We start from the raw sequence: 72,089 nt of genomic DNA, 5'->3' as shown, positions 1-72,089 counted from the left end.
ATTAGTCTCCTGCTAAAACCAGGCAAAGATCCTTTATTTCCCTCAAGCTATCGTCCAATTTCTCTTTTAAATGTAGACCTTAAAATAATCTGCAAAGCTCTCTCAAAGAGATTAGAGAAAATGACCCCCCTCTTAATTCATCCTGACCAAACTGGTTTTATAAAAGGTCGGCACTCCTCAACAAACACTCGTAGATTACTTAATTTAATAGACTACTCATACGATAAAAACATCGAAGCCATAATATTATCTCTAGATGCAGAAAAAGCATTTGACAGAGTTAATTGGAAATTTTTATTCGCAACTTTACACAAATTTGGTTTTGGAAACTCTTTCATAAACTGGATAAGAATATTATACAATTCCCCAACGGCTCGTATCAGAACAAATGACCAGACATCCTCCAGCTTCTGTCTCCTGAGGGGCACCAGACAGGGATGCCCACTCTCCCCCTCACTTTTTGCAATTTTTATCGAACCTCTAGCAGCAGCATTTAGACAGGCTACAACAATTAAGGGCATAAAATGTAAGAACATAGAACATAAAATCAGTCTCTATGCGGATGATGTGTTGCTTTTTCTGCAAAACACACAAACCAACCTCTCTGAGGTAATTACTTTAATAAACTGGTTTTCAAGAGTTTCAGATTATTCAATTAACTGGCCAAAATCTACAGTTCTCCCCATTAACTGCTCCTTCCATAATTCTTCCTCTGCCCCACTGCAATCCGGAAATATTAAATATTTAGGTATTAATATCTCTCCTAAGCTTTCAGACTTAACTAAACTAAACCACATCCCACTTCTAAAGAAAGTAGAAGGCGATCTGACTAGATGGAAATCTTTACCCATATCACTCATGGGAAGGGTCGCCACTATAAAAATGATGATCTTGCCAAAAATAAATTACTTATTTTTGATGATCCCTAACAAACCATCACAAGATTGGTTCAGATCTCTGGATTCATATATTTCCAAATTCCTTTGGAAAGATAAACCCCCGCGTATTAGCTTAAAAACGCTACAAAGAACCAAGGATAGAGGAGGATTAGATCTGCCTAATTTTCACCAATACTTCTTAGCCAACAGGCTTCAGTTCATCTCAGAATGGTTAAAACATACCTTCTTAGTTGAGCCCTGGCTAGATGTTGAACAGGCACTATGCAAGGATCTAGAGATTTCAGACCTACCATTTATTAGCTCAAACATCAAAAGACATGAATGCTTTAAAAGTATCAACATCAGCTTTTCTCTAACAGCATGGTGGGAGTTTCTAAAAATAACGGAGTCTTCATTAATCCCATGCAAACGTACACCTATCTGGAATAACCCTGACATATTACAAAACAATAATATGATTAATTTCCCAGAATGGAGTTGTAAAGGAATTAAATACTTAGAACATATATTAGAGGGAACAGAATTTATTCCATTTGACAGACTAGTTGAACAATATGGGATCAACAAGACAAGGTTTTTAGAATATCAACAAATTAAATCCATAGTAAAAAAGAAATTTAACCTCAGTCAAGTTGAATTACAAACACCACTAAGTGCGGCACATTTTCTTACTCTTAAATCCCCCAAATTATTATCTAAAATATACAGAACACTTTCTAAATTAGATGAATCAATATCCCTTCCTACTGCAAAGTGGGAAGCAGATTTATCAGTCAACCTAGACCAAAACTTCTGGTCTCAGATTTGCTTAAAAACTTTTAAATTAATTAAAAATCCCAGTCTGCAATTAATACAATACAAAATACTTCATAGAGTGCACTATACAGGTCATCGGATGTTCAAGATGGGCTTTACATCTTCCAACAACTGCTCACACTGTCAAGGCAATACACCAGACAATTACATCCACGCTCTTTGGTTCTGTCCACCAGTGCAAAAGTTTTGGCGCGAGATATGTGAAGACTTATCAAAATGTCTGAAATGTAACATTCCAACCTCCCCCTTAGTGTGTTTGTTGGGCAGCTTAGATAATGTCACTTCAGAAAAGAATATAGCCCATATGATCTTCACTGCCCTATGCATAGCCAAGAAAACAGTCCTCATGAACTGGAAAAATAAAAATAATCTTAATTCTAACCAATATAGAAATTATCTATTAGATTACATTAGTCTTGACACAGCCTCTGCCACCACATTAGATCAATTGCTCTGGGCCCCTTTTATCAGCTCCATCACCTAGTGGGGGTGGGGGGTCATAGTTTGGTCCCGCCTTCACTGTTGTGATTGGTGAGGGGGTAGGGACAGGCTTAGGGCGTCGGGGGGTTCCCCGGAGGCATCTTCCTTGGGGGGCTCAACCCGGGGTAGCGGTCACGTCCGGTTGAGGGCTCTGTTGGCTCTCAGGTGACTGTTTCCTCGCGGCTGCGTGCAGCGGGGCTAGGGGAGGGTCTGTGCTGACGGACGTGGGTTACTGACCTGGCAACCTGGCTGCCCCTGGGTGGGTCCGGGATGGGCGTGAGGTTTTGGGGGCGCTCCGTCTCTGGGCTGGGGCCCGGGCCGGGCCTCGGGGGCTCGGGTCCTGGTTGGTGTGTTGCCGGGGTTGTGGGCGGGTGGGTGCATGGGGGCCCGGCCCTGGAGCAGGGTGCCGCCGGTGCATCGAGCCGCCTGGGGGGCTCTTCAACTGGTGGGGGGGATGGTCACATCTTGCAGGAGCTTTCTTCTCTCAGGAACTCTCTGCAGGAGGGGGAGATACAGGAGAGGTGGAGGAAGATCTCAGCCTGGGCGTTTACCGTCTTATGTAGTCTGGAAGATGTGTGGTTGGTGGGGTGGGTGCAGTTTTCTCTGTGGTGGGGTTGGGTGGACTGTCCAGGGCTCTGTGGAGCCGGGGGGCGCTACTGCACTGGGCCCCGGTCTGATGGGCCTGGGCCCCCCTTCCCTGGTGGGTCGCGGAGGGTGGGAGTGCCTACTGGGGTCAGCGGGGGAGCTGGCCCCAGGGAGGGGTTACCTGCCCCTCCCTTCCTTCCCTCCCCATCTCCAGCTGCCTCCCTCTTCCCGCTCCTCCACAACCACCCACACATGCAGGGCCTTGGAGTGGGGGTATGTCACCAGGGTGCAGAGGAGGCTACCCCCCCCGTCCCCCCGTCCCCTTCTGGCTGCCTCTGCCTCAATTTTATCCCACAACTTAGACATTCACATTATTCACACTCTCATTACACATACATATAGGATCTTGGGGGTGGGCACAATCACGGAGTCCAAATCACCATCAGGGTGTATACCTCACCCCTGACGTCGTTGCCCACCTCTCAATTTTAAATACACTTAGTCATTGAGGGTTAGCAGGAGGGACTATGCGCTTACCTGCTGCTCCTTGGCAGGTAGCTCCATGCCCTCCTGGGTTTTAATTGCACCTTAGAACACATATGCATCAACACTACAATGAGCGGGTGGAGGGAGGTTTGGAGTCTTCTCCCACCCCCATTCTCTGCGGCCTGCTGGAGCGGGAGGGCTAGTAGGAGGAGTTGGCCGTCCGACTGCGGTCTGGGGTGTGGGGCCTCCCTGCTGCTGCGGAGTCGGGGTGGTCTGCCTCTCCCCACCGCAGGGAAAAGGGTAACACCACCTGGGTCTGGGTGCAATTCCCCCCTCCAGGGGCAAGGGTACCTAGACCCGGTTTGTAGAGTACGCTTGGGGAGTGTGATTGTGTGTACAGCGTCTCTTTATGTCTGTCTCCACGTTGGTTGAGTGTGGAGTGAGTGCATATGAGAGCATGAGGGTGGGAATGGATGTTTGTGTCTGTGTGTGCCTGTATGTCTGTGTCTATATGTCAGGTTGGGTATCAGACGCCACCTCTCTGGGGACACCTCAGGCCCTCCAAGGTTTGGAGGCCTATCTCCACCCACCACCACTTCCCCTGCCGGTGGCGGACTCCCTCAGGTGTCGGTGTGTTGGTGGTTCTTTGTGTCTGGGGGTGGGCGTCCGGGTGCACACCGGCTCACTCCTTGGCGGCCGCTTGTCGGGGCCTGGGGCCTGGGGCTCGCTCGGGCCCCTTTGGAGGTGGGGTGCCCCCGGCCTCTCGGCCTAGGGCTCGGTCACTCAGGCGCAGCTGGGGGCCGGCGGAGCTCACGGGCGCGTCACTGCAACTCCCCCTGACTTCTGCTCCGCGGCTGCTGGGCGAGCCCTCATCTGGGACTCTCCTCAGCTCTTACTGGGACAGTGGCGCGGCTGCCCCTCTGTTGGTCTTCCATGGTCTCTTGTGTTCTGGGGGCCTCTGGATGTCTGGAGTTTTGATCTCCTCCATACCCGCTTCACACCCTGGAGGACGGGGCTGTGGCCCCCCCCACACTCCCTAGCAGATCATTACATGGAGAAACCTTTGGAATGCAAGCATGCTGATCCACACAGGTATGCACACATGGGTATTCACAGACGCGGACTAAAGCTTTCTTGGCTGCTGCCTCAAAGCACACTGTGCGCTGTCTATCTTGCGTGCTGCACAATATCGTTTATTACTTAGTAAATACTGATATCTATGACTAGCTAGTTTATTGTGATGGTGCTTTGTTTTCTCTATTATTATGTTGCTCTTTGTTGTTTGCTGTCTCCTCTGTTTGTTTTTGTTTGTTTGTTTGTTTGTTTGTTTTTCTCCATACAGGTGACCCAGGAGTTTTTTTTTTTTTTTCTCTCTCTTCCCCCCCCTTCTCACCGTCTCTTCTCCCCTTTGGTTTTCTTTCTTTCTCTCCCCCTCTCTCTCTCATTCATTCCCCCTGTCCTATTTATTAAAAAAAAAAAAATGACAAAGGATGAACTGAAGCTCTGCCATCACGTAATGTCGCATACTGCTGTTTCTGATGTCATTTAAAAAAAAAAAAAAAAAAAAAGAACCTTTAGCGTATACATTTATTCAGTAAGGTTTTATTCAGTAAATCAGCTTTTTTCCACTTTTTGTTTTGTATGTTTTGACCTTTTTTTATTGTTATTAAGATTTTTCTAAATTATTCTCACTATCAAAACTGCACATAGAAACAGGTGGATTGAAAAGTGTTTCAAGAAACACATAGCATATGTTTCACTACTACTGACATATTAGGTCTGTATATCTATCAGGAGAATTAAATCAGTAAATCTACACACAATATAGGCTTTGTCTAAGTTTATCACAAGGATGATAAACCACCTGTCATTAGGTGTGGCAACACTTCACAGGATCCACAGCGGCAGGTCAGGACACTTCCCATTGGCCCACAGAGAAACCCACAACAACATCAGCCTGATCCCTGGGGGTCTGGCCACCATCTGCGCACATCACCCATCTTTGTCTCTGCTTACTGCTCCATTGTAGCCCCAGCTTCCACTTTCCCCCGGTTAAAAAAGTAAAAACTGGGTCTCTGTGTCTCCAAGTTGACTCCCTGGAGCTGAGAGCTACGCTGAGACCCACATTTATCATCTCCAAGGCAGTGGTCAGACTGTGTTTTCACATATGTGTGTGTCTGTTTCAGTGTTCCCTGCAGGAGACTCAGCCCTTCATACTGGAGCACAATTTAGTAAAGGATAATCTAGTCCTGTCGCCCTCCTCTCTTGCAAGCACACACCATACACACACACACACACACACACACACTGTAGTGATGGGTCGTTCGCGAACGAAATGGCTCTTAGAGCCGGCTCTTTGACGTGAACGACGCGAGCCGGCTCCTTATCGCGAGCCGTCACGTGGGTTTTTTTTTTTTTTTTCTTTCTCTCAGCCTCTCTCTCGCACTTTTTTTCCGCTTCACTCTGCACGCGAGCCTTGTGCTTTACGCTGGGCAGAGGGGGGAGGGGCGGTAGTTACACTCAGTAGCACAGGAACAGAGCCAGAGAGAGAGAAAGAGAGGCAGGGACAACAACATTAGAAAGGTATAGTAATCATCCACAACTATTTTCGGTTGCAGATGATAAAGGATTGAGAAAGTTTATTCATGCAGGTCCATATGACAGAGAATATGCATGTTCTTTTAGTTTTCATATTATAATTTATATTTAATTGTGTTGTGGTTTGCAGTGTTTTGTGTTCTTTTCACTTTAAATTTGTGAAAGGAAAAAGCTGAAAATTTAAATAGTTAAAACTTGAAATGTGAATAGTTGATTTTTGTATTATATGATTTATTTATTACATTTTATGTGGAGTGAATAAATAAAAGTATATTTACGGTGGCCCCTAGAGACAAAGCACATACAAACTTCAAATCACGTACGAACTCTGAAGCATGTACAAACTCCAAAACACGTACAAACTCCAAAACACGTAAAAACTCCAAAAACACGTAAAAACACGTACAAACTCCGAAGCACGTAAAAACTCAGAAGCATATAAAAACTCAGAAGCACATAAAAACTCAAAACACGTACAAAAGACAACAGAAGTGCTCCAGGATGCTGGGCGCAGTGTTGAGCCTTTGTTATCTTGTGGCTACACAAGCCAGCAAGTACCAACGACCGGATTTGGTGTGTGGTAATAACAGGTAAATGAACTTTTTTTTAAATTATTTGAATATATATATGAGTGCCTGTGTATAAATATACAAACAATACACACATGCTTTCAATTGTGTAATTTAAGTGATCTAGTAGCTCTGCTTTGGAAGTTCAGTTCATGCTAGAAATGTGTTTTGGAGTTTGTACGTGTTTTGTCTCTAGGGGCCACCGCATATATTTATATATAAACATATATAAATAAAACCACTTGTTTTTACGTTAGTAATTCCTTTTGTGCATAATTTTATATTATTGTTAATAATAAATTAATTAAAGCAACAAAACAACCTGAAGAGCCGGTTCGGAGCCGAAAGAGCCGGCTCTTTTTAGTGAGCCGAACCGAAAGAGCCGGATCTCTAAAAAGAGCCGGAAATCCCATCACTAACACACTGGGGGTAAATCTTCATTACGATCTCCAGCTGGAGAGACACCTCATTCAATCCATCACAACTCTGCAGCTTGGGATAAGAAGGGAGACACGCTCACTCAGTGGCGGCCCTGGGCGAACACTCCCTCTGAGCACCTGATAGCTTTGAACTTTTCTTGTCCTTCTTCCATTGGTTTTAATTTTGCACTCTAGTATGAACACCCATCCCCCAACTCGAGGATCGCCACAACATAACCTAATAGACCTACAGCTTAGTTCACAGATTCACTTTGTCTAGGGTTTATTTCCGGGATTTGCACAACCCAGGATTCAAATCATGAATACATAATGGACTTGGATTTACATCATTATGAAGGAAAAGTGCTCTATTTGGAAGCAGCCGCTCCCCTCCCCTTTCGACGGGTTGTGTGTGAGACTTTAAATCATCAAACTGTAAAATATAAATTTTAAATTGTTATTGATCCCTTTACCCCTAGTTCTAAAGTGTATATTTATTTTCTTACTCTTCTTATATTTATTGTTTGTTTACTTGGACTGCTGTAACTGGAGCCTCGTCGTCTCTCTATATACTGGACTGTATGTAGCGGAGATGACAATAAAGTTTACTTTGACTTCAGCAGCGAGCAGGCGCACCGAGGGCTCTCGCGCTCACTTTTCACGTATAGAATTTAGAAAAAAACATCAGTTATATAAGTCTGCATCATGATGTCTGGTTTTTGTGTTTGTTGGTTTGTTTTTATTTCGTTTTATTTTGCGAGCCAGCCACAGAATCCCCCACCACCCCGCCCTGTCCTCCCTGTGCCGCAAGCAGCAGGCGCACCTCGCAAACGGAGGGTGCCCTTACTCCCAGGAAATGGGTGATAGAAAACCGATCGGTGCCTATGCCATTCCTAATATGCGCTGGCTGATGTCTGGCAGCTACGGAAGAGGATTAGGGCCACTGGAAAAAAAATCTGAGAAAAAGTCAGAATTCTGACTTTCTTCTTCTTTTTTTTTTTTGCCGATGCCCGTGATGCCGCCCCCACCACGATACCGTGCCGGGCAACCGCCCTTGTCGCCCGTATCAAAAACCGCTACTGCCTCACACACACACACGCACACACACAAATACTATATACCCAGAGAATGAGCTAGGACCTCATAGCTTCATAGCTACAGAGCTGTATTTAAAAAATCCCAACCTCTACAGCTTTGATTTAGAAAAGACACACACATATATAAAAAAAACAAACAAACAAAAAAAAACAAACGCTACTCACTCTTACTTCCGGCCAAGGTGTGCGTATCCAGTAAGGGTGCCCAAGCCAACCTCGAAATATGTGTGAGAGATATATAACTTATGTTATACCAGCTCGGATGTCGTCTAGATTAATAAGGTATGCGTCAGGTAGTGATTAACCAGGACACACTCTTAAGGTTTACCAAAAGATGTGTATGAAGCATTACGGATGTTCCTACTGTGACCATCACTGGACCCAATCAGTTGATCTACACCAACCAGCTCAATAGGACCTAAAAGCCTTCATCAGGAATTCAATGGGGATGTGGCGAACAACACCAGAGGCCAATTTCAAGCAAACTGCACAAGTCACAATCAAGTGCAAGATTTACCTAGGAGATGTTCTGTTCCCACTGCTGTTAGGGATAGGCCTGAACCCTTCAGCCAGATCATTAACAAGTCTGGCTACTGATACCGACTACGGAATAGAGCAATTGTTAGCCACCTCCTCTACATGGATGACATCAAGCTGCATGCCGACATTAAACGAGATATGGATTCACTGATCCACACCACCAGGATCTACACAAAGACATTGGAATGTCACTCGGACTGGAGAAGTGTAGTCAGATGGTAACAAAGAGAGGGAAGCTAGTCAGGACTGAGGGGATTGAACTACCAGAAGGCGACATTGCAGACAGTGAGGACAACTACAAGTACCTGGGAATCCCACGGGCAAATGGGAACCACAAAGAGACCGTTAGGAAAGCTGCAAATACTAAGTACCTGCAGACGGTCAGGTAAGTCCAAATGACACTGAATGACATCACGAAGAAGAAACACGAGAACCTGGATAAGTACCAAGGGCTCAGAGAAGAACTTGAGAAGATGTGGAGTTGGAGTGGTAGTCGGAGCACTCGGTGCAGTGACCCACAAGCTAGGCAAGTGGCAACAGCAGATCCCAGGAACAACATGCAAGATCTCTGTCCAGAAGAGCGCAAAGATACTGCACAGGACCCTCAAGCTCCCAGAGCTGTGGTAGAGGACCCGAGTTTGAAGGATAAAGACTGCATGCAGGGGCGAGAGAGGAATGGCAAACTCTACATTAATCCATCCCAATTTGTTTTGTTGGACTTTTATTTTGCTGCATTGACTAAATTGCACACCCTATTGTGTCACATTGTTTCAAACCTTCAATGAGAAGTCTTTGAGTAGATTTTCAATGGTAATCTGACCCAATTCTGACAGTCTAACACAAGACATACTGTCACAAAACAAGCCAAAGCTATGTTTTGGCACTTGCATATTTCTCCAATTGTCTGGATCAGAGTGTGTTTTCTCTGTAGAGAAAAGGAAAGTAGAGCAAGAACATCTGGAACTGGTGACAGAATCACTCTGAACATTTTTTTCTTTATCTTCTTCCCTATTCCATGGCATGTCTCTGCTCCACAAATATGTGATTTTTTTTGTGAATAATGATATCATCATTGCTTTGGCTGACATCTGCCAGACAAGTAAGTAATACACAGGTGGTAGGTGAAATGGGTTCCACGCCCGCACATACATCATCTTGATGAGGGTTCAGTGAAAGAGAGAGGGGAAAGGACTGCTGTTATAATGAGAATGAGTTAAATGAGCATTTTGCCTCATTTTTTCCCCTCTTCTCCTCATTTCTGCTGTTCTCGTATCTCTTTTTCTCCTCTTTCTTCTTTCCTCTCTTCTCTTCCCCTTTTCAGTCTCAGAGGTTTATTACGACCCCAGGCTGAACTCATAAATTACTACCATGGTTTTCGACCTACCAGGAATTAATTTTTAAAAAAAGGAGTGAGAAAAAAGAAAGAAAGTGTAAAAAGGAAGATTTGGGACAAACTTTTTCACACAATGTGCCTCACTGTACATACCTAGGATGTGCATGGAGTACTGACAGAAAATCAAACAATTAAAAGCTGAAACTTTCAGTCATTTTCAGGTCAATACCTTTCGAGGGTGAGTGTTATTGTTTTGTCAGTGCATCTGAGTTACACACGCACTTTCCTAGTAAATACCATTTTGTCAGCTTTTTATTTTGTCCATTCAAACCTTTTTTTTAATACAGGAAGGTGTCACTTCTTTTAAATTTGTAGAAATTTCATTTCTGAAACAAAGCTGTTAAAATTGAGAATGGCAGTGAAACAAGAATCAAATCAGAAATTCAAAAGGAGCAGAAACTAAAACAAGGCAAGAATGAAGGAGCGGCAGAGATGTCTGCGTTAAACCTCGCTATCCTGAGTGCACATTTGTTCTTGGTGGTTTTTTAATTGCGTTGCCTTGACAACCAGAACAATGCTGAAAGGCTCTTTCACTCCGACGCTGGCTGAAAATGATTTTCTCCATCATGCATTTAGCAGGCAATTAGTGAGACAGACAAGGAATTTAGCTTAAACCCAGTGTATCATTCCTGCTTTCAGAAAATAGAGGGGGTAGATGTGGGTGGGAGGAGTGACGAGTGGGGTGGAATTTTAATGCACGATATAAAGCAGAGCAGAGGAAAGGGAAATCAAAAGAGGAAGAACAAGTAAAATAAAGTTGAAGGGCAGACTGAGATAGAGCGAGAGAGAAATAAAGAGCAGAAATGATTTGCAGTGACTGGGGGAAAAAAAATCAAATAATGTTTTGGCCAATTTATTTTTTACAGTATGTGTAAGACTGTGTATGTGTGAATATACACTACATGAGTGTATTCATCACACTCAGTGAGATGGGTCTGTTTTTCTACCTCAGGGTTCAAAGTGGCCCTCTGTCTTTGTTACTGCACATTTCCCACAGAGGGATCATCACATCATATTTCTTTGTTAAGCCACTGAAAACAACAGGGCTTGTCAGAAAATTAGGAGAGAAGAGTAAAACATGACACATTGACAAGCAGCAAAAGGACACAGATGTAAAAACAACATGCTTGTACAAGCACATGAGATATGTACATGAGAAAGGCAGGTGAATACCAGGATTACTGTGTTGGGTATAATTTCCTGCAATCTGAAGGACACTTTCACCATGAAAATATGATCATGTCAAATTGTCTCTTTGTAAAGAAATTACAGCATGGCTGTGTTATGGACACATTTTCCATAAACAACACAACAGAGCAATTTTGTCAAAAGTAGTAGGCAGTGTTTAATACACGGTACATTGTGAAAATTTGGTTGTACCTGTCAATCAAGAAAAAAGTTTCCTTTTTTACAAATCTTAGTGTTTGAAGCAACATGTGGCTTAAACCATTCAGGCATTATTTATATATTGTTTTTCATTCATTTTACCCACAGATGACTTTACTTTATTTTAAATGTATCTTGTTTTCCGTAAAACAAGTTGTTGTGGTAACAGCTGCTTTTCTCTTTCCCCTCAGCTTCTTCTCTGTATGCCCTGTTGGCACTGACTAGAACTAAGCGGGGACCTCATGGGATTTAAGAATTTACTACCCATGTCTGTGCTTAGTGTGGTGCATTTGCCTAGAATAAATACAGGCTCTGTCTCACTCATTTACTGACCAAATCCCAAGGATTATCTCGATTGTAATGGGTCTGCATGCTGAGTAGCTGGATGACACTCTCAAAAATGGGATGATTAATTGTTTTCACTGTAGCTGATAAATTCTAGTCCCAAAATAAGCAGGGGGGAAAACAAGCAAAAATTGGATATACTTGAAAATACTTTGAAACAGAAAAATACATCAGGCTTGGTGTGTAATATTTGTCTGTTTGTTTGTTTTTCTTTTTTGTATTTATTTGTTTTTACTCATGGCAGTGTTCAGTTATCCTAGAACACAGGTCAGACTATTGCCATGTAAATAATGCTTTTATCTCACTCTCCCTTGTATCATATGCATATTTTCTTGGTCTAGTTATGATGGAATTGCCCAGTAGATACTTTCAGCATGTTTGGTCTGCACACCTGCTAATCACTGCCCCGATTCAAGCCCAGCTGCACCTCAATGGCTCATCAAGCACACTGTTTACTGTTAGTGCTACATTTGCCTCAAAGACTCTGTCAGGCTGTCTTAGTTGCCTTAAAATGTCTAATTACCTTGCCTGGTTGCTTCCCCATTGGCGTTTCATGTTTACCTGCCAATTCCATGTGCGACTCTCTCCTTAATTATACTGCTTCTGTAGCATTTCTGTATTTGTTTAGAGACTGGATGCTCACTTGGCCACCAAGTAAATTAAAACTAAAAAAAAAGGTAACTACGCAGTAGTAATTATCTCCATCATAAGCTTGAAAATGTGTAAATACAATGCTATGGTGATGTACTATGTAATGTCAGGTGTAGTCTTATTTCTATTTATACATTTATTTAACTGAGAGAAAAAGACACATGGATGTGTGATCTTCCAAGAATAGACCTTTACTAGAAAATCTGAAGTCTGTTGTAGTAAAATTGGCATTAAATGATGGAAAGGGTTACGCTGAATTGAGTTTGTTACTACAACTAGTTAGGGCCAACCTAATATTCTCCAAAGTGAAAGATACTGTCAGCCGGTGATCGGCTGTGATCAGCTGATCACGGGGCCGGGGTTAAAAGAGAGACGCCACCCACCTGTTCGCCGCTCAGACATCAGTCTCTTCGTGTCAGGAGCTCCGAAACTCTGCCGACGTCAGTCTCCGCCTGATTCAGCAACCGTGAGTGACAATCCCTTTCAATCCTTTTTCTCTTCCCGGCTCCGCTCGCTCTCTGTCTGTAACGACAGTTCCGAAGCCACGCTTCGTGCACTGGTCATTACTAGAATAACTGCGTGTCTGCTCCAAACCCACCGCTAGCCTTCGCCGCGCTTGGGTCTAGCCAGCACGCCGAATTACTGTGTGTGATCCGCCCGACCGTGACAGGATGTCTGAGCCACATATAGACCCAGCGGAATTCGAACGGCTGAAAGCCGAAGTATTATATCTTCGCGGTGTGGTGGATCGGATGAGCACAAAGATTGAGTCTCTCACCGAAACTGTCCTCCAGCTTTCCTCTTCCGTCACCTCGCTGCAACGTCAGCCAGCGCCGGTGAGCGCTGAACCCCGGATCGGACTACCAGATAAGTGGAACGGAGTAGACGGCCGGCCTGATGGGTTGCTCGCCACCTTAGACATGATGTTTGAATGTCAACCCACTAAATACGCCACTGCCCGTGCAAAAGTGGCGATGCTCACCTCTCTCTTGTCTGGCCAGGCTCAGGAATGGGCCGCGGCTCTCTACAACAATAAATCTGCAGCGTGTAATGACTATGCTCTGTTTGTGGAGGAGTTAAAAAAGACTTTCGTTCCCCCCAGCAGTGAAGTGGAAGTGGAGTCACAGCTGCTTCATTTACGCCAGGGCAGCCGACCAGTCTGTTACTTCGCCTCCCAATTCCGCACCCTGGCTGCTAAGCTTCAATGGGGAGATGCTTCTCTGCGCTCCATCTTTCTAGAGGGACTGGCTGATTACATCAGAGACGAGATGGCCGGCCGTGAGGCCCCAAAGACCTTGGATGAGGCCGTGGACCTTGCCCTGAAGATCGACCAACGTGTGATGTCGCGGCCTCGCCATGCCCCTCGGGCCTTAAAACCCTTCCAGCCTCAGCGGACCACGTCGTCGCGACCTCCTCCCCCCTCTGATGGAGCCACGGCTAGCCCAAGCAGCACATCCAGCGAGGAGCCCATGCAGCTGGGTGGACTCCCCAAAGAGGAGAAAGAGAGACGCTGGCGTGAGGGCCTCTGCGCCTACTGTGGATCAGCTCGACACCGTCGTCCCCAGTGCCCGCTACGGCCGGGAAACGACGACGCCAGGTAGACTGCGGGGGTGTCCCACCTGGCCCTTCCCACTCCTCCGATCCCTCTCGTTTTCTGTTACCGGTCACATTTCACCTGAAACACCAACAGCTCTCATCCGAAGCCCTCCTGGACACCGGAGCTGCCGAGAACTTCATCGACCAAAAACTAGCCTCTCGGCTTCGCATCCCATTGACTTCCGTCGACCGATTTCTCCCGGTGACCTCAGTAGACGGGCGACCACTCCAACCCTACCCGGTCCAGTTCCAGACCCAGCCAGTCCGCATGTCTGTCGGGGATCATCAGGAGGAGATCTGGTTTCTAGTAGTCTCGGCCTCTTCCTCTCCTCTCATCCTCGGATACCCCTGGTTCCGTCGACATGACCCCCACGTCTCCTGGTCTTCCTGCCAGATCCTGGACTGGGGTCCCCGGTGTTCACGCCGCTGCCTTCTCCTCCGGACTGGACAGGACTCAAAGTCAGAAGAGGCGTCACCCCCGGAGCCCATCGATCTGGATAGGATCCCTCCGGCTTACCATGACCTGTCCGAGGTCTTCAGTAAGAGGCGAGCCTCCGCTCTCCCTCCTCATCGCTCCTACGACATGGCCATCGAGCTCCTCCCGGGAGCAGTCCCTCCTCGTGGTCGCCTGTTCTCGCTGTCAACCGCAGAGAACAAAGCCATGGAGGAGTACGTCGCTGAGGCTCTCCAACAGGGCTTCATTCGCCCTTCTACCTCCCCTGCAGCTGCGGGGTTCTTCTTTGTAAAGAAGAAAGACGGCGGGCTTCGCCCCTGTATAGACTACCGAGGCTTGAATAAAATCACTGTTAAGAACCGCCATCCTCTTCCTCTGCTATCCACCGCGCTCGATTCCCTCTCCCAGGCCTGCATCTTCACCAAACTAGACCTACGCAGCGCTTACAATTTGGTGCGGATTAGAGAAGGGGACGAATGGAAGACGGCCTTCATCACCCCTAACGGGCACTGGGAGTATCTGGTGATGCCCTTCGGCCTCTGCAACAGCCCTGCTGTCTTCCAACACCTGATCAACGATGTCTTGCGGGACATGCTGGGCCGGTGGGTGTTTGGCTATCTGGATGACATCCTGATCTACTCCCGCACCGAAGTGGACCATATTCGCCATGTGCGGGCCGTGCTAAGCAGGCTGCTCGAGTACCAGCTGTTCTGCAAACTGGAAAAGTGTGCCTTCCATCAACGGTCCACTACCTTCCTGGGCTTCACCATCTCCTCCAATGGCCTGACCATGGACCCGCAAAAGCTCCAAGCCGTGACCCAGTGGCCTCAGCCTTCCAGCCTTAAGCAGCTACAGAGCTTCCTGGGCTTTGCCAATTTTTATCGGCGCTTTACCCGCAATTTCAGCACCATTGTCGCGCCACTGACATCCCTCACTAAACCAGCTAACCTGCCCAGGCCCTTCTGCCTCCCCCCTGGTGCGAAACAGGCATTCCGAGACCTTATCCGTCGGTTTGCTACAGCTCCCGTCCTGCTCCACCCTGATCCTGCCGGAGATTTTGTGGTGGAGGTGGATGCCTCCGATGTTGGCGCTGGCGCCGTCCTCTCTCAACATGGCCCGGATGGAAAACTTCACCCGTGCTGCTATTTTTCAAGGAAATTCTCTGACACGCAGCGACGGTATGGTGTCGGCGACCGGGAACTCCTGGCCATCAAGTGGGCCTTGGAAGAATGGCGGCATTGGCTCCTGGGAGCGAAAGAACCATTTCTGATCTGGACTGATCACCAGAACCTGATCCATATTCGTTCTGCCAAGCAGCTCAACCCAAGGCAGGCCCGTTGGGCCTTATTCTTCGAACCGTACAACTTCCACCTCGCCTACCGCCCTGGCTCCAAGAACACCAAGGCAGACGCCCTCTCCAGGCAGTTCGCCCAGGACGACTTCACGTCAGACCCTGGACCTATCCTACCGTCTCATTGTTTCGCTGCCCCCCTTCGGTGGCCCTTGGAGGACTCTATCCGGGATGCCCTGACCGCCGAACCGCCTCCGCCGGAGACCCCAGCTGGGCGGCTCTATGTGCCATCCCGGTGCCGTCAGGAGGCCTTGCTCTGGGCTCACTCCTCCCCGCTCTCTGGTCACCCAGGGCCCGACAGAACCCTCCAGCTCCTCCGTCGTGCCTTCTGGTGGCCCTCCATGACTCGGGACGTCCGTGACTTCGTTTCCGCCTGTGACACCTGTGCTCGGGCCAAGTCCTCCACCCAGCCGCCCGCTGGCGACCTTCACCCTCTCCCGGTGCCGAGACGTCCCTGGTCCCATGTCGGCCTTGACTTTGTTACCGGCCTTCCATCTGTGGACGGTCTTGACACCATCCTCACCTTTGTGGACCGGTTTTCTAAGGCGGTGCACCTGGTCGCCCTGGCCGGCCTCCCCTCCGCCAAACGGACGGCCGAGCTCCTCCTGGACCATGTCGTCCGGCTTCACGGATTCCCCAAGGACATAGTCTCCGATCGGGGGCCACAGTTCACCGCCAGGTTCTGGAAGGCCTTCTGCCGCCTGATTGGAGCGTCTCCCAGCCTCTCGTCCGGCTATCACCCTCAGACCAATGGGCAGGTTGAACGGACCAATCAACAGTTGGGGCGCTTCTTACGGTGCTTCGTCTCCGCCCAACCGTCGCTATGGCCTCGTTACCTGGTGTGGGCTGAGTTGTCTCATAACCTTCACATCTCTTCCGCCACCGGTCTCTCGCCCTTTGAGGTCTGTCATGGATTTCAACCTCCTATCTTCAGCCATCAGGAAGCGGAGGTCGACGTGCCGGCTGCTGAACGGATGGTCCGCCGCTGTCGCCAGGCCTGGATCAAGGCGCGGGCTGCCATTTCCCGGGCCAACGCTCTGTACACCCGGCAGCATCATCGCCGCCACCGCCCGGGTCACCCCTTCCGGCCGGGGGACCGCGTCTGGCTCTCCACAAAGCACCTACGGCTGCGCAGTGAGTCCAAGAAGCTCGCTCCCCGGTTCGTCGGCCCGTACAAAGTCACTGCCCGGCTCAACCCCGTGGCTTACCGTCTCCGGCTTCCGCCCGCCATGAAGGTCCATCCGGTTTTCCACGTCTCGCAGCTTAAGCGGCACGTCGCTTCCCCACTGGCGCCCCCCTCCCGGGCCCCGCCCCCGCCCAGGATCGTCGATGGGGGTCCTGTCTACACTGTCCGTCGGATCTTGGACTCCCGGGGCCGGGGGGTCCAGTATTTGGTGGACTGGGCTGGCTACGGCCCTGATGAGCGCTCCTGGGTGCCGTCCCGCTTCATCTTGGATCCTTCCCTCATCTCGGATTTCCGTCGCCGCCGTCCTGGCCCGTCGGGTGCCGGTCCTCGGGGGGGGGGGGGTCCTGTCAGCCGGTGATCGGCTGTGATCAGCTGATCACGGGGCCGGGGTTAAAAGAGAGACGCCACCCACCTGTTCGCCGCTCAGACATCAGTCTCTTCGTGTCAGGAGCTCCGAAACTCTGCCGACGTCAGTCTCCGCCTGATTCAGCAACCGTGAGTGACAATCCCTTTCAATCCTTTTTCTCTTCCCGGCTCCGCTCGCTCTCTGTCTGTAACGACAGTTCCGAAGCTACGCTTCGTGCACTGGTCATTACTAGAATAACTGCGTGTCTGCTCCAAACCCACCGCTAGCCTTCGCCGCGCTTGGGTCTAGCCAGCACGCCACACGGGCACGCCGAATTACTGTGTGTGATCCGCCCGACCGTGACAGATACTCCTATTAGCTTACTTTCTATAAGTATATATATATTATATTGCCAAAAGTATTCACTCGTCTGCCTTCACTTGGGTATGAATTTGAGTGACATCCCTTTTTTTTTTTTTATCCATATGGTCCTTATGATGTCTGCCCACCCTTTTCAGGCTATCCCAGCCAGCTACCATAGGCACGTGGTAAGAGGCAGGGCGCACCCTGGACCGATCACCAAACTGACACAGCGCTAACACAGAGAGACAGACAATCATTCACACTCACAGTCACATCTATGGGCATTTTAGAATCAACAATTAACCTAACCCCAATTATCACATTTATTCCTGTGGGAGGAAGCCGGTGTTCCCAGGGAGAACCCTTGCAGACATGGGTGAGGCAACAGTGCTGATCGCTGTGCCATCCTACTGCCCCTTCTTGGTGACGCCGTCTCATTCAAATGTCTGCCCTATCAGCTTTCAGTGGTACTTTATATGCCTACTATGGTGACCACGGCTAACGGGGAATCAGGGTTCGATTCTGAGAAACCACTACCACAGCCAGCTAAGGCAGTAGGTGCACAAATTTCCCACTCCTGACTCAGGGACGTAGTGATAAAAAATAAATAAATTATATACACAGTTATCTGCTTCAGAATTATTAGCAGCTATACAGTAGACTATGTTTGAATGTTAGACAGAGCAAAGCTAGCCTATAGCCTCTGTACCAGGACTCTCAAACTTAAATGAGCTGTGGGCCACTGTCCACTGTCATCTCATTGGAGGACCACTTTAGTGTTCAAATAGTACAAAAAACAAGCACACAAGAAATAATCAAGAAAACACCAACAAATATTTCGGAAAATGTAGTGTTTTGTTTGGGGTTATTTTATTTTAGATATTGTCTAACAAGACAAAACTGCAAATGTGAACTCAAATGTTTTTTCTCTCACTCTTAACTAACTGAAGCCTTTCACTGAACTACCAAATAAACAAATCGGTACTCTTTTTCTGGTCAGACACGTGGCAGCACTTCTGCTATTAATTTGTTCGTATTTAAAAAAAAATGCAGACACAAGTGTACACCTTAGTGTTTGTCTGCTAGTGAAAATAATTTTCTGTACAAGTAAGTCTCTCACTGAACTAACACAGCCAACCCCTCAACATGTTTGCACTTTCTGCTCATATTGCCTTTGTATGAAATTATTTTTTGAACTTATTTTAACATTGCACTCAACAGCAAACAAATCCTCCCTAACAAAAAGAGTAACTTCAACGGCCAAATTGTGTTGTATTTCTTCACGTCAATATACAGACTACAAATAGGGGTGACGTGGGCTGCGAACGGCCATATGCCGCAAGTTTGAGACCCCTGCTATGTTGAGGTACTTCTACATTACATTGCATTATAAAGGAGTCATTGTTCTACAATTCATCTGCTTTTACAGTAAAGTACAAAGCAACCCTAGAGCTTTGTCAGCAGCCAACCTTTTAATCTCACCTATATCACTGATAGCGTGTAACTGATTATATACTACTACTATATATATCTACTGTTGTATTATGAGCATTGCACAGCCCACATATGCCCAACCAATGATCTTTTATAAGTAAAAGCATTTTTTTGCTATGTAAATCATCAAAGGTAATGCAACTATATGATATAGAGAATTTAGATCTACTTGAACAATGATCATGTTACACAGTTAAATGAAACAGCAGCAGATGACATAATTGATCCTACTTAAAGTAGTACATATATTTTGCCTTTGTTTGTTAGGCTTATACACACCAGTTTATCCATGAAAATAAAATGCACAATTAGACTACTTTTGGGCTGCAGTGTGCTTTATTGTGTGCAGCTTGTGTCATACTGTAGGCTACGTTTTGCGACAAATTGTAAACTTAACATTAGTTAATTGGGTTTCTCTTGTATAATTGGTGTACCTCATTTGATTCCAGTACAATTGCAGAAGAAGTAATAAAAAATAGCTTTTGCACTAATTGGGGTTAGGTTAAAGAGTTGATTAGTGTGCGCGCGCGCGTGTGTGTGTGTCTGTGTGTCTGTCTGTGCGCTTGCGTATGTGCGTTTTACAGAAAAACACTATGTAAAAAGGTGCAGGAAATCAAATTGTAGCTCTTATATTTACAAAGATCAATCAAGTCTTGACCTAATTTTGACTGTTTTATCCCTAATAAGCTTCTTTACCCACAGGATCAAACCAGACATATGCTGTCTTTGCTCAGTAATACAAGCAACAATGTGTCATCATGAGAGGGAAAAATAGTAACATGTTTGTTGCATGTAAAAATGAAAACTGGAAGAGGTTTTTCTGCTCTGCTACACAGCAGAAGGCATCATTGCTCCCTTGCTGTAAATACAAACGGCCACTTTAGACACGCACATATGCTCATACAAAAATACCAAATATCCACACCAACAACACAAACACACCGAGCTAGACAATAAACCAACCAACTGTCCTGCTGTCTATTTTGTCATGTCGGGTTTCGACCACTCTAAAAGAGGCAATGGCTCAGACAAGTCTGCAGGACAAAAGGCAACAGAAGTCAGGGAGGTGGGTAGCTGGAGAGTTGTGTTCTACTAATAATGGGGAGGAGGGTGTTGGCATTCAACCTCATGGACTAGGTCCATGGAAACAGATGTGAAGGAGGGAACAGGTTGGGTGGTGGTGGCGGCAGCATAGAGCTGGGACTCAGACTTATTTGGAGCCATAGAAATGCAGTGAAGATAAGAATTAGAAGGCAATAGGACAGAAAATAGATGATAGTCAGTCAGAGATATGGAAAGGTAATGCAGGGCAGAGAAGGGGAAATGATAGTCACAGCTGCTGAGCAGACAGAAACGAGAGAAAGTAGTGAGAGCTACTGTAATTTTCTAGGCAGAATCCAGCGTTGTAGAAAAATAACGGGGGCTTAAAGTGAGACGGAGAGAGGAAACTGAGCTGAGTGAGAAAGAGGAAGCAAAAAGGAGCAGAGGCTGTGAATGTGAAAGGGGTCTTTGTTTCCCATAGTGCTCTGTTATGACGCCAGAATCTAAACCATCCATTCTAAATGGCAAGGGCTGCTAGCCACAGCACACACACACACACACACACACCTACACACAGGGATGACAAAGCACAATCACACCTCTTTCCCATTCTCTCTGCTCTCCACTCTCGGCTCATCTTGTACCACTTTCATACACACTCACCACACTACTGCCAATTTAGATATACACACATAATCAGAAGATAGTTCGCTTGGTGTGGTGTGTGCCTCTAGTCTTATCTACCTTATGCAATTCTGTGTAATAGTGTGACCATTATGAAGCAACCGTGGTGACGGCTGTATGGGGTTAGTGGGAGCAAAACTGGCAGCAATCCCTAATGCCTCCATCGCTTTGGCTTGGCCTATATTTTTCCCCTTTGTACTCCTTGCTGTCTCGCAATTCTTTAGGCAGTTGCTGTCATTAAAGTCAGAGGCACTTACATGTATATATGCTATTATTGAAGTCGGAGGCACTTATCGGTGAAAGGAGTTTTAGTTCGTTGCTCTCATTTAAATAAGAGGAACTTTATAAGCAGTGCTTTTGTAGACACTTGCCTATCAGCACTTATCTGCATAGAATTAGAGTGGGGGAAATTGTTGGATCAGAACTGTGTGGAATGTTGTTATCATTAAAAGTATACTTGTACAATTTTATGGAAAGCCAGCAAGGATGTAAAAACCTTTTTTTAAACCAACTTCAGCAGACACAGACAGACAAAAATACACATTCACACGAAAACTTCAGAAGCAATAAGAAGATAGTTCGTAACACTTCCTGACCTGCTACCTCACTGTGTGCTCCCTGCTTTGGCTGTCAGATGTGGTTAATGAGAATCTCCGAGCTCCCATAGACTGGTGTTCCTATAGAGAACAGCCTGCTGGGATACACACACTCGTACACACAGGCATACATCAGTACTTGCCTAGGACACTGAGAGCCTTGTCATCACACAGAGAGGGACCTGCTGGCCTATTGTAGATCCCCGTGGCACAGAGATCACCTCTTATCCCCAGTAAACACACAGAACACAGTGGGTAACTCAAAGCCACAAACGCACATAAACACATGCACTCTTCAAATAGTCCTTTGTAAGCACACATTTTTGCCTATTTCTTATGTGCTTTCTACTCAGCTCTCATTTTAATCACAGCACCCACCCCCACCCCCTTTATTTTTTTTGCCATCTACCCCCTGTCTCTTTCATTTTCTCACTCTCTAATAATCCCCCTTACATCCATCTTGCTAATGCCCCCATGATCCAAACACCACCCCCTCCCTTCGGAGAAGACTTCTCCACGGCTTCTGCTCTCCCATTCAGCCTGGCTTGTCCCCATGTATTCATAGAGATCACTGATGGAGTGGAGAGTCTTTGTCAGTGGGTCAGCCTCCTGTAACCCCCCTCTGACCCCACAGTCTACACATTCACACACACATTTGATGCTTGCACACACTCTGGAGCCTTCTCACTTGCCATATGGCATGGGCAATGAACGGCCAACAAAAGAGAGCTAAAGAGGTGTCAGAGAGGTTTTGTTTGTGTGTGTATGTGTGTGAGCTGCATCAATAGAAGGCTAAGCAGCCAGTCATGAGACAGGGTCCAATAGATGAAATTGATTTCTGTTTTTTGGGCTGTGGATAGAAGAGGGAGGGGATTTTCCACCTTTTCTTCCACCGTCAAACTCATTGGCTCAATGAAGAGTAATGACAGCAGGCCCTGACTGGAGCACAATGAGGGCACACTTGATGGAGTGTTGAGCAATGCAGATCTGTCTTCATCACCGGAGTGGATTTGTTTTAGCAATGTCAACTATAGCACTGCCATCATTTTGTGTCATCACAATGTCATCATCGTCATCCTCAACATGTCATTTTTAAGTCCTTAATCCTACAGTTTTCTTTAACAATGGCTTGAAATCACCAACTTTTCTTAAAGTACTGACATTTTGCAGATTCTTTTAATGTCAGACGTTTTCTAAGGTGTACAGCTTCACTTCTAGGAATAATAATAGCATTGTGTCAATTAAATTATTTACTGAGATATGTGAATAATATAGATGCACAAAAATGCTTGAAATAACCCTTTAGAGAAATAAATATGAGTAGTCTGGCAGCTATAGTTTTACGCTGATTTTCAATTTCATTTCCCAATAAAAGATAATCTAGCTAAAACACTTCATGATTGTCCGATTGTTTTGTTTCAAATACTCCATCAAACTGTTTTTGTGTTGCCATGGTCCCAGATCTAAGCTATTACTTTGGTAAGTAAAATGTTGTTATGACCAATAACTATAATGGATCACAAATAAGACCAATGTTGCAATCTGTCAGACTTGTTCCTAATGTCTGAGGACCTTAAAGTGGTTACCGTGAGATCATGAGGGGATTGAGGTCAGCCCAGGGTACTGGTTCCATTTACTTAAGAGAATAATCCATAGACTTAGCATTCCCATATAAAACTCACATTGGGCAATAAAAAATATTAAATGAACACTCCAAAACTAGATAGATTTTTGCTTTTATTGTGTACATTTGATTCGTGCTTAAAAGTAAGACATAAAATAAAGGTTTTTTAAAACAACGAAAACACACTACAACTGATGTTCACAACGCATAACAGTGAGTTCGTGGGGGGCATTTGACAAAATAATATTATTCATTGTCATTTTACTAGTTCGATGTCTTCTGTACATTCATTCTAAAGGCAGGGGAAAAGGGCTGGAGTGGAAGGGTTGGGTATGGGGGTTGGAAGTGGTGGCGGTGTGGTCAGTGTAATCGTTTCACCATGACATAAAAAGGTGATCCAAACACCCATACTTATCTTAACTGCACTACTGTATAATTCTGTGTAAATAATGATTCTCTACAATACAATCATTTTTAATTCTACAACTGTTTATAACCTGCATAGTTCACATTTCTGTATAGCTGTATATCTCATATTTCTGTATAGATTTTTTTTATTTCATATTCTGTATAGTTTTTCATATTTATATCCTGTTCATAGCCTGTACATAGCTTGTACTCACTACAGCCTGTACATACTTATAGCATATTCATAACATACTTCATACCGTGTACATTATAACAAACCATAATAGACCCATTTCTGTAATATACTCACATATCTATATTATTGCTAATATATATTGTAATATATCTATATCATGGCTAAAGCACTTCTGGATGGATGCAAACTGCATTTCGTTGCCTTGTACCTGTGACATGTGCAATGACAATAAAGTTGAATTCTATTCTATTCTAATTCAAAGAAAGAGTAAAATTCAAAGATTCAAGATTTACATTTCAGATAGCATTACAGATGTTAGTAACTAGTTTATTTATATATTTACATTGGAAATAATGAGCTAATTGAACAGAGGTCTGGCAGAAAATTGGAAAGAAATAGAACAAAGGGATGATAGAATTGACAGTATGACAAGGTGAGTAATTTCAAAGTAAACCAAACAATAAACAATCAGAACTAAATCCAAAAATAAGATTGAGAAACAACTTTCTTTCTTGTCTCTGTATTTGAGATATGCCGAAAGACAAGAGGACAATCAGTCACAGTAATGCAAACCTTTTCCAAAAGATTTTAACTCACTTTAAAGCCTCTCACTTTCCTTACCAGGAATGCTTTCTGATAAGCTTCCTTACAGAGTCCACATTTTCTGAAAAAAATTAAATTAAAATAAAGAAATCTGTTGACTCAATGTCAAGATTGATGGTTGTAATAAGTATTTGCCAACTCAAGCATGTTTTTAAATCTTTCCATCACCACATTAACGGCCGTTAAACTAGTAATGGGAATAATGGCAACTCAGAAAACTGCTGATAAAGCTCAACTCTCTACGGCAGTTTGGATTAAATTAGACTGTACTGTGGAAACAACTTGTCTTAGAACTTTTTAAGGAAAATTAGTTTTTGGGGAAAGTTAGTTTTCCCACAGATGTGTGTGTTATCTGGAGAAACACTCTTAAATGCAGAAATGGTGCCAAATAAGTTTTCAGATTGTTAGGGACACCTACCAGTTTTAGTCTTTTTTTTAGAAAGTATCTTAAATTCTTAAAGCAACTTAAAGTGAAACTGGATAAATGAAAAAAAAAAATTAAGTCATGATATCGTAAGAGTGTTTTGTATTATCTGAGACATGAAATATAAGATGACTTTTCTTTTAAACTGGATAAAAAATGCAATAAATAAACATGCATACCTTATCTTTATACATTGTTTATATTCATTTATTTTAATTGGCTACATAGTGTTAAATTGCTGCCTGAATCATCAGAAAAGAAAACCGTGGTTTAAAAATTCTTGCAGCAACTGCTATTGGGGTTTTTTGTTTTTTTTTTCCTAAAACACTCAGTGCTTGTGTTTGTTGCTCAGAAGCAGACCTTCTTCCAAAACCACCTACAGGAAAAGAAAGTGTGTATACGTGTGTGTCCTCACACATTTGTGTGTCCACAGCAGGGTGAGCCTCATGCCCTATTTCAGTCAGGCCTGATATGATCAGACGTCAGATCGTGAGCTCTTCGTCTCTCTCTGGCTCTTGGCGTTTCTGCTCGAAGGTGAGAAAAGGTCTAAATGCTGACACAGTCCAACATTGCCTTTGATATTTTGTTACCACAAAGACACAGATCCACTGGAAATAAGCCTCAACAGATGTATCAGCTGAAACTCAGGGTAATAGTAAACTGATAGACATTGACGAAAGCTGAGGAGACACAAAGTTCAAGAGGTCCCTGAAAATATTCTGAAAGGTACATAAATACAACAATGACACTATGGTGTGGTCATTTTTATGTGCTGTTTATTTTACAAGGTCAGCAGCATCACCTTTTGAAAATGCCTCTTGAAATAGTTTGTTAATAATATAACTTATATAATATTCTGTTACTTGTGTATAAAGTACATCTAATGAGATTTGGACAGTTAAATGAAGTAGCCTGTCTAACGTCATCTTTCACTATCTTATTAATTGTCCTTTCCATTTTTAGGCATTTAAAAATCTCACATGTTTGAAAAACGTGATAGTACAGATGCTCATTAAAAGTGAAAGTTTTTGTGATGATAGTCAACATACCAACAGCGCTGTCTTCAACTCCTCCAGCTGACACATAACTTCACACAACACCTGCAGACAGACAAGCACACAGCCCCTCCCCTTACTAGCAGCTGAACAGGTGAAGAGTAGCTGATGTTCACAACACTGAGCAAGACTTTATGAGGAACTTCGAGAGGTCAGTAAAACTCCCGGTTCAACAACACTGGAGTATTACATGGTTATCATAAGCATGTTAACTTTAACCCCTTGACTGTTAACAGTATCTGATAGCCACACTACCCTTCTTTTAAGTTATCAATAAGAAAATGACTAGTGGTCGTAGCTAATAATAAAATGGCAAAGGTCATGTTGAAGCTAAACAGCAAACTTGTGAATTTAACAAAATAACACAATTATTTGTATACTGCGTTACGTTTTCCTCAAGTCCCAGGCTGAAGCTGAGGAAAAAAATCCACCAGCAACTAGTCAAAAACAGTGGCAGCCAACCTTACCAACTCTGTTTGATCAGCAATTAAATATGATGGCAAGTCACCAAAAGCACAACAGTCTCTCAGACAACTTTGGGGTTTTTTGTGTTTATTTTTATTTGGACAACCTAAGAGAATATTAAAATAGTTATCATATCTATACATTACAGTTCTAAAATAATATATTTTTAAGCAAAGCTACTTTCAGCTGTTCCTTATTAACAAGAGGTTTCCACAGAAGGTAGCTCCACATGTTTTGGTTTGGCACTTTTTTTTGCTGGATGTCTTTCCTGATGCAACACCCACTTGTTTTGCAAAGGTATAAGCCACTCAGACAACTTAAAAAAAACATAATTGATGTTAATGTTTGTACTTTTCAAATCTTTATTAAAAATCTGTTTTAATGTTTTCTTCCCTCTTTTCCACTCCACATTATTGAACATGGTGTTGAGTATGGAGTATCAGTACTGAGTTTGAAATTCTTGTGACAACCCTTCTCTGATCATGATAATGGGGGAAGTACGATGGCAAGTCAGAAGTTGGTGCAAATAAAGCCCTTCACCAATTACCACATCCTCACCCTTACAGCAGTTGGAAAGTAAGTTTTTCATGCTCAGAAGTACACACACACAACATACAATTATGGAATAAATGAATGATAAGGAAAGTCAGAAATTCAGATAAAACTGTGGTAACAAAATGGGCTTTGGTAGAAGCAGTGGAAGTGTAATTTTATAGGGGTTATATAAAATATACTTTCATAGCAGCTTGTTTGATTAACTGGTGGTGACGCAAGCAAAGGATTTGAAAAAGTATACAGACATAGTGTGAGGATTTTTTTTTCCAGCATCAGTGACACTTGGGGGGTGAAAAGAAGAAGGAAATCGGATTATTCAAGAGGAATGGCAGACTTCAGATCAGCTCCATCCCTGTAGAAACAGACTGCAGGGACTTTTCTTTCCATTTCTTAAACACATTTCTTCCCACACATAATAGCACTTGACTCAAAACATTTATGTGAATCTTTTACAGTCTGCGATTAATTAAGTCATTCAACTCCCACACATGTTACTTAACGTGAATATACTCAGGTGAAAAGAATGAAAGCTAAAAGGAGAAGGAAACAGATATATTACATAACAGACTTTTACAACAAAAGTGTTCACATATTCTGTTTCAGCTTTCCTTCGCTGAGTCCTTTCCCCTCTTACTCAATTTAAACAATCAGCTCCTTCAAAGAAATGCATATTTATTTTCAAAGTTGTGCAACATCTATCAGAAGCTCTGAATAATGGTTATCACTTTATATACTGAAACAGAGTTGGTGGGTGTTAAGTATTCTATCACAGTGACTGTGACTTGTGCGCGCGCGCACACACAGTGTAAGGACAAGTGTGCACACATATATGTGCATGAGCACACACAAGCCCACAAATCACAGGTCTCATTTAGTTCCCTTTCTGTGTTTTAATTAGAGCCGAAGCAGGCTAATCACTTCCTTAGTAGACAGCATCACTAATGAGACAGAGGGAGGAGAGAGATGGACATAATTGTAGGGAGCGAAAAAGAAGGGTCATGAAGGGGAAGTGTCAAGGAATAAAGAAATAAGACATGAGAGGTTGTTATGAATAAATAACAAAAAGGAGGTAGAGGAGGATGGCTATATGATATAAAAAGAAAAAGAAAAAAAAGAGGGAGAGATGAGTGGTAGAAATAAACATGGACCAGGGAGAAAATTAAGCTTGAGTTGACAGCAAGCACATTGACTCAAAAAGAGAGATGTGGCTGGAGTGACAGAGAGAGAGGGGGATGAACTTAAAGGACGGGAACACAAGAAAAGTAAAGGAAGCTTGGACACATATAGTGGGAGAGTGAGAGAGAAGGCTGAGAGAAATAATGAGAGTCCCTTACCTCCCACAAAGACAGCCATGTCTGCCCTAACCCCCCTTCCTTCCCCTCCCTTCCTCGCTGTTTCTCTGTGGCTGAGCCTTTCATGTTGTCACCCTCGGAGTGTCTGAATAGCCTTTTATTATTCAACAGTCTGGACAGGTCATGGGGTCATGACACAGACCACCACCATGCCACCAGCAAGCATCCAAACACACACACACACATACGCACACACAATCATCATAATTCTCACACACCACGGAATAAATGGGGTAAGCTATTTGTGAATGCAAACACACACAAACGTGAAACGGTAGCCAGAAAACACTCATACCATGCTAACTTCAGCTACTCCATGTTGACATGTGACAGTCCCCGATGCATTCATTATAACACTTGTCCACCCCTTGTTAACTTACTATAGCTATCTGTCCAATGCATCTGTAGTACTGGAGCTGGTACCCTGGTATTTTCTACGCGTCTGCTCATGTAGCTGCACGTACGCGTATGTGCGCAGGTACATGACTGTTTGTGTGTGACAGGGAGAAAACAGAGATAACAGTAGCTTGGTGGTATCGGCTCTATCTTATCTGCTACACAGCCAGAAGCAGGTATACAAGCTAATTGGAAAGTGCCAGACACACAGTAGACTGGTGAAACATGCGCTCACCTTTCCAGCAAGCGCAGCAGACTAGAGAATTGGCAGCTGGAGAGTGAGGGAGACTAAGAGAAAACCATTGATGGGAAAGACCAAAATGATAGGTCGAAAATGAGACAAAAGGAAAAAGAAGTAGAGGGAGGAGTGACAGAACAAGGGGATGAGATAGAGATGGAGGATAGAGACAGGAAAATTGTAGGGAAGACAGCAGAGCTCACAGATACAACATCAACAAGACAAATGGTAACTAAGGCACAGTACACTCTGAAATACCTCAGGAATTGTGCCTATTCTGTCTGTAACTGTATTGTCAGCGCTGAGTATTGGGAAAATAGGAAAACAAATAGCATCTCCTGCATTACTCGTCAGTATGTGACGCTTTCCACTTCACTTAGTAAGGAGCAACTCTCTCAAAAGTCAGTCCCAACCTTTTTACAATCTTAAAACATCTCTGTATATTCTGCCTGTGATATTTGCAATAGAGGTCTCAGAACAGCCTGGGCCATAACCTGTATGAAGGTGAAAGTGGCCCGAGTCACTTCTCCCTCATCTTCATTAGTGAAAGAGTCCCTCAGGACCAAACTAACAACGATAGATTATTATAGTCATTTCAGAAATTTTTATTTGGTTGTGTATTTGCGTAACTAATACACAAAGAAAGACATTAAACAGCTCAAGCGGTCACAAAAAGAAAGCATAATTAAAAGAAGATTCAAATGTCAAATAGTGAAAGAAAGACAATGTGGACAACAGGATAGAAAAAAATGTCTGGTTTTCATCTCTTCCTCTGTAATAGTGTCCTCTTTGCCCCACACAGCTCTGATGTTTTCATTTGAGACTATTTTTTATTCATTGAGCCTGCTTTCACTGGAACTTTTTTTTTTACTTTGGCCAAATACAGAAGCTTCCTTTGCTGTTTTTCTAAATATTTTATGTTTCTGTTTAGGTTTTTATGTCCATATTGAAACCGCACATAAAGAATGTAGAAAAGGGGAAGAAACAGAAAGAACTTCCTGTGTCAGTAGAGGAAGGCAGATATTCTCAGTACTGCTTTCAAAGCAGCATTTAGTTTAGTGGAAAATTACTAATATAGATCCTTTACCTTCATGTGTTTCTCAAGATCTTTAGTAAAGTAGCTTTGAATTAATGAGCAAACCATCCAATTTAATTTACATTTCTATTTAATTGAGAGAGAGAAAAGAAGAAAAAACAATATAAAGTGTCTTGGTAAAGTGTAAGGCACTGATCTTCTCTCAGAAAGGATGCAATGACCCCCACTACATAACACACTACATGCAGGGAACAAGCACAGCAGTTTTTCTTTTAATTTGCTATGGATATGTGTATAACAACATTATCAGCAAGCATTAGAACAATATATATGTTATATGGTGGAGAAGATGTATTTTATATTGAACTACTGCCTGTCCAAATGTCTGTGCACATCCTAGCCATATAGTATTTCACAACATTTTAATGGTTTTTACCAGTGTTGTATTTCTATTTCAGATTTTCACTCATATGACTCATAATGACGTATCTTTTTGAATGCATCATCAAAAACAGAAGAGGCCTTGCACAAGGCTAGAAGCAGGTGAGAAGTTGTGATAATGGTTATTGATTACAGAACTAGCACACTGTGTCCTGTCTTGTTTTTTATTACAGATGAAAAGCCATCATCCCTGCGAGGCTACTTAGTGTGCTCAATGAAGAGGAATGTGTGGGAGAAAGATGTTAAATGCTGGATATGTATTGCTATATATAAAAGTAATCAAGTGTGAACAAAAGCTGGTGCTGATGATGATGTGGCGCATGTGGGAATTAATTTGGCTAATTATGATGGATGCTTGTTTGGCTCGTATGGGGAAAAAAAGAAAATTTAGAGACCATGCTAATCAACAAAATGTGCTTGTATATGTTTCCTTTTTGGGGGGGGATTCATTCAGTAAGACTGATTGTGTGTAATCTTACTTTGTATCAGCATGTGTTTGTTTTGAGCCTGCACTCTTGGAGATCTCTCCCTCCTTTCGTACCTTTGATGAGACCCCTGGGAGTGATGGTTTGCACTTCAGCAACACGTTTTTTTTCTCCCTCTTCTTGAGTCGGAGTTTGTCGTAACTAAAACCATCAGAGAGCCTCCTTACCATTTGCTGTTTATTTGGCACAGGAAAATCTCTGATGTGAATTAATTGCTTGTTAGCTGAGAGGAGCCAATAATAACAGCCTAGGAGTGATGCAGACTTGACAAGACTTGTTTAATGATTAGCGATGGTGATGAACACTTCATTACTATTCATGTACTGTGCAGATTTTTTTAAGCACAATACAAATGAATTTTAATGACTCGAATTACATTTTTCTTAAGCATTTTTTTAAAAGTTTGTGAATAAATTAATGCTCACTTGACAGTTCACTAAGTACACCCCTAATCATTTTGCATACAAAATGACACATTTTTGACACTTATTTCAGATCCTCTATTTTCCTTCTTTTTATAAAAACTATTATGACATCAAATAGACTGAAAATACTTGATGTCCAGGTTAATAAGCAGGGATGAGCTAAAAGAGACGTTTGTAAATGAGGGATAATCCCTCAGCAGAGTCTTCCATATCACTGCAAAAGTGAATGACAGTAGTCAAAGTGTAATGCATATACACATCAAGTAAGGCATTAAAACTAAGCAGTTGTCTTTAACCGTTAAGAAAATAGAGAGTTTAATTATGTAAAATCGGCTGCAATATTGTGTCCATCATCGATCAGTTTTGTCATATTTTGTCCACTTTCCATTTTTGTCTGCTTTTCCAGCCATCCGTTATGAGTGTTTCTTCCCTTCCCTCTCCCTCTGCGAATCACTGCCTGCTGAGCTGATTGAACATGTGCTATTCACTGTTTGGATTGTGACCCAAATCCCTTGCAAAAACTTGAAACACCATGTTAAACATTCTCCAATAGAGTCCAACAGCTTGTGAAATATGTGGTCAATTTGTTCATGTTTGTAACAATGCTGCATCCAGAAGAAATGACTGTCTAAATCCACTTTATCATCCAACTTTGTATAACCTTTTCCAAGGTCTTTTTTTTCTCCAAACCAAATCAACAAGAGCTCAGGTGCAGCTAGCCTGGTGTATAACTAATAGATACTTGCACACACCAAAGTCCTACCTAAACACGCACGCATGCACACACACACACACACACACACACACACACACACACACACACACACACACACACACACACACACACACACACACACACACAAATTGAGCAAAGCATCCTGGCTCTGTCAAGGTTGTCACAAATCAATCCAGAGTTGTGTTTTCATTAAGCGAAGGTGAGAAGTGGAGTGTGCAAATGAGAGAGGAAAGAGGTTTTAATCATGAACATCTGAGGGACCAGAGGGTACACTGGAGAAGTCTTCGTTTCTTTTTTTTGTCTTTAGTGCACTCCTACACCTCTCCCTCCCACGTGTCTTTATTTTATTTCTCCTGATGCTTTGAATTCTTTCTTTGTCTCACCACACACACACACACGCCTACTTCCACGGTCCCCTCTAACCTCCTCTCTCCCCTTCTACCTTTTAACTCCATCATCTCTTTGAGCAGAAACTTTCCACACTTATATACTCCTTGACCCTTCTTTGCTTCTCCCTGTGTCTTAGTCATTTCATCCAGGCTTTTATCAAGCCCCAGCACATTTCAACTTGTGCATCTACCTTTCCACGCTCCCATAGCTTCATCATCGCTTTCCTACTTCTTTCCCCTGCTCCTCAAACTCTTTCCACTCCACTTTATCATGGCCCCCCATTCATTCTCCCATTCCACAGCTGTCAGTTCTCAGAACCTCAAGAACCATAAATCTGGTCCAACCCCAGGAAGTGGGTCACCAGGGGACACTTAAACATGTAGCACTCCAGAGAGGGCCTAACCCTGCTAGAAAATCGGCTCATGCATGCAGAGGTACACAAGCACACGCTCATGAGGACTTGCGCACACACATAGACAGGTTTATGGATGTCGGGGTTGAAACAGAGCAACCTAAGTATAGGTCTGTGTTATTACAACTCATGTTCTTCTATTCAATCCAGGTTGTTAGGATTTATGCGCAGGAAAAACAAGAGAAGCTTTGTGTCACATAAACCACACTGTGCTGCTGCACTTTTACTGAGCCTGGTTTCCTCCTGCATGAACCCACACCCGTCAGTCTGGTGTATGCCAGCAAGTCTCTGGAGCTAGTTATGTTGTGTGTAATCATGCGTGTCTTTGTGTGTGCTCCAGAGATCTCTGGTTTGAGTTAGTCTCTGTGCTCTGCAGCTAATGTCGCTATTTGTTCTACTGCTTTAACGCACTGTAGCTTAGAAGCTAACATTTCCTAATTCAAACATGATGAGAAATCCCCAAACATTCTTTGATTTGGTTTGGGTTTTTTTTGGTTTGCGGGAACACACAGATGACCTCGACCTCATTACAACTTCTTAATCAAAACCACACAGCAACTTTGTCTGTGCATCAATGAAAGATTTGCATTCCATCTCAAGTATGACTAATGCAAATGTTCTGATACTGTTCACACATGTTTACTGACATGTTCTAAAAGCAGCTTGTCACTGTCTTTTCAAAATGAATACATCAAGGATGACGGTTGCCTTCAAGTCAAAAAAAGCTTGGCCTGTCCTCATTACTAGCCTGACGCACATGCTCTGTCAACAAAATCGCACCAAATGGGACCAATTCCGTTTGGATGAAGCACATCTCCGAGAGAGTTCCTTTTCTAAAACACTAATCTCTGGACCACAAATTAGCTGTCAGTCATCAGCTGTACACGGCCATCGTATCGGGGAAAAGGCAGTCCCCAACAAATCAACAACATGTCAATCACCCATACACCCAAACACATGCTCACAGCTATCGACACAAGAAGGTACACACTTGCAGGCTGAGACGTGCATGAACACACGCACACAACAATCAGTGAATGTGTCTTTAGACTAAAAGCTCCTAACTCTGTTTTCTCCATTAATTCAAGGTGACTTCAGCAAAGAATTAGAGAAGGGATATGGAACTTAGGGCTCTAAAGTGCTCTCCTAATTAATATAAATTTTCAATTGATATTGCCTCAATGAATTGCATTATAATTTTATAAATTTAGCATGTATTAATTCTTATCACTAAGGAGAAACCATTTAAGAGTCAAGAAAATGTGTCTAAGTATCCAATTGAAATGTGGGTTAGCTGATATTAGATAGTTTCTTTAATAGGTTTTGAAGCTTAATGACTTTCAATCAATATTAAATGAATAGTAAGTTTTCCATTTCATGCTAAAAAAAGAAGGCTGGAAGCAGAAGGAAACAACTGGTCTATTGTTCCTCAGTATAAATAGGTTTTATCTTGTTTGCTTATTTCCTACAAAATTTAGGATTAAAGAAATGTAAGAACAGTTTGTGGCTTACCAGAAGTTAACACTCCAGAAATGTCAAACTGTTGCTTTAACTTTGAAATTTAACATGCACATCTGTGATAACTCTATAGAAGAAAAATTTACCAACCAAATTAATATGCTATTTGAGATGAGGAAGCATGTTCAAAACATTGAGACAATAAGCAGAATTCAGCAAGGAACACAATCTGTCAAGTGATCAAAGACAACAAAGCTCTCAGACAACATTTGCAGTTTGGTGTAATTTAGCTTTGAGCTACTGTTGTTTCCTCAGGTGTGCAGAAACACACAGCTTTTGGGATTTTTAGTGTAATATCAGTATTGTTTTCCTTCATCTGACTTTGTGGCGTCAATACAAACCTTATTTGTAGATCTCAGCATTACTCTGTCTATGTGAGAATGTTATAATAACCACTAGAAAGCACTGTCCTATTGTTTAAGTTGTAATAAACCAGAATTATCATTTAATGTACAACTGAAATTTTGTCCAAATAAAAGCAATAATAAGGAACTGCTTAAGTGGCAGTTTAAATTCCTTCTGTTTTGACAAAGAAATTCAGTAATGTTTCACATTTCACGTAAGGGTGAATCTTACTTATACAATATGAATACAGATAGAGAATGTATTTCAAATCCTGAGTGCTGTGGTGCTGATTGCTTGTGAAGCCTTTGTGTTTCTTTGTGCCATGACTTGGTTGGCCAAAGCACCTCGCTGTCAGTGCCATTCAGTCAGATAAAGTGTGTGAGAGTGTCTGCCCATGGATGCATGTCTCTGTGTGTGTGTGTGTGTGTGTGTGTGTGTGTGTGTGTGTGTGTGTGTGTGTGTGTGTGTGTGTGTGTGTGTGTGTGTGTGTGTGTGCGTGTGCGTGTAGTAGAAAGTCAGCTAGGTATGAATCAGGGAGAGAGAATGAGGCCAAGGAAAGGATGACTGGATGATTAGACACCCAAACTGCTCCTTCATGTCAAGCAAACAAATGAAATAGTCACCATCCCACAACTGCAAGAGAATGGAAAATAATTTGGTTATTTGACTTGACAATACATAAAAAAGCAGGTCTACAGGGGGAATAACTGCCAACACCCAAAGCACTAAGGGTTCACAAACTTACAGTCACTACGGGCACCAAGAGTAGAATGGAACAGAATAGAATAGCAAATGCATTGGTCATCCATATAGTATAACCATCCCAGAGTTAAAATGACACTTTGTACTGGTCTTGCAGAGGAAAGGTATGAATAATTTATACACCTTTCCTACCGCATAAGTCAGTAAAGTCTGTAAAAAAGTAATAACAACCTGTTCTTTTCATTGGATGCAGGGCCGAGGGACTGGCAGAGCAGTGCAGTAATGCGTCCACTTTAAAGGTGACCAGCCTCATTCTTTCTTTGCCTCATAGTTCTGCCTGGGCTATAAATTTGTCGCCCAACTGTTGACATCGCTTCCAATATGCTAGGCTCAGACTGTGATCACCACATGCACTGTGAGCAGGAACAAGGCAGAGCACTCTTTCTTGTCTACTCAGTACTTACGCACACACATAGACACACATACACGCACCAGTGGTGGTCATAAAGTAATAAAACTCTGTGGAACCCTAATGAAAGCAAAGGAGTGGGGGGACTCGGATGAATAACAATCATTGCCCTTATGGGGGTGGTTGTGTATGTATGTGTGTGTTTATGTGAGTGTGTGTATGTGTGCAGGGGGAGGTATCAACTTCTCCCTCCCTCCGCAGTGAAAACAAATTCCCAACCTTTCTGTGGTCCTACTCCTCCCCTCCGGAATGGAATCCACCAAATCGCTGCTAACTGAATAATGTGACAAAGAACGGGCAGACGAGGCGACAGATGCTCGCGTGCCTTTACAACCAAACCACCACAATCACTGCTCGCACCGCGCGCACACACAACCACATGCATTCCTCTTGACTCCAATCTGAAGCGACCGGGGTCTAGAGGCAGATTTCTAAGGCCGCTCCACCTGCTGCGCCTGTTGACTTCGAGGGAGGGGGATATGGCAGTGGATTGTCATTAATGTTGGCGGCAGACGTTTAATTCACACTATTACTTTATGACTACAAGGCCCGAACACACGGAGGCAATTGTTAGGCAAGCATAATGAAGAGAGCTGCACACGGGCACTGGAGCTATTTGTTTGTTTGTGCTGATCGCATGCATTTGTGGAGACCGAACTGGGCTTTAGAACAACCCATGGATCAATAAAATTATCTTTGGGGACGGGAGCAGAAGAAGTTAAACAAAACCAAAATCCAAGAGACATGGCATCTTTGCACCTGCTGTAAAGAATGAATATTTGCAGCTCAATGGGTGTCCTTAAGCACTAAAGATCATGTTTGCTCGGCTCTTCGGGTTATGCAGCGTAGCTAAATGTATTAAGCCTCCATCTGCTTTTTACTTAGATTATACCCCCTCTATATATTAATTGTTTTTATTCTGCGCAGTGTTTAAGACCCCACGCACCCGCACCCCCTCCGCCACTTTCTCTTTCTTTTGCTTCCTTCTCCCATAAACTCCAGAGCTGACTTTGTTCTCCAAATGTGATTAGCTTCTCCGGGACGCCGGGAGTAATTGCATTACTGAATTGTGAGCATTTGGAGCTATGGAAATGTTGGGTGTCCGTATCAAACCTGTTTAAATACTCAGTGCATTATGGTTAAAGATGTGCAAAAGACGGGTGAATGCAAACATTTTGCAGACATGGCTCAGGCGATGAATAGACAGGGAGCGGGAATAAAGGTTTTCCGCCAATTTAAGGCTGTGGGTTCAAAAGAGGAGCTTCTGGTTGGTGTCTATGCACTTTTAGAATTTTTTAATAAACCATAGTTTTCGGGGTAATTCGTAAAAAGTTGTAGAAGCGGTGCAGATGCGTTGCTTTAAAGACTAGCCTGAATAACCTAGTTCATATGGATAACATCATTATGCTCAGTGATGGTGTGTATATCTAATTTCTATTGCAGCAGTGGGTTTAGCAACTGTTAGTACTTTATTGATTTGTTTTTGAGATACTGTATCTATTTATTTCTTAAGGTTAACTTCGGGTCAACGCTTTCAGTGGTTTTGAAAGTGTTGACTGAAAAATTTCCAAAGAATGTGATAAGTGGAGGTGAACGAGGCCGTTCTGAGCTTAGTTTCTTTTAGGTGAAGGTTGTGTTCTTTCTGCTCCAGATGGTCATTAGTGTCTCATCTTCGGTGTGTTCTATAATATTTCATTTCAATATGTATGAGGAGTTTTGGTGACTGAAGCTCTGATGAGCGCTTTTTCTCTGTCTTTTTTGACGCACACACAAGAAACACGCACAAGCACGCGAGCGAACACGCGAGTACAGCTCTGGAAAAGCTGCTTGGTACTCTACAATCCCCCATGACAACTCATTTCCTCACAGTTGTGTGGGGTTCGTGGCTCCGCTGGAGTCTTGTTTGGTCGGCTGTAATCGCTGGGTCCCGGTGCCAAACAAACCGCGCCAAATGGTCTCCAGAATGCACATCCCAGTTGTGCACATTGTAAACCTTAGATCTCTCTCTCCCTTTCTGTTCGTGCTTTTATTCATTTCTCTGTTTATGTTTGATTCTCTGGCCTGTTTGCACATTTGCGCCAATTAGATTTTTTTCCCCTTTTTCTAGTGAACAGAAAAATACATGCCCAAACTATAGAATTGTGGATGCTTATCAGAAACCCATCCTGCGGGGAGTTTGATGTTAAACAGATTTGTGCACGGGGACAGAGCTGTTCCTCGGCGTGACCAACTCTTTTAAGGCATTCATTAGAGTCCGGCTTCCTTTCAACGCGATTCGCCACACAGCTTACCCGGCTTATACCCTCACCCATAGACAGTTACAGATGAGGCACATGTGAAAAAAAATATTGCGCTGAACACATCTCCTACAAAGTGTATGAGCATGGAGAAGGGGGTAGTCAGCTGCCACTTGAAAGAGCAGAAAAAGACTTGGTACAGTACAAGCTGGTGGCACGCATATGCACTAACGCCGAGACACCCGGTGCGTCAATCATTTAGCAGGAGTGTGTGTGGTGACAGCTGGTTATAGCTCGACTAGGTGTGTCTATCAGTGATTCAAGTATAGGGACTTACAAAGCTAAAGATGAATGTGACTGTATATCTTTCTTGTTTAATGATAATTTAGACTCTTTGTGTCTCCGCGCTGTCTGGAGAGAACAGACCCGAAGCGAGAAACTCGTAAACCTTCCCGGGGTTTTATAGCAACGGGGGAAGCAATTTCAGTATGGTATTTTTTAGTTTATTTTCTACTCTGTCCATTGTAGATGCGTAGTCGTTACTCTGAAAAGTGGTGAAAGTGAACCCCCACAGGGCGGGGTTTTTACCCCCCCCCCCCCACACACACACACACACACTTTATCCCTTTCCTCCCTCTTGCGCCTCCCCTTTCCTCTCTTTTCGGAGTTTGAGTGGCTACCAGCCAGCTTTTGATTTAAGGATCGTTTGTCTTTCCTGGGATATGAAAAAAGGGTCGTGGCTGATCTACAACTAGTTCGTTTGAGGCGGTTATTTTGGGCAACTCTGTGTGCAGAGGCACCTCAAATAGAGAGAGGGAGCGAAAGAGAGCGCAAGGCGCACAGACCAGAGGCAGGGAGGAGAGAGAGAAAGGCGCACAGATTTCAGTGGAACTCCGCTGGTTCCCCCGCACACTGGATGCGCGCAACAGATCTGTATGACAACGGAGTACAGACAGAAACACATTCGGATGGTTTTATGGAAATTAGAGCAACTTAAGCAAGCTTACATTTAACAATCGGGTGTTTTTCCCCTTGCCCAGTGGAGAAAGCAATGCTACTGAATCAGCGAGCTCATCATTTAATAAGTTGAAACTGGAACAGATCTCCACTGCATTTTGCAGTAATTCCTTTGGACTTATTTCGGAGTTCAGCAAAATACAAAGGAGACCAAAATGAAGGGGCTCTTTCTACGAAGAATGTGGAAAGTTCTGGCGGTGTTGGCACTGGCGACGCAGCACATCACTGGCAAGACACTGAAATATCAGATTTATGAGGAGCAGAAGGTTGGCACTGTCATTGCCCGCTTGAAAGAAGACGTCGCGGATGTCCTGGCTAAACTTCCAAGCTCGGTGCCGCTCCGCTTTAGAGCTATGCAACGAGGAAGCTCGTCTTTCTTCAATGTGCGCGAGCAGGACGGAGAAATCAGCATCAAGACCAAAATTGATCGCGAGAAACTCTGCGAAAAGAATCTGAATTGTTCCATTCAGTTCGACGTGCTAACACTCCCCACTGAGCACCTCCAGCTGTTTCTCATCGAGGTGGAGGTGTTGGACATTAACGACAACGCACCTCAGTTCGCTCGCGCCGTGATCCCAATTGAGATTTCCGAGAGTGCGGCCGTGGGAGCGCGCATTCCCCTGGACAGCGCCACAGACCCCGATGTCGGGGAGAATTCACTGTACTCGTATGCCTTAGAACCAAACAACTTCTTTAAGCTTGACATTCAGTCTAGGACTGATGGGGTTAAATATGCTGAGCTGGTGGTGCTAAGGGAGCTCGATCGGGAGGAGCGCTCTGGTTACGAACTTCAATACACGGCCTCTGACAGGGGCGTTCCCCCGAGAACGGGTTCGACCCTCCTTAAAATCAGTGTTACTGACTCAAACGATAACAGTCCGGTTTTTGAAAAGTCGTCATATGTCATCAATCTGCCAGAAAATTCACCTGTTGGCACTCTGCTCATTGACTTAAACGCAACGGACGCGGATGAGGGCACAAACGCCAAAATAGTCTACTCATTTAGCAGTCATGTTTCTCCGAAAATAATGGAGACATTCAAAATTAACCCCGACAGCGGTCACCTGACTCTCATCAGGCGCGTAGATCACGAGACTGCTAATTCTTATGATATCGATGTGCAAGCACAGGACATGGGTCCAAACTCCATGCCCGCTCACTGCAAGATCCTGGTCAAAGTGGTAGACATCAACGACAACAAACCTGACATCAGCATCACTCTCATGTCTTCCCAGGGGAATGGAGATGCAGCTTACGTATCTGAAGCTTCGCCTTTGGACACATTTGTTGCTTTGGTCAGGGTAGAGGACTTGGACTCTGGACTGAATGGGGAGGTGGAGTGCAAGCTTCATGGTCAAGGCTACTTCAAATTGCAGAAAACATATGAGAACAACTACATGATTTTGACCAATGTGACTCTAGACAGAGAGAAGAGGTCAGAGTTCAGCCTGACTGTGGTGGCAGAGGATCGAGGGACTCCAAGTCTTTCTACTGTCAAACATTTCACTGTGCATGTAACTGATGAAAATGACAACCCACCACGTTTTGAGAAGGGGCAATATGAGATCTTTAAATCAGAGAACAATGCCCCTGGAGCATATCTGACGTCCATCTTGGCCACTGACCCTGACCTGGATTCTAATGGGCAGGTGAGCTACTCCATCTTGGAGAACTCTGTTCACGGCAGTTCTATCTCCACCTATGTCACCATTGACCCCTCTAATGGCGCTATCTATGCACTGCGCACATTTGATCGAGAGGATGTTAGCCGTATAGCCTTTATTGTGCAAGCAAAGGATGCAGGAAAACCAGCACTGCTCAGCAATGCCACAGTTATTCTGAACATTCTGGATGAAAATGACAACCCTCCAGTCATTGTGGTCCCTCAGCTGTGGAACTTCACTGCAGATGTGCCTGCTTCAAAGTTTACAGAGGCTGGACACTTAATAACTGTGGTTAGGGCAACTGATAGAGATACAGGAGTCAATGCTGAGCTCATTTGCTCTATAGTCAGTGGCAACGAAGAAGGATTCTTCTTGATTGAGCCGCGAACATGTGAGATTCATGCCAATGCTAGTCTGGATAACTTCCCCCATGACCACGCAGAGCTGACTGTTGTGGTCAGAGATCAAGGAAGTGAGAGTCTCAGTGCTAAGGCCGTTCTGAAAATCACTCTCCATGAGACCATTGAGAACCACGGGTCAGTAACAGACCAAGGAGAGGCTTCACTTGATGTATCTCTGATTATCATCATCTCCTTGGGAGCCATCTGCGTCGCACTCATGTTTATCATGGTGGTGTTTGCTTCTCGCTGTAACCGGGAGAAAAAGGACACCAGGCACTCCTATAACTGCCGGGTAGCAGAATCCACCCACCAGCACCACCCAAAGAAGCCCTCACGCCAAATACACAAAGGTGATATAACCTTGGTCCCCACAGTGAACGGCACTCTCCCAATCAGAGCCCACCACCGCTCCCCTTCAGCCACACCTCCCATGGAACGAGCCCAGATAGGGAGCAGGCAGAACCACCACAGTCGCCAATCCCTGAACAGCCTAGTGACCATTTCGTCCAATCATATTCCAGAGAGCTTTGCCCTGGAACTGGCACACACAACTCCACCAGTTGAGGTAAGTGCGCGCGCACACACACACACACACACACACACACACACACACACACACACACACACACACACACACACACACACACACACACACACACAGAGAAACAAATTACTTTCAGATATTTCAAATGTGATCCCACAGCCCCTTTCCAAATTTTCTTTCTCAGTGTTTCTCCCTCTCTCAAGCACACACACACACACACACACACACACACACACACACACACACACACACACACACACACACACACACACACACACACACACACACCAGCCTTCTCATCCTCACACAGCTGTCCCTGTTTGAGCAAATTAACTCATCATTTCCATGACAGTGACTTAATCAACACTGCCCTGTAGTTCAAACTGATTCTCATTAAAAACTGTTGATGATTATAGACGTGTCTTTGTCTTTACCTTGTTTACACCCTGTCACCATTACCTCCATCATGACCATGACTCACCCCCCCAGTCATATGTCTACATATTCATCTAGACTCACCCTCAACCCCCCCTTTTTGTTTTAACATCATCCATTTTGTCTCATCCATTTTTAGCAGCCCCTCCATCATCCATTTTGTGTTTACTCATCCATTATTTTGTCTTCTGTGTTGTCTGTCTCTCTTTTCCCCTTCCTCAATTCTCCATCTGTAATTCATCCCCCCCTTTCTGTTTCTTTTTGTTTGTTTTATTTTGTTTGTTTTGTCATTTTTTTTGGGATGTAGCAAGTCTCACAGCTTCTGTCCATGCTCCATCAGGGCCAGTACCAGCCCAGACCCAGTTTCCGTGGCAACAAATACTCGCGCAGCTACAGGTAATTTACCCCCCACCCCCCAGCCACCCCTTCCCCCCCAAAAAGATTATCTTTTGTTTACTTTTTAAACCTCTTGTTTTTCATTGTGTCTGACATTTGTCAACAACCCGTTGTGCAGGTTTCCCTGTCAGTTGATCAGTTACATGTAGATCATGACTTGATGGTGTCCAAATGTTTTTATTCATATTCTAATTGTCATACCAATGTCTTCTGTTCTAAGTGTGAAACCCTTAGATGTCTGAATATCACAAAAATTCCTTTGTGCTAAAAGGAGCTCAGGTTATAAAGTCTGCATCCATCACTGCTTTCATCATAATATCTGATTATGTTCTTTGGATGATATATTTATTGATACCCTAGTGGCTGCTATGATTTATTTATGGATGCAATTTACCTGCGTGTAGAATTAATGGGTTAAGGCTTGTCACAAGTTTTGACAGATTCCAGAAACAGCCCTAAGTTTGATATAATTTGCTTGTCACTAATCTTCTCTAAGGACAGACTGATTTGTTTAACCTGCAAAACAGAATGTGCCACCTGTGTTTGTCCAAAGTGTAAAATTCTACTACTTACTTTCAGACTATACTTATATGTGTTCATAGTCTTTTTTTTTAATGGCTTCTCACAGGTATGCGTTACAAGACATGGACAAGTTCAGCCTGAAGGACAGTGGCCGTGGGGACAGCGAGGCGGGGGACAGTGATTGTGACATGGGACGGGAATCCCCCGTGGACAGACTGCTGCTGGGGGAGGGCTTTTCTGACCTGATGCACCTTGAAATGCACCATCGACTCCACCCAGGTGAGATTTTGGTGATGCAACCCACCTCTTCAGCCTATGTCCCTGTGTAAAATGACACCTTTTCCTGTTTTGCGTCACCTTCATAACAGCATGACTAGGCGCCAGTCAGCTGACTTACATACCCAACACCTTCTATTGCAGCAACTCATACTCAAATATTGCTTCACCATCCAGAGCATAATTGCACCTCAGTTTTATTGTACTTTGCAGAAGTTGTCAGTTGTAGGTTTCTGACTAATTCTGCGTCTTGCTTCACTTTGAGTCAGTTGAAATGGCCATTTTCCACTCATGATCTTAGAAATAAGAGATTTCTTTCTCAGTTCAAATTGAAAATGAGCTACAACTGAAACAAGCTGTCTTCCTGCGGACCGCACCTAGGCACCCAGTGTACTGCCTCTCTGACAAATTTCAGCACCATGGACAGCACCAGGCCTAAGCCCATTATTTGTCTGTACACCTGCCTTTACAGCCACTCCATTCACCCTGTTTCCAACACAATCCCTATTGTACTCAGCCCCATTCTTCCACACAGCCCTCATTTCCACGCTCGTTATCACACTGAGAGAGGTTACAGTGTGTCTGGCTGTTACTGTGTGTGTGGTTGTGTGTGTGTGTTATCTGCCCCTAAGATAGAGTCGTGTCTGTAAAATCCTCCCTGGAGCGGAGATGAGTCGCCTGTCACTCATCGGTATGCGTCTCAGAGTGCTGTTTTTTTCCCCTCCTTCTTTTTCTTTTCTTTCTCTTTTTTTCCCCCTGGTGAGTGACAGTGGTGCACTTTCATGTCTGAACTGAGGAGAATTCATAGTAATTGCTTTTGGAATTATGTTATTCTCTCTCTTACTGACTCCATCCTTCTTTTGCTTTCTGCTTCGTGAGATCCTGAGTATCTCTCGCCCTCTCTCTCTTTCGCTCCCTCATTTTGTTAATGTATTACAATCTTTACAGAGATTGGTGGATGTGGACAGTCCTGCTGTATCTTATTTTTGTTCTCCCTTTGAAAATGACTTGGAGGTGTTGGAACCCTTCTCCCCCCCTTTCTCTTCTGCTATCTTTTATGCTAATATAAAAGAAAAAGGAGGGGAAGACGATAATGGGCTGAGAGGGAGGATTACCACTGTTTCTCTTCAGTAGATTTAATTTGTTTAGATTTTTCTATTTAGATGGGCAAATGTGCTTTTTCATGCTGGATAGGATAAAAGAACAAACAAGCAAATCCCTGCCTCAGTCTTGTAGTTGGAAGATGTGGACATACTTGGAAGTGCAGCCAAATATTACATTAATAGCTGCCTATGATGCCATTTGGGTGGGATCTGACACTTGTCTATTTGTTTATTTAAATCCTGTCATAGTCTTCATACCTGGCACTACCTGGAACTCTAAACAGGAATATGAAGAGACTGAGAGAAAAATAAATAAATAAAAATCCTACAAAGCAGAGCCGTGATTTTGATTTTAATGAAAGACTGAAGTGGTGCACCATGAAATATTAATTAGGTATTGTACATGGATCATTCTAACAGAATAAGGCATGGCTCGTCAGACTCAACAGCATGCCTGCTCCTTAAAGAAATCAGTACCTTGTCCTCCTGTTGAACTGTGTATCACTTCAAATATAACACTTTCACCCCTCTTTACTTCAGTCTTAGGCTTTGTGGCTTGTATTATTCAGGGGTGTTGACATTTTCCGTACCAAGTGACAAACATAAAAAAACAAACAAAAAATGGTTTTGTCTGAGGATTTTTAAACATATGATTTGTTTGAGTTGTTTTGCAGACTTTTTGTTGTTACTTTGCCTGATGCATGACGAATGTCCTAAAGATTTTTGTAGTTGAACCGTCTCTTGACTCAGTGTCCTTTTTTATGTTTTGTTTTCTGCTTTAGCTATGAGACTGTGCACGGATGAATGTCGTGTCCTGGGACACTCTGACCAGTGCTGGATGCCTCCTCTCTCCTCCCCCGCTTCCTCTGCTGACTACCGCAACAACATGTACATCCCTGGGGAGGAGTCCTCCCAGCAGCCTCAGCTCGATGATGACCAGTCCTCCGTTGACTCGGAGCGCCGCAAGAGCTTCTCTACTTTTGGCAAAGAATCTGGGAATGAAGAGGAAGGAGCTGGAGGTGTTGTCTCTGGAGCAGGAGGTGATGTGTGTGCAGCTGGAGGAGGGGCTGGCTCCCTCCTCACAGAGATGAACTCTGTGTTTCAGCGACTCCTACCCCCTAATATGGACTCTTATGTCGAATGCACTGAAACAAGCCCAACTTCATCGTCATCAACCACTGAGAGAGGAAATGGACGAAGTGGCAACATTGTTGGTAACCACAGTAACAACGCTGTTCCCCAGGACAACCGGAGAGGGTTGCTGCCAGGTGGTAAAGGTCCCAGTTACCCCCCAGGGGTGGCTGCATGGGCAGCCAATACTCACTATCTAAACCCAGGAAGTGGGTCTGGAAATGGGACTAACCATGTTTCCTCCTCCCCTTCTTCTTCTACTTCTTCCTCATCCTCACCCTCAACTTCGACTCCCACCTCCACCAGTGGCCAGCCTCCACACTTAAAGTGGCTGCCAGCAATGGAGGAAATTCCAGAGAATTATGAGGAAGATGACTTTGATGGTGTTTTCCATCAGGGTCACCAGAGTGGCAAGCGTAGCGAGAACCGCCACGAGGCTGGCATGGATGCAAGCGAGCTGGTCCAAGAGATCAACAAACTGCTGCAGGATGTCAGGCAAAACTAGAGAAAAAGAGAAGGCATAGCATTGTTTCACTGTGTGATATGAAGAAATATTTCACCACATTATGGTAAATGCGTGTTCCTTGTGCCAACATTAAAAAAGAAGAAAAAAAAAGTTCACATTCACTGTAATGCTCATCTTGTTTATTTTTAACAGATTTTCTCCTTACCTTTCAGTGCTGAGAGAAAGGTAAAAAAACAGCACTGAAGTTGTGATCTGGGTGACTTAAAAGCATCAAAGTGAGCACTGAAAGAACAGATTGCTCAAAGTTGCTTGAATGAGTGATTTCAAAAGGAAATCCACCGACAAAAACTGTACCCTTTCTTCATTTGTAATGTTTACAGCAGCGTGAAGAGACTCCACAGGGAGAAAGCAACAGTTGTGTGATCTAATTTCTCCTCTTACAGTGTACAATATTGTACAGTGTCTGTGGAAAACGGCAAATCCACTTGAATATTGTGCTATGTCTCCTGTTTTGTTATTATGGAATGTAACTGTACAATTTGATCTTTGTATTTTAAAAATACTCTTTTTTACTTCTATATATTTATATGTGTCCATGTATGTTTGTACAGAAAAAGAAAACAAAATGTCTATTTTTTATATTTGTCACTGCATGTCTTGATATCACTCAATGTGTCTCTTTTCCTCTACCCTGTTTATTTTCTAAACGACTGTATTTAATTTTGTTATTGAATGTGTGTGTGCATATTGAAAATAGTCACATCCCAATGCAGTTCCATGTTGGAAGTGAGTTTTGTATGGTAACATTGTGACCAGTGGACGATAAATAAAGTGGAGGGATTCATAAAAGTGTTTGAAAATTATTCTCGGTGCCTGAGGTTTTCAATAATTACTTTCATTTACATTTATTCTTTCATTTCATTTCTCTTGAATTCCTTACTGAGTACTTGCATTTGCCCCATCTGTCTCTTACCTCCCCCTAATGCTCAGTATTGGAATTGCAGCACCCTGTGCGCACAGAGCCAAAATCTCATGTATGCTGTCTAGGCAGACCTTCCCCAGGCCCCATTATATCATGATTCACATGCATGACTCTACTCATAAACATGCCATTAGTGGTGAATTTATTCCCAGATGAACTCTTTAGATTTAAATGCATTTAGGCATTAATTTACTTTCAGATTAGGGGTTCTCTTTCTCACTGTCTCTCATCTGTGAAAGCATAATGCTTCTGGTAAATATGCTTAGCAAATGAACAGCATCTGATAATAGCTGCACATGACGAGAAATTAAAATCATGGGATTGTACAACTCTGCCATATGGACGCATAACACAATTAGGAGAAAGTATGAAGTGAGCTTTTGCCCTCCCCTCACTTCCTCTGCTCATGATTGGGAGAGCTTATCTTTGGTTGATACACTCATGAGCAAGAACACACAAATTAAAAACACACACACACCCAGGAGAAAATAAGTTTAATTTAAAAGCACAAAAAATCAAACAACCTAGGCTAAATGAAGCAATTAACCTCATGAAACAGAGTTTTAACAAGGTAAAGGTTAGAATTTGCATACACATACACACACACAGCCATAAGGCAGACACAAGTAACATCTACACACCTGCAAAACAAGATCGCGAACACAGACACACATGAAAACAGGAGAATGGCTAAAGCATGTACACATGAAAACACCTAATAATGAAGTCATTTGTCTTCATCATTAAAAGACTCCAAGCGTCAATTACAACAAGCACTGTATGTGTGTGTGTGCGCAAAGGAAACTAAAGCATGCTTGTAATAAATTTAGGTTAGCTTACTGAAAGCTAATCCAGATTCATGTATCTGTAACAGTATTTGGATGACAGGCCTATCCACCATATATCCTACCAGCCATCAGCTCAATTGTTTTAAACTAATGTCACTGAAGATTTTGGCTTGATGCCATTCACATGTTTATATGACAAGTATCCTACAAGACTTCAGTCAGCCGCCAACTGGGTTAATTTAACATAAGTAGCTTTGAGGCAACACAAGCCTACTAAAGAACTCTAATTAACCTGTTATATCTTGTAATGATAGCAAGATAGTCATGCTGTACAAGGTTACTGGCACTGGATGTATCCTTATATTTAGCACAAAACTATGGATAAGGTATCAACCTTCTGCAGCAATAGGTACCTGACTACCACAATAAAAAGGTACATTTAAAATGGACTATTTCATGATGTAGAAACAGGATTTCATTATGTTGTATATGTCATTTCAAAATTAGCCCAAGATTGGCAATACATGATGAATGATCATCAGCAACAAGAAATTTCTTTGGCAAAGGGTAATGGTGTGTGTAATGAAAGAAAAAAGAAAAAAAAACACAGGGTGAAAGATCCAGTCATACTCATTTATTACCACTCACATAATTAATTTTACACAAAAACAACAGTGGCACTGACACTGACTTTGAAATTGACTTGAAATATAAGCTCCCACTTGTTATTGTTGTAGTAAATCCACCCATTAAATTGTTTTGTCAGTACTACTCGCCTTTCGCTCACTCTCATTCTGAAACCCAGTGTCTTCCATCTTCCTCCACCCTCGTATGCATATACCTCCATATCTCGCTCTCATCTTCTGGCTATTTCTGTCTGTTCATCTGTCTGTTGAAGACTCACATGCACACACACCCATAAATATTCCCCTTCACACATAAGCAGTCACACACACAACTAAATCCCAGCAGTACTTCTCAGCTCATATCACAGCCCCCACTCCCAAGTCCCCACAGACATTAGAATTTTTAATGCTCTTCACTGATTCATCTCATCCTGTCACTGACTGATTCCTCCCTAATCACAATTTTTGCTAATTGTTTTTTTCACATCACTTTGACACAAATACAATCCTGCTTACCATGAAAATCTTGAGAAACCACAACCACATCTCATTTTGCCTCTAAAATGTATTTAGTGATTGCCGTTACAACAGGAAATTAAGAAGGTGAGAGCTTGTGTAATGTGAGGTTATTGGGCCTTCTGACACGAAATCAGTTTTTATCTAAAGTCAGAAACTCCGCAGTGACCCTCTGTGCACATATGCTGCACTAGTGTCAGGGAAACAGGATATTGGCAGGCCTGTAATATAAACACTGTAAACAAGTCACAGTGATAAAACTGCCATGATGGAATGCTTTATGTGTTGCACTTCCCATAGTATAGGCTACAACACATGACTGCAAGTTAGTAAGTGTGATATATAACATGGCCACCTTACCCAAATGTCTTAATAAGAAATTCCTTAAGTAATAAAATGTGAGTCTTGAGAGACTCAGATCAGAGCAAGAACCTCTGTTTTCTTTGTGATGCTTGGATTCAATGCCAACTTTTCAACTAAGAATATTTAAGGGAAAAGGACTTTTTTTCTCATCAGTAAAAAATTAGGTTATCGTTACTTAAGTGAGACTTGCTGTATTATTAGTACACTGACTGGCAAAATAGGTATTATTTGGGTTTTTTACAGGTATTTCTTTTCTTTATACTTATTTTTGTTTCTTATTATTTTGACTTTTAAAAAAAAATCCTAATATCATCTTTTCACATCTGCTAGAAATAACTTGATAGAAACTGGAAGGGAACGCTCCTCGATGAAGCAACTAACCTCAAAAGATGCTAAGCATAAAAACAACAATGCAATTATTTGAATTTTTTGTCTTGTATTTGTTTCGATTAGTTGATTCTCAAAATTTATGGCCTTTGACTCCTATCATAAAAGCAACCACTGTTTGGGATGCTTCATTACTTCTTAGCTGTCTGCAGTTGTTGTAAGTTGTAAGTAACTTACAGTAACTTCGACTTTACCTCTGCACTTTATGAGGTGTTATAGGTGTACCTCATAAACAAATATATAACTGACACAAGTTTTTTTTTCTGTATATATAAATAGCTAAATGTAATATTTTCATTGAAATAAAACATTTTGGAAAACTGTTGGATAGGACCATATTTTTGTAATAATCATCTGCATAAAATGAAGATTGTGTGCGCTGAATAAATCCTAGTCTGTTAAGAAGCCATTATAAAGAATGTGTCCAGCAGATGGCACTGTGGGACCTATCTTCTCACAAAAAGAGATACATTTTCACAGCACCACTCAAGACCTCAAGATTCTGCCACACATTCAAAAAGGCCTGCCGGAGAGCTGTAGAGAGAGAAAAAGTGCTAAGGCTGAGTCATTTTGTCACTCTAATTGCATATTGGTTTATGTATCTACAGTTTCTGTCCCTCTTTATCTTATGAAGGCTCAACTTAGTGAATGTTATTTTTTTAGAGAGAGACAACGATACACTGGCTCTTATCATTGTGGAAATAAATGTCTGTGTAAATGAGTGCCGGTTTATATGCCTGTTTTAAGCGAGTGGGCGTGTTAGTGGGTTTCTTTGCATGTGTGTGTGTGTCTGTGTTTTTTGGGGGTGGGGGTGTTTACTGCACTCTCAGTCTCTAATAGATATCCCCACCCAGGCTGCCATTTAGAACTGGAGAGCAGCCAGCTGTATGTGCTCCTCTACTGACGCTCTCTCCCCTCTCTCTCTCTCTCTCTCTCTCTCTCTCTCTCTCTCTCTCTCTCTCTCTCTCTCTCTCTCTCTCTCCTTTGCTCTCTCTCTCTCCTTTGCTCTCTCTCTCCCTCTGTGCACAATTGGATTAGTGTAGAGTGATAGACACTAAAGACAGAATCTCACTGCTGCACTCGGTTGCATATACACACATATGTACACACACATACCCACACACACAACAGATGACTGCTGCAAAGGCTGACGAATAATACTAAAATACAAGGTATAAACACATATGTTTTTAACACGTATGCTCCTTTGTGCTTACACACACACACACACACACACACACACACACACACACACACACACACACACACACACACACACACACACACACACACACACACAAAAAAGAGAGATGAATTACTGAATGGATGGAATCTGACGTAACCCATAGTGGAAGTGGGTCATATGGGGGAGACAGGTCATGAGGGAAATAACACTGAAGTTCTCGGTCTCTCTCTGTCCTTAGAATTATAATTGCTACTGAATATCCTGAAAAAATATAAACTATGAAAAATATGCAAATATGTGTTTTGTGAAATTATTATATTACTGTGATATTGTACATTGTTTTGAAATGATAAGAATGTTACAATAAAGGTCTGACTATATACAGTGAAGCATGAATATAAGGAATGAATGTCAAACATATTAAACGAAACACTGAAAATATAGAATCGTAGAAATAGGAAAATAGAAAAAATAAAGTAAATAAGAAAAAAGTTGTACAAACAAAAGCCAAAATACTATACTATGTACAAATGGTCGCTATATACAGTAAAATACTAAAATAATAAAGTCCCTTTTTTATATACATAAAGTGCTGAAGTCATAATATATACATGTATTTTTAAAATGTTTATCACTTGTGTCTGACTGCTGTTGAGATGAAGGACCTACTTCAGCAGTAGACCTACAGCCACGATGTAGCACTGCAAGCTGTTGTAGGACACAGCTGGTCCTATTTACCAGTCTATTAAGATGCTTGCTGTCCCACTCCGTGCTGCCACCTTCCCAGCAGACAACAGCATGATGACACTACACCGAGAAGGCATACCTGGAGGAGATTAGGAACCTGGAGAACTGGTGCCAGGAGAACAACCTCCTCCTAAAGACTAAGGAGGACTTCAGTACAAAGCAGGAGGAATTACAAGCCCGTGATCATCAGTGGTGCACCAGTGCAGAGAGTGGACAGCTTCCGATACCTGGGTGTCCACATCACTCAAGACCTGTCATACTCATGTCACATCAACACCCTGGTCAAGAAAGCCCTCCAGCATCTCTTCTTCCTCACCTCAGAAGACTTAGAGACTTCAGTCTGCCACTGAGGGTGCTTAAGAACTTCTACTCCTGCACCATTGAGAGCATCCTGACGGGAAACATCGGCACCTGGTTTGGGAACAGCACCAAGTAGGACAGACAAGATCTGCAAAAAGTGGCGCGCTCGGCCGAATGCATCATTCACTCTAATTTTCCTGACCTGACCTGTCTGTCTACACTAAGCGGTGCATGACCTGTTATGGCACTGAGCCTTGGGAGTGAGAATGCCTTTTTATTTTTATGCAAATCCAAGTGTGCCAGGCCTCGTGGATGATTGGTTACTAGGAGACCCGTGCCAGCCCTCTTTTATGCAGATTGAAGTGTGCCAGATCATGCGGACGATTGGCTGATTGGAGATCCCATGACACTCCAAGAAGAAAAGACTGGATGATCGTGTGCACCTGTGGGAATAAAATGCTGGAGGTCCTTCACTCAATGGCTGCTGCTTAGGACTAAACATGCAGTTTGCTCTTCGTGCCTCCCTCTGTGAACTTTGTTGAACTTGTTCATAATGCTGAACTTTGCGTGTTATCCTCGATGCATGCTCGAACTTAGCCTGATTAGAATTTTGTGACGCTAGCTTGCCTTAGTTATCCCTTAGCTTTTACATTTACTTGTGTTATTGCTTTACATGTGTTAATTGGTTTCCCAGTGGTCTGTTGAACAGCCCTATCAGTTTTCTGTTTAAAGTTGTAATAAAACCTTCTATTTTACTCAGTTTTTGTGTGGGGGCTTATGTATGTTACTCCCCTCCTGTCGCCTAGCAGAGGGGGTCGTAACAGACCAAAGCCAGGAAGATCATGATCGACCTCTTCCACCCTAACAATGGACTCTTCTCACTGTTGAGGTCTGGGAAGTGCTTACGCTCCCTTAAGACCAAAACAGAGAAAATAAGGAGGAGCTTCTTCGCCCAGGCAATTCAGGTCCTGAACCAGGTGTAGGACATGACTGGACTCTCATACATCACGGCACCGCATGCACTCTGTTTATCTGCATACTTCTTATAATTTCTTTTTTAAATTGTTTGTTTGAACATTCTATTTTTTCTTTACAATTTACCTTTAACCCTTAGTTCAGTCTTTACTTCTTAGGTTAAATTCTTAATTTATTGTTTACATCTGTTAGACCTTTTTTTTTTATTTGAAAGCAAAACATTTTTACTGTAAATTTCTAAATTTTAATTTGTAAATTTTAGAAATCTTGTCAATTTCTGTAGTGTAGTTTAATGGTCAGGCATTGCACAGCAATAAGCATTTCACTGCATGTCGTACTGTGTATGATTATGTGTGTGACAAATAGAATTTGAATTTAAGATAGCAGAAGCCATCATAGTGTCATAAAAAGTCCTTAGTAGTGTTCTGCACATCCCAAAAGACCTCAGCCTTTCTAGCTGATGAAGTTGACTTTTAGCCTTCTTAAACAGAGCACGAGTGTTAAATCAAATCAAATCAAATCAAATCACTTTTATTGTCACATCACATGTGCAGGTACATTGGTACAGCACATGTGAGTGAAATTCTTGTGTGCGAGCTTCACAAGCAACAGAGTTGTGCAAAATACAATAATGTAAACAAGCAAAATACAAGAATGGCTACATCTGAAACTAATAAATATATGTACAATATATAATAGTATATGCATTTCTGGATGTGTATACTAAATATTTTTCTACGTGTGTGTGTGTGTGTACACATATTTTACAAATTAAATAGAGTAAACAATAAATAAAATATATAAAATAAAATATACAGAGTGAGACATGTGCAAAACAGTGGCATTACTGTACAGTATGGAGTGCATAATGTTAAAGTTCCAGTAGTGAAGCTGAGGTGTCTATGACGTGTTCAGCAGTCTGATGGCCTGATGGAAAAAGCTGTCTCTCAGTCTGCTGGTACGGGACCGGATGCTGCAGAACCTCCTTCCTGATGGAAGTAGTCTGAACAGTTTATGGCTGGGGTGACTGGAGTCCTTGATGATCCTTCCCGCTTTCCTCAGGCACCGCTTCCTGTAGATGTCTTGGAGGGAGGGAAACTCACCTCCAATTATCCGTTCAGAGCACCGCACTACTCGCTGGAGAGCTTTGCAGTTGTAGGCGGTGCTGTTGCCATACCAGGTGGTGATGCATCCAGTGAGGATGCTCTCAATGGCACAGCGATAGAAGGTCCTGAGGATGCGGGGGCTCATGCCGAATCTTTTCAGTCTCCTGAGAAAGAAGAGGCGCTGCTGCGCCTTCTTCACTGTTTTGTTTGTGTGTACTGACCACGTAAGATCCTCAGCCAGATGTACACCAAGGAACCGGAAGCTGCTTATGTGACCAGTCTAGTTTATTGTTAAGGTGGGCACCTAATTTGTACCACCTCAATGTCCAAAACATCGAGGTTATAGGTGGTGCTTTCCTCTGGAAGTCAATCACCATCTCTTTCGTCTTACTGGTGTTGATGCGCAGGTGGTTTTCATATGAGATGATGAAGTCGGTGATGACCTTTCTATACTCAAGATCGGTCCCCTCAGATCCAACGATGGATGTATCATCTGAGGACCTCCGGAGGTGACAATTTGTGGTGTTGTATCTGAAGTCAAAACTGTAGAAGGTAAAAAGGAAAGAGTCTGTCCCCTGAGGGACCCCCATGCTGCATAGCGCTACCTCAGGGAAACAGTGCTGAAGCCTCATGAACTGTAGTCTGCTGGTGAGGTACTTTATTGTCCATGCATTTTGGTGATGGTTGATGCCAGCTCATTCCAGCTTCTCCATCAGCGGTGCTGGTTGAATTGTATTGAAGACACTGGAGAAGTCAAAAAACATGACTCTCATAGTGCGTCCAGTACTCTCCGGGTGTGGCCGTGATCTGAGCAGGAGGCAGATGACTGGATCATCCACCCCAAACAAGACGGTAAGCGAACTATACTGGGGTTCGACAGAGCTCATATTGGATATTGAAACCCCAAGTGACATCAAAACTTACAGGTTTTGTTCCAGAAAACAGTAAAAAATGCATGTAATAACCTATCTCCATAAAATGTGCATACATCAAAAGCAACACTAAAAGTCTCAGTATTTCTTACAGAATTAGATTCTATTTGCGGCCATAACTGCAACCTGTGGAGGGAAATGGAGGTATGGTCATAGCACCAAGGCTTATAATAAACAATATATTAACAAAGTAACAGTAAGTTCAACATTTAAATGTATTTATATGTTAATTATATACATTTCTCACAAGCTGCATAGGCTGCTGTCTTCCTCCTCCCATTAATTACACATGTTAAAATAAGGAACCCTTTGACACTGAAGATATTTTTCAGTGTTCATTTGAATTGTGGAAGCAAATGATCCTTTACTAGAGTTTTGAGCCAACATTCTCATTATGAACTTTTACAGGCAGCTTATAAAATTTGCAGAGAGGTCTCTATGAAAAAAGCTATTGATGCACTACTCCTAGACATTTGATCTCATTTAGAAATTTACCATTTTCTTTTCAGCCAAAAGAAAGAGTTCATTTTTTTGTTTAGGCAAACACAGAGCTGACCAGCTGGTCACCAACAGGCTGGTTGTGTGTTAATGTAAGAGAACAAGAGGGAGAACGCTGCAGACAGGTCTACGACTTACTTATTTGAAATAGTTAGAAGAGAGAAATGAATAGATATGTGGTGCTATTTTTTTTCATGACATTTTCTTCTTCTTCTTCTTCTTCTTCTTCTTCTTCTTCTTCTTCTTCTTCTTCTTCTTCTTCTTCTTCACCACAATAGATCATCTGCCTCCATCTCACCCTCTCTTACCCACATAGCAGACAGGTCTGGCTCGGATCTGGTGTTAAGCCGACACTGCTGGTTGACTTCTGGCACGGTAAGTGGTATGTCATTCAGATATGGGCCAGGCCTGGCATAAATGGCACTGTTTATATGATGGCATGCCACATCTGGCCCGATTGTGGTTTGGTTTATCTGGCCAAGGCTCATAGAAAACAGGTCTGGCCCGGATCCGGCATCAAGCTGGCACTTCTGACTGACTGGTGTCATGGGAGGGTGCATGTCAACCAGCTGTGGGCCAGGTCTGGCAATGATGGCACTATTTATGTTCCTATTTTCCTATTTTACTTAGAAGAGCCAAATGCCATGTTGCAATACTATACTGCTATAGTAGCCAACGTTTCAAATGCAGGTTTAACAATTGTGAGTGTATACTTACACTTTGTTGTATAGAGCACTTTGAGTAATCTGGGAGAGTAGGAAAGTGCTATGTAAGAATCAGTCCATTCACTGTCTGAACAGAGTTTTGTCATGTTTCTTTTGGGCTATCATGTTCCGGCACACGTTGTTATTTCATGGCTTGATTAAGGTACACATTAGGCTGAGATCTGGGGCCAGAGCTGAAACTGTTCTGGGCCAGCACAGGGCCAGCAGTGTGTCTGCAACTGGCCCGTGGCTGTACACAACTGGCCCACAACATGGCCCACATACCGCAAAGAGTGACGGCCCTTTGGTGGCCCAGATCTGGTTTGCCAGAGGTAATTCACACATGGGCCAGCACAGGACCACCCGTGTGTCTGCAACTGGCCTTGTGCTGGCCTGTGTGTGGGCCACCTCTGGCAAACCAGATCTGAGCCACCAAAAGGCTGTCATTCTTTGAGGTATATGGGCTATGTGTAAGCACATTGTGCGGGCCAGATCTGGGACATACCAATTTTGCTATGTGGGAACATGCTCTTCTGTCACACAAACCCTCTACATGCCCTTCATTACATCCATGAATCTTCCCCATGGTCTTCCTCCTGCCTGGCAGCTCCATTTTTAATATCTTCTGTCCAACAAATTCACTATTCCCTCTCTACACATGTCCAAACCACTTCAGCCTTACTGCTCTAACTTTGGAGACATGTGGATGGATGGATGGATAAGACTTGTTTACTAATGACCAAAAAGTTTACCTCATGGTGGTACTATAAGGGACTCACCAAAGTCATAGAATGTATTATGTGTAAATTATAAATTTAATTACATGGGACAAAATTCAGTAGCAAATTAAATATTTCAGCAAGCATCAAAGTGGTGAATTGATACGTTGGCCAACAGCATCCCAAGAGCTATGCTACTATCAAGGAGTAGTGCTGTTTATTGTAAAGAGGTGAAAATTAATTAAAAAAAAATCATATGTATTCTCAAGGTGAGAGCAAGAGGAAACCACTGCCCCTGCCAGCAGTTTAGAAAGAAAATGTTGCAGGTAGTTTCATAATTACCTACACAATATGAATAGCACACCACAGAAGCAATTCATCTTTACATAACATCCATTTTTACAGTTGTTTTAGTTTCCTCACAAATGTACACATAAACTAGTGTGATTGTTATTAGCATGTCGTAATTAAACCATCTGGATAACAAAGTAGCTTGCTCAGTCTCAGGGTGAAATGACAATAGTTTGCCTCTTAGTGTTTGTGTGTGTGTATGTGTGCGTGTGTGTGAGTGTGTCTGAAAGAGTAAAGTGATACCAGAGGCCATTTATCCAGAGAATACCTGTCATGGTCCTGGGTCGTTGACCCAGCGTTTTGCGTTTTTTCTGATCTGTATTAGTTAGGGTTAACCTGAAGTTTGGTGTATTGTCAGCCCTACCTGTGTCTGTCCTTGGTGCTCTGTTCATGTCCCCGTGTTGTGTTGTACATCAGTCTGTTTCCTGTTTTATTTTGAAGGCTCGTGTTCTGGATTTCCTGTTCTGTTCTGAAGGTCTGTGTCTGTTATTGTGTTCAGCTTGTCTCCTCCGGTCCCCAGGTGTATTAGGTTCAGCTGTTCTTCCCTCCTGTGTGTGATTACCTGATTACCTTGTGTGTGTGTGTGTGTGTGTGTGTGTATATTTAGTGGGTGTCGGTCTGTGTTCGTTGTCGGCTCGTCTGCGTTCATCCATGTATCACTGCACTCATCCGTGTATTTCTGCGTATCTCTGCATTCATCTGCGTTCCATGGTGTCCTGTCTCTGCGTCCCTCTGCCCCGCACCCCCTTTGTACGGTCTCAGGTTTGCTATTTAGTTTCTCCCAGTTTAGGTTTCCGTTTGTAAAGTACTCATACCTCGTTGCCTGTTTTTGTCACCGCCACCTTTGTAAATAAAACATCACTCGTATCATCAGTTTGCTGCATCTTGGGTCCTCCTTTTCCTCCACACCACACGGCTCCCTCCGCCAGCCGTGACAATACCGCTACCCTCAGTCTGCTTTTACTGTTTCATTCTTATGAAGAAATCAAATCGTGGTCTCTGTGTGCACATGTCTGTGTTCCAAAGATTTAAACAACCTTAGTACAATGCTTTTCTCTTGCCTATTCGAGGATCCTTCATGTTCAACTACAGCTACAGCATGATGTCACTTATTCCACAAGTAAACAAGTGAAGCTATTTTGGACATGATTTGAGTTGTACAAAGATAACAGCTACTGAGTCTGCTGTTTTTACCAGATACAGCTCATGTCAAACATGGTAGCTTTTGACTGTTGAATTATTTAAACCTGCAGAAAATTCAATGCATATTTTGAACATGAATAGTGATATTGTGTATGAAATAGTGAGAAAACATAGCTCACATAAACGTTTAAGGTGTTACCAGTGAAATACAAAAAAAGCTGTTTGGAGACTCAAACAAAAAACTGAAAGAAAGTATTCCTGTAGTAGGTATAAAATATTTAAAATGTCGCCTTTGTATGTGGCATAGTTATTGTTATAATCACAAATAGATTAAAAGCCAATGTACCACATGTAACTACTCTGCAGTGAACTATTTATGGTCATTTGATACTTTAACATGTTTTAATCACCATATTACGATGTTTTTGTTCTATTCATATAACTACAGTTTAAACATTTAAAGGATACAGCAATATCAAACCAATAAAACTCAATATGAAAGATAACTTTTATTTTTTAAAGAGGGTGTAAAGATACTGAGAGTACTTGTGGCACAAGGAGCACACCTGAGAAACCAAGCTTTGTCAAAATGATGTGTGGCAACAGACATGTGCATTAAACACATCTGTTGCATACATGACAACTTATTTTTCCAGCTCAAGCAAACTAGAATCCAATGCATCCTGTCACATTATGTCCAATGCATACATGTATTATTACCTATTAGTCACATGCATTTGGGCACACAATTTAAATCACTAGAATAGCTCCACCACTAATAGGTGTATAAGTGCAATGGATGAAAGGCATTAGCCTGCAAAGAGATAAACACCAACAGTTTAAATGATGTAACCAAATGCTAATGTATGCAGATAAGAATGGATGTGCAGTGGATCAGTTTTCTGTTAATAAGCAATTATTTCTAGATGCTCATCAGAGGTTAAAATACACTACCACAAAGTATATATTTTTTCAGGAATTAGGAATCAAGTAACATGCTGTAAGCCAGTAATTTTGCGATGTATGATATTTGTAAAAAACAAACACTTTATCACCATTTATCAGCTTCACTTTTTAAATATAAAACATGCAATTGTAGTATAAAATGGCACAGAATAGACACTTGCTGGCAGGTGAAAACTGACATCTGTATCATTTTTTGTATGTAATTTGTATAGTATATTTTTTTTTCTCTCATTTCTTTTCTAAATGTACTTGTATATTGTTCACATGTTGAAATAAATTACCAATCAATCAATCAATCAATCAATCAATCAATCAATTACCGTTCACAAAAAACAAAATTAAACAGTGATCCAGCGTAGGCCAACAAGTAATGTGAAAAGTGGACCTATATTCACCAAATTGCTAAAAAACAAACAAACATAATTCCCAATGAAAGGATCGTGATTTTCTGTAAACATGCACTTGGTTGCCATGCTCATCGTCAGTGTTCTGTCTGCAATGTTCCTGTAAATATGTATAATGTAGATTTATTTTTATATTCACATGTTTAATTTTGTGAGTAAATTAGAATGAAGCAATTGACGTTTTATATTGTTTCATGAAAGTGTACTTGACGTGTTAGAGACAGGCAACCCGTTGACTAGCACCTACAGCCAATTTAGAATCACCAATTAACCTAACATGCATGTTTTTAAACTGTGCAAGACAGAGTACTCAGAAGAAATCCACACAGATACAGGAAGAACATTCAAAGGCCTCAGCCAGCCAAACCCAGAACCTTCTTGCTGTGATGCGACCAACACACCACCATATTCATTTCCAGAATATTTAATACAAAGGTTACATTGCTGATGGGTGCAGCTGAAGGGTGAAGCTGATGACTTACTCTCACTGAGTTTTGGAAAATAACAAAAGTTATTCTCATTTCTCTCCCCACAGTCCCTCCATCTCCTTTTCGGTTTCCCTCTTTGTCAAGTCCTTTCTGTCACAGATATTTCCTAAAAGTACATGTCAGAAATAGAGGGAGAAGATGAAGAGGTGGTAATGGTGGCAGGTGTTATGTTTGAAGATGTGTGTGTGTGTGTGTGCACATGCGTGCCTGTCAAAGGTACAGGTGCTCTTGCAGTGTCAGAGAAAACGGCAGGCTCAATCTGGGGTCGGCTGATTGGCCAATTAGGGACTGTTTCCATGTGACATGCGGCAGTCAATTTACTCTCCTTTTTTCACTGTCTGTCCCCCTCTCTCTCTTTCACTCTCATCCTTAAGTGGCTCCGTCTTTACCACTATCCTATCTGTCTCTTCCAGTATCTCATCCACTTTTTCTTCCTACCATTCAATTTGTTCCCTCTCCTTCACTTACCTATAGTCTACTTTGCTTTCCTTCCCAACATGCACCTCACAGTCTCATATCCCTCAAAGAACTCCCTGCCGCTCTTTTGTCATTTCCAGTACACCTCTTTCTACCACTTCCATTGTCCGTCCTCACCACACACATCAGAATATCCACTCCTCTAATCCAGCTTTGACAATTTTACTAATGGAACTAACCAGTCATTATCTAAACTACCAAAAGACCACACTTGTATCAAATACAAATGTGCTTCTGACAATTAAAATGAGTCAGAATGTTAAAAAAGAAGTTAACAACTGAACCGATTTTCCATGGAGGTATAAACAACATAGAAAGCTCAATTATCCTTTTGAAGCTAACTGTCATAAAAACCAACTAAACCCACGCTATGTGTTCCTACTTATGTTTTAAATTTGGAGAAGAGTTGTGTGTCGAGGTCTAGTGGATTTAGGGGAAAATGTATATGGCAGAGGGAAAGACCAAAAAAGAAAAAAAAAACTATATTAAGTTAAGTTGAGGACTAGTCTGTCATTTGAGAACAGTGAAATCGTTGATATGTTTCTGTTGATCTGAGTGTTGTGAAATGCCATGTTATCCTGCTGGAAACAACAATCACGGGATGGGTATGCTGTCATAAATGAATAGCTACAGTGTTTAAATAATGCTCAATTTAAACTAGGGGCCCAAAGTGTCCCAAGAAAATATTGCTGAGCGTGAATTGTAGATACGATTTTATTCATGCCAACTTGTGATCCTACCATCCAAATGTCACAGAAGAAATCAAACCAGGTGATGGTTTTCCAGTTTTCTGCTGTCCAATTTTGGTAAACCTGTGTAAACTGTAGCCTCATATTCCTGTTGTTAGCTGAGAGAAGTGCCACGTGATGTGGACTTCTGCTGCTCATCTGCTTCGAGGTTCAATCTGCTGAGCATTCAGAGATGCTACTTGAGTGTCTGCTGCCTCCCTATCAGCTTAAAGGCGTTTGGCCATTCTGAAGTATTTCTGAAATATTCAGACCAGCCCATCTGACACCATCTGGCATCATCAACCATGCTACGTTCTAAGTCACTTAAATCACCTTGATGCTTGGATTGAATTTCAACAGGTTATCTTCATCATGTCTACATGCCTAATTGCCTTGAGCTCTTGCCATGTGATTGGCTGATTACATATTTGTGTGAGGACTTCACATACCACCACCAGATGACATAAGTACTTAAGTACTTACATCAGTGATGGTAAATAGACATTTTAACCCAAAAACCTATTGAGATCTGATTGTTTCAGAGAGACAATTATGGGGTTTTATTGTACCATACTTTACGTGTTCCCATAGCACAGGAGGAGAGAGAGCAACAGAGAGACACTGTGCTACAGTGAGAAGAGACGCTGACTGAAATTACTCCAAGCAGCATGCATGGAAAAGAAAAGAAAGGAAAAAAAAAACTAATATAACAGATCGGTGGATATTTCTCGCCTTTTCCTCACTGCTCTGAATAACTCTCTGTTACACTGTATTGCTACTGTACTTGCTGCCTGTGCTGTCTTATCTCGTCATGCGCTATCAGTGTCCCTTTTGATGCGGCAACGTTTTTAGACATGAATTTGCTTTTCACTGCATGAGAAAATGCACAAGTGGCATGAAAGTGGGAATTGCCAAAAACTAACAGCAGTATGTGAGGCTTGGCAGTCTTAAATAAACTGACCAGAAAATGCTATGTGACAAACAGTAAGGGACAGATATTCATTGTCAAGTAAAGTAATTTCTTTTTTGTTTCTTATGCATTGCACGCTTGATCCATTGTGTATGTGATTCATCTGCTCCAGTTTCTAGTAAGTGGGAATGACCACCTCCTTCATTTAGTAAAAATCAGTGAATAGGACACCAGTGTACTGGTCAACCCCCAACCCATCCCATTAGAGAGAGATAAACATACTAATCAATTATTATATTTTTCAACCATTAATTCATTAAATTGCTAAAATGCTTTTGTGTTTTTCTATGTTGGAAATGCCAAAGTGGACATCCCACCACACTCATTAAGCCCAATTTAAGTGGCCAGTTGGAAAATTCATTTTACTTTTTAAAACTTAATTCATGTTTTAATACACATATAATTAAGTAATTGCAAGTTAAGATAAGATAAGATAAGATAAGATAAGATAAGATAGAACTTTATTAATCCCTCGGGTGGGTTCCTCTGGGAAATTCGACTTCCAAAAAGCACAGCAACGACCGAAGTTACAGTTACAGAATTGTTATATATATATATATATACACACACACACACACACACACACACACATATAAATACAGAGACAAATATAAATAAAATATACGAAGGGGATAAATAGAATAAATAGGAATAAAAAATAAAAATACAAGTGAATTGCACATTTCAAGTATTGAGTCTATTGCACTGTTGACTATTTACAAAAAGTATTGCACAAGGTATTGCACAGTGAGGTGAAGAGGCACTACAGCTTAGTTGTTCCCCCCTCCTTTGTCCTCCTGTTTCCCCTCCCTCTCCCCTCCAGAGAGGAGTTAAACAGTCTGATGGCTTGTGGGACAAAGGAGTTTTTAAGTCTGTTAGTTCTTGTCTTGGGAAGAAGCAACCTGTCACTGAACAGACTCTTCTGATTGTTTATGGCCGTGTGCAGAGGATGCCTGGCATTGTCCATAATGTCCTTTTCTCTGCCACTGTCACCAGAGTGTCCAGCTTCATGCCGACCACAGAGCTAGCCTTCCTGATCAGTTTCTATATATATAAGTTATACTGGCCAACTACAATTAAACACTAAAAAATAAACCACAGAAATGTGTATTAAGAAATTACATACACAATGACAACTGTCTTTCAGTTATAGAGCACTGTACTACCAGGATTTGATTACAAAAGTAACACAAGGAAGAGAGAGAGAGAGAGAGTTTTGCTCAGTGCAACCACTGGGTCTCAAAGGGCTTGATCCTTAAGTCAGTTCAAATATCTGCAGCTGGGGTGAAGCAATTCCATCAGGTGTGGGTAGGAAACTGTCTGAGAGATTAAAACAGGGAGGATGGCTTATCAAACAAGTCTTCCCCTTCAACTACAGTACTATTTGGTTATTTGCCAGTTGAACCCAAGTCTTGTGGAATGATCACACTCTACTCTTTAATGTGATGAAACCACAAAAATGACATAAAATTGCACTGTTTCATTTATTAAACAGGGAAAGCAGAGACACAAAATCTACTTTTCTTCAGTTTCTGAAATACAAGATGCTTTTCATTATGACTGCAAGTTTAATAGCAACAAATTCAGTACAGAAATTATAGGTTGCCAGGTCTCTATTGGAAATGAGGTTTTTACCTGGATAAATAAAGGAAACGTTTAAATCAAAGACTCATGACCTCTGATGTTTACCTCCAAAGCTTTCAGCAATCTCACATAATATAACTTTAATGTAGGACAAATTTAAATCCTATGCTCTTCTCTCATCTCCTTCCACAAAAGCCAAACATCTTTGTTTTCCTCTTAGCTTTAAAAGGTGCATATCATCCATCACTTTATGCATCCAAACCCAGCATGGGTTCTCAGCTGTGTTTCAATTCTATGCAGCCAAACAAAAACAAAGTAAAACAATCCCCGGTCACTGTGCCAAAAACGTTTACCATCCCCATATCTCACTAAACATATTGTTGGTGGGAACTCTTAGTTTTGGATTTACTGACATTTTGGCAGAGTGCCGTTTGTACAAACTGCTTTGTTTCCCAGCATCTTCATTTTTGACCATCTGTGTTGGTAGCCCCTCATTCTGTAGCACGGACAAGGTGGGCTACCAAGGGCTCATCCATCTGTAGACTGTAGAGAGGAGAGCAGTGATGTGTTGCTCTATCAGCAATTCATATTCTTTTTACAGGCACGTATTCAAACTTAATGTGCACTTATATGACATGCAAAGACTCAAAGAGACACAATTGTGCGTACTTGTGTATGCACACTTGGTAAAAGCATACACACACACACACACACATACACGGAGTCTTTGTTGCCACTCCAGCTCTTGTCTTCTCCTCTGGTGCCCCTTGTTGAGGGCTTTGATATTGTTTCCAAGCCTGGTTTCCTCTGACCCGCTTTGATGCTGGTGTCTAGTTGTCTTGTCATCTCCCCTCTCTTCTCTTCCATCTCTCTTTCTCTCCCTCCCTTTTGGTGTGTCGAGACAACGGGGGTGCTGGGAGCTACTCGCCACTCAGCGTTCTTTATCTCTTTCTTCCTCTTCCACTGTCTTATTTTCTCCTCCTTTCTCTGTCCATTTTTCTTCTAACTTACTTCTCATTCTTATCTGTTCTGATGCACGTCTCTTTCATGTGTTGCTTTCAGTTTTTTCTTAGACATTGGCCTTTGCTACTTTATATACTTTTCCACATTTTTCTATTGTAAACTTTATGTGTGTTGAATCTAAAACTAAGCAGCAGTATATCCTTTGGCTTTCCGTGTTTGCCTGTCTAAGGGATGAGGCTATTATTATTTGCTACTTTTTTAACAAACATACCCAACATTTCAACAATATATTTTACCATACTTGCCATACAGAACCAATTTTAATCAGGCCACAACACTGCAGTGAGTTAGTTTAACAGTTTTAACAGTTAAACTCACCTTGGTTATCAGGGAAATTAAATAAATAAAATGAATAAGACGTTTTTTAAAATAATATTTTTGCTTGTTCATGCTTCTTAAATGTCATTATTATCTAAATTAAATGATCCTAAATTGAATCATGTTTTGTTATCCAAAAAAAAAAAAAAAAGAACAACAACTAATTTGCGGATGTAAAGAATGGGAGAAGGTTTTTGTTTTGTTTTGTTTTGGATTTTTGGCAGACATTGAGATTGTGACTCCCTTTAGTACTGCTATAAGCTTTCTTTTTTGCCTTACCACCAGATATTTTTTTAATGTTGTTTTTCCTCTTTGACATTTTATATTTATCAATCTTTCCCATTTTTCTTTTATTCATTTATTTATTTTTTGTTTGTTTCAAGCTCCATCTGCCTCATAGCTGGGCAGCAAGTAAAATGATGTCTTTTTTAAAAAAAAAAAAAATGTGTGTGATCTCAGTCTCATCAAACTTCATTTTAATAAACATTTGAAAGTTGTATTTTTCAAATGTCTTTATTTTTATTGACAATAGCACTGCTAATCTGGGTCTTAAACACATGTTTACAACTTTGGTTTCTGGGTACACACAGAATTTCACAATATTTGGCTTATAATTCAAATAATTTAGTTGGGTTGGTAATGCAACTTTTATTTTAATTTTTTTTTTTTACACATCTTATTTAACCAGAGAACTACTTAAAGCCATCAATTAACAATATCCTTTTGAAGCCTAAGCAAAATACATAGTTTTTTTTTAACACATTGGCTACCAGAAAGTATATTTAAGGGGAGACATTTTTAAGACCTCATAGTACCATATAACCCTATTAGTGCACTGCACTCTCAGACCGCAGGGTTACTTGGGGTTCCAAGGATATATTTGAAAGTAAAATGGGAGGCAGGCTATTCCTAAACCAGCTCCCAGTTTGGATTTGGGAGACAGACACCCTCTCTACTTTTAAGATTAGACTTAAAACTTTTATTTTTGATAAAGCATATAGTTCGGACTGAATCAGGTGACTCTGAATTCCCCCTTAGTTATGCTGCATTAGTGGGGCTAGACTACTGGCGGCTTCCCATGATGCAATGAGTGTTTCGTCGTCACTGTCCCTTTTCACTCACTATGTGCTCACACGCCACTCTGCATTTAATCATTAGTTATTATTAATCTTTGGCTATCTTCCACAGTGTGTTTTTTGAACTGTCTTCCTCCCCTCACCCTTAACCTGTCACGGCAGATGGCTGCCCCTCCTTGAGTTCTGCTGGAAGTTTCTTCCTGTTAAAAGAAAGTTTTTCTTTCCTGCTGTCAGTCTGTGAAGGTTCTCAGCCATCCAGGTCATCGTAGTCAAAGGAGCTTCACCCCTCTTCACCTCTCATCCGAGAAGCTTCTTCAGTTCTGGAGATGAAATGTCTTCAAGCAAATTAAAGAAGTCCAGACGCTTTTCTTTGCAAGCTCCTGCTGTCACTAAGTCCTTACTCACAGGGGGTGATCTGATTATTGGCATTTTTGCTATATTATTATAGGTTATTTACCTAACAATATAAAGCCTCTTGAGATGACTGTTGCGATTTGGTGTTATATATATCACAAAAAAGAATTGAAATTTTAATTGAAAATTCATTTTAATTATGCTTTTAGTCAAAGACATAAGTCATAATTAAGTATTATTTGTGCAATACCCCATTGGTACAGACAGGTTTGTCTGTGTGTCACCATTTAAATGGAGTCTTAGAATGCATATTTTGTACACAATATATGTATATATATATTCTTCTGTTTGTCTACCACCACTATGTCCGGTTGGTTAGCCACCACCATTTTGTCCGTCTGTATCTGGAAGTCCCACAAGATCTCAGCTCGGTCATTCTCCACCACCCTTGAGGGCGTCTCCCATTTTGACCCTGGGACTTCCAGGTTATACTCGGCACAGATGTTTCTGTACACTATGCCGGCCACTTGGTTATGGCGTTCCATGTATGCCCTGCCTGCTAGCATCTTGCACCCTGCTGTTATGTGCTGGATTGTCTCAGGGGCATCTTTACACAGCCTGCACCTGGGGTCTTGCCTGGTGCGTTGTCTCATCCTGGACTGTGGTGCTGACACTCACCAGTCCCCGGCCCCCTTCCTTCCGCTTAGCGTACAGCTTCAGGGTGCTGGACTTGGGGTGAAACCCTCCATGCATGGTAAGGAGCTTTCTTGTCTTGATGTCAGTGACTTCTATCTCCTCCTTTGGCCAACTTATTATACCAGCAGGGTGCCTGATCACGGGCAGGGCGTAGGTGTTGATAGCCCGGATCTTGTTCTTACTGTTCAGCTGACTCCTCAGGACTTGCCTGACCCTCTGCAGGTACTTGGTGGTTGCAGCTTTCCTAGCAGCCTCTTCATAGTTCCCATTCACTTGCAGGTTACCTAGGTACCTGTAACTGTCCTCTATGTCTGCAATGTTGCCTTCTGTTTGTTCGATCCCCTCACACACACACATATATATATATATATATATATATATATATATATATATATATATATATATATATATATATATATATATATATATATATATGTATAGAGAGAGAGAGAGAGAGAGAGAGAGAGAGAGGGAGAGAGAGATCATTACCATATATTGCTGTGGTTGTGCTTTATCTTATCTGAGTTTAATCTTTATATAGTTCGTCATTATATTTGCTAGGGTACTATAATAGGCTCTTATAATGGGGTTTATTATATTTTTTCTCACATGGTACTCACATGGCCCATGATCTACATGCCTATATGGATGCTCAAGTGATAAAATTGAAATATGTCACACTTTTCAACCCTGCGTTTTTAATAGTATTTGGGCTACCATAAGCTCTATGGTACAAAGAATAAAATATACCAGGCACCAAAAACACCAGCAGAAATAGACTGAATTTGTTTTTGTTAGGTGTTTTCATGGAATCTGCTGGCAATAAAAATATTATGAAATATTCCAAACCTTAACCTTTAATGTGCTTTGCTGCATCTAATCCTCTCTCTACATTGTTTTTGTCCTTTCTATCTCTTATTTAAAGCTCATAACATCATGCCGCATTGCATAAATAGCCTTTTAAAAACCAGTCCAACAAGCATGTCAATTATTAAATATGTCCTCCACGCTCAGAGAATTATCACTCAATATCAGACACTCATTTTTCTCACGTACATGTGTCGATGACCATTCTTCATAATACATTACAGCAAGTCTAAAAGTAAAGAACAGAAAGATCAAAGCAGCAAAAGACATACTAAATATAAAAGAGAGATGCTGACCCAGTAACTGACCATGCTGCTGATATACAGAAAGTATATCAGCAGCATTCATTGTGGTCAAGTGGAGATATTCTATATGCCCCATCTAGGCATTTTCTAGTCTGTTTTACTACTCCCTTATGACATATCGCTTTCTCTTTTGTCTTATTTTCTTAAATAACATATTACTCTCTATCTCAGAGGAACAACAGCATCAGGATTTAGATGACAACATTGCAGCTGAAAGGAAATAATTAAAATTTAAAAGACAGAATCAAAGCTGAGGAGAGGAGCAAAAAGGAAGTAAGCCGTGTAGCTGATTGCTACGTAATGAAAAAATAATCACTAACAAATTACTTTTTATCTTAGCAACTACATCAATTCTTTTCATATTACTGCATATAAATGCGCTTTTACTTTGTGTCCTAGATGTCCTTGAGCATGTTTATGCCCATTATGTGCATGCTTGCACTCAGAGGTTCATCAGACATAGATCATTTGGGTTCAGTCTTTTCCCATTACCCCACAGAGTGGCGAGCTGTGAAAGCAAGCCATACAGACAGAGGTCAGGATGTAATTCAGCAAGATTATCACACTGGTCACCAGATAATTACATTATTATACGAGAGCAGACAGGTAATGCAGTCAAAATGACCAGGCAGCACTTTTATTGGGAAAGCGGGTGTGCTGGTGGTGGGGGTTGAGAGAGAGATCTTTGAAAATCTCTGTAATTTTATTTAATAGCATGCGCTTATTAGGAAATTACACTGCTACTTTGCTGTAGTCATGGGCTGCGGGGGATGGAACCTTTAGGGAAAAAAAATCCATGGGTTTGAATGTTTCTGTTGAATTTCATCGTTAGTCATATTTCATTTTGGGCAACAAGCTAATTTTGTTGATATTCACATTAATTATCTGGTTGTAGCCATTATGAAACGCCTTACCACCAAGAGGAATAAAGTGGAAATGCAGGGCAAAAAGAAGACTTGTGTAGCACTTTACTTCCACGTGGAGTTGGATGTCCTCTGTTTTGATGGAAGCTACTTAGTTCAGAAATAATTTGTTCTGGAAGGATGTATATCCTCCGGTAATTATGAGACATACCGAGTGTTGTGGTGTCCTTCTGATGTATCATGCAGTCAACTCAGACAAACACACATTCACAGAAACATACATACAGTAGGTGCTTTCAGCCATAATAAACGAGTGAGGGTCTTGCCCCTCTTTATGAGAAGAATCTGGCCTCAGGATTAAATGTGTCTGCTCCAATCAGATGGTACCATTTTGAGAATAATTACAAGAGCCACAATAGTCTTAATTGTAGCCCCGAGACCCAGCAATCTTAATGACTTTGGTATGTACTAAAAGTGTCTGGATGTTTGTTTCCATGCAGGCTGTCATGTAAATGTATTTGCAAAACTTGGTCTCAATGCATCGAAATGACACGAGTGACATTCCGAGGACGTATGGGATATTGTGTGTATTTGAGTTTGACAACATTCCTCTTTGTATGTTTGTGGATTGAATTTACAATCTGTCCATCACAGAATTTATTTATTTATTTATTTATTTATTCTTTTTTTTTTGGGGGGGGGGGGGGGGGGGGGGGGGGTTGAGTTCTAGAGATTCCACTACATGCGCAGACAGACACACACAACTGTAAAGAGTTTAGAAAAATACTTCCTTCTTATGCATGGAACCCACCAATGAAACCACCATGTAACCATTCTGTAAAACGTAGCAGGAAAACAAATAATTTTAGTAAAATTGAACTATTTAGATTTAGCTGAAGTACTTATGTTTAGCGACTTTAACACTTATCATCCTTAAGTTTGTCAAACACCTTTGTTCACAAATACCAATTACTCATCCAGAAGGCACAGATCAATATTTACATTCCTTTTCGAATCACATTTCTGGATATCCATGACTAAAGGCATGGCACTCTTTTTTAAGCTCAAGCAGCTGCTAAGGTTAGCTTAAGGGCTAGTTAAAAAGTTCCTCTGTTTATAAAACTAGTGCCCAACTTCTAAATCACTGTGTTTGTTGAGTATAGTGGTATTAATTGCAGGTTTAGTACTTATCATAATAATTTTGATTTCATACTGTTTTAGGTATACTGAAAATAAAAGCTTCTTGTGGTGGGTGTGTTCATTTCAGGCTCACTGAGTCCAAGTCCAGATCCCTTTTGAATATGGTCTGTACTTTCTCTCATGACCACAAGTCTATATGAGAACCTGAGTCTGACAGTTCAGACTAACAGGGAGCGGCATACCAGAATAATCTAGATTCATTACATGGTCACATATCAGATCAATAATGTCTGTATGCATGGTGTATCTTACATGTGTTCTAGTAAAAATGATACCCATGGGGTTTTCATATTGTCAGTAACAGTAAAACAAAGTGCAGACAAAGCCAGTGATCAGTCTCAAATTAATGTTATTAGCAGCATTTTGTTTCTTTCTTTTTTTCACCCATGTATCTTTCCATATCCCATTCTTCTAGATACGGGTGATGAAACAAGGCAAATGTAATTTCAGGCAGCTGTATCCAGCTGCTCAGCACACCACCTCAAGACCACCCGAGGGATGAAATTCTTTCAGTGTTCTTTGGCTGTTTCCCCTGGGTCTCCTTCCTGTTGGCCTTAACCTCCTTTATGGAGACGCTTGAGCAGCATCCTTGCCAGGTTCAACAGGCTCAGTGTTGAGGAGCAGCTCAACTCACAGGTCCTCTTGGAATTCTAAGTGTCTTGCTTTCTTACACAGATTGTGCCAGCAGCCTGCAGAGAAGAATCACTCAGTCTCGGATCTTTGTTCTTACTCTTTCAGTCACTGGTGACTGTAAGTGAGGTTTTACAGGGAGACCTAACACTGAGCAGATATATACTGAGAGATCTGTCTTGTGGATCAGCTCTTTATTTACCACCACCAGCCAAAGGACTTACTGCAGACTTTGCACCTTACCATCTTCTGATCTTCTGATCCCTTAAAACTCATGTCATGGTCTAAAACATGCTACTTGAATGTACCGGATTCTGCTCTTTTATGGAACAATGCTTATGATGCTTTTATACCAGGAAATAACAAATAAGTATCAACAATAAATTAAACAAAAAAAAAAAACAATGTATGCAAAGAAAATGTATTACTAAGTCTAGACTAAATGTTTTATTGATTTATAAATACAGAAAAAAAATCCAAATAGCTGTTCAATCAATACTGAAAACAATTAGTGTTAAAGGCTAAAAAGTATGGTCATGCATAACACATCCAAGTAATCTTAGTGCATAAGGATGGGGCTAGATGATGGACTCTGATCAACGATTTAAGGTTCATCTTAGTGGAAAGTCAGTTACAATGACAGCAACTTAGTCCTAGGTCATAATGCAAGTGCTGTTTGATTTTTGTGAAACATACCAATTTCCACCCACTTTTTTGTCGTCTTGTAAAACAAATTTTACAACTGTTGCCCTGCCCCCAAGTTATGATGGGCTGTGTTAAACACAACATGATTCTAGTATTCAGAGGCAGAGTTGTTTCAAGAGAGATCTTATCCACCCTGTGGTGCTTTTTTTGTGTGGCTAAAAAGGCAAATTGCAGGGTTAAGAAGGGCTCTATTAATGACTGCACTTTCAGAGAAGAGAGAGAGCAAGCGACACAGTGAAACGAAGAGTAAGGCGAGGCAGCTATTTGCAA

At 42.1% G+C, this 72,089-nt stretch overlaps 1 protein-coding gene across 2 annotated transcripts; it reads left to right on the top strand.

The window, feature by feature from the left end:
* The first annotated feature begins 38,543 nt into the window (after positions 1 to 38,543).
* Positions 38,544 to 46,685, top strand: LOC146668725 (protocadherin-18-like). 2 transcript variants are annotated; one of them, XM_085410721.1, is made up of 4 exons: positions 38,544 to 41,534; positions 42,256 to 42,344; positions 42,973 to 43,145; positions 45,028 to 46,685. In XM_085410721.1, exons 1-4 carry the CDS (start codon positions 39,060 to 39,062, stop codon positions 45,879 to 45,881), a joined length of 3,591 nt encoding a protein of 1,196 aa, XP_085266847.1. In that variant the 5' UTR covers positions 38,544 to 39,059; the 3' UTR covers positions 45,882 to 46,685. The 2 variants fall into 2 exon arrangements, with proteins under 2 accessions (XP_085266847.1, XP_085266848.1); XM_085410722.1 differs by having other exon boundaries at positions 38,545 to 41,534; positions 42,289 to 42,344.
* Positions 46,686 to 72,089: the final 25,404 nt, after the last annotated feature.

This window comes from Rhamphochromis longiceps, linkage group LG6 (assembly GCF_057381845.1).
Source record: "Rhamphochromis longiceps isolate RC_006_pf linkage group LG6, R_longiceps_female_GT1.1, whole genome shotgun sequence".
Lineage (NCBI taxonomy): Eukaryota > Metazoa > Chordata > Actinopteri > Cichliformes > Cichlidae > Rhamphochromis > Rhamphochromis longiceps.
The sequence above is the reverse complement of the archived record's forward strand: the minus strand, read 5'-3'. Positions and strand labels throughout refer to the sequence as shown.

Coding starts and splice junctions, on each gene's coding strand:
- LOC146668725 (XM_085410721.1), top strand. CDS start 39,060: ATGAAGGGGCTCTTTCTACGAAGAATGTGGAAAGTTCTGGCGGTGTTG. Junction 41,535..42,255: donor ACACAACTCCACCAGTTGAG/GTAAGTGCGCGC, acceptor TTTGGGATGTAG/CAAGTCTCACAGCTTCTGTC. Junction 43,146..45,027: donor GCACCATCGACTCCACCCAG/GTGAGATTTTGG, acceptor TTTCTGCTTTAG/CTATGAGACTGTGCACGGAT.